Source organism: Netta rufina (assembly GCF_964035555.1).
Source record: "Netta rufina genome assembly, chromosome: 22".
Lineage (NCBI taxonomy): Eukaryota > Metazoa > Chordata > Aves > Anseriformes > Anatidae > Netta > Netta rufina.
The window spans coordinates 8,770,852-8,842,940 of NC_140146.1; the positions used below are offsets into that span (position 1 = coordinate 8,770,852).

Sequence of the window (72,089 nt, forward strand, 5' to 3'; positions counted from 1 at the left end):
CAGCAGACTGCAAGGCACACATAAATGTAGGGTCTGTAGCTAATGAAACTGCTCTGCTGTAAGCAAATTTCACGGAATTAGGAATTGCTATGTCTTGAGCATTACCATTTCCCTGATGCAGTTCATATTTCATTTCCAGTAAGTGGAATGGATTTTAATTTACTTAACACTCTTTTTATTCATGTAGATACTGTGGCCATAATTAATAAAACATGCCAACAGAGATAAAAGAGCTTCTGAATGACAGTGTACTGGTAAGATTTTTAAGAAATAATATCCTCTAAACACAGTCACCGACAGCTAAATTAATATCTCTGGACAAGTGAGAAAAGAAAGAGTTATCTGATGTTATCAGAGTCCAACTAGAAAACAACTGTGCCCATAAGCACAAGTGCAATTTATCCTCTAGCTAAATTTCAAGTGTATATGGTAAAAAGAATAAATTCACCTACTGTGCTTCTGCTGTGGGCTTCCTAAATCCATTGTCTTCTAGAGATAGGATTATTTTTTCCCCATCTGCCTCTTTCAGAATGTAAAAATACTCAGCATTTTCCCTCCGTCATGCTCCCTCTTCTGCAAGTCTCTTTCTGTTTGTGTGAGAAGGCAGTTTAAGTTTCATCCCATTTATTAGCTCAGCCACTGAGGAATCTCTGTCAGTTTTCTGATGGTACAAGCTCCTCTACTTGTAGATAACACCCGAGGAAATGGGGGAGAGAGAAAAGGTAAGATTTTATCTGAACTACTTTTGCTGGAACAATTAACACTTCCCTGCCTGGCATCTCCTTTCCTGGTATCTTCAGTGTCAGGTCCTTCGTGGCAATAGGAAATTCCTTATGACAGCTGTTTAATCCTCATGCTCCTTTTCAGATTGCCTCTGCTTTTCTCTTCCCCTGCTTATCAAGAAGTGGTACCTGATACCACCGTAGCCGTGACTTCTTACAACCGTACGAGGCGTCCCTTTTCAATCATGCTAAAGGGAGTAAGGATCCCAAATTCCATGGACTTTCTAAGTCTACTGCGATCCTTAGTCACTAACAGCTAAAAATTCTAGAGATCTCTATTAGTTGGTGGAAAATAAGCGTCTAATTTGGGTTATTCTTCAGTTACAGTATTTTTAAGCCTCTATCCCTGAACAGCAAAAATAACAGATCAAAATTATTTGCAAAGAAATGTACCTGTCTACCTACCACCTTTATCACAAAGCTCTGAACTTTTTGAGCTGAGAATCACTTTTGTTCCTTTGCCCTGATTTTACGCTCATGTAAAAATGGAGGATTTTGCTCCCCTTTTCTCAATCACCTGGGATCAGGAGAGAGTTTTAACTTTTTATCCCTGACCACAGTAACACTACTACAATATAATTTTTGTCTAGACCTGCATGTGAAAAAAAAAAAAGAGCCTCTTCAAGTTCAGTACAGGATGCACCAGAGTTAAGGGGATGAAGATGATCTCGAAACAAGTGCAAAATCTTTTGCTTTCTCTTCCTTCACAGAGCCAATTGTCTGGAACTTCAGCATTTCAGGGAGCAGCATTTCATACCTTCTGAATGGTTTGAACACTTGGTCTCAATTCTCTATTAAAATTTTGGCATGTTAGCCCTAGGCATGGTTAAGCAAGCATTATTCAGAAACTGCTCTACTGATCATATCATTATGGAAATGGTCAAAACTCTGTATTTGAAGATCTGATGCTTATCTAACTTTCACAATTATATAATGCTGCACAATACAGTACTTAATTAACAACACTCACATAGTTAAAAACACGAAATGAAAGAAGCTTTAAATACAAGAAGGTACGCAGGCAGTGCGACAAGGTGACATTATCATATAAAATTCAAGAAAATGCCAAGGCATATTTTAACATATTCAGATCCTTGATGAGCTTATTGCCTGAACCTTACTTCTTCATCTCCATTCAGAGAGGCATCTCCTGAATGCCTCCCAATACCAAAGGGAAAAAGGAAGTTGTTATTGTAGAACAAAATAAAAGACTAAACCTGTTAATGTTTCTGTACTTAAAATGCATGCGAAACACCTCTCACGGTCCGGGTAATGGAAGCCTTATTTGTTACTTGAGATAAGGACTATGGCTAACAAAAAAACACACACACATTTGAGACACCAAAGTGTTTGTAGAGGCAACTTCCAGCTCCGGAATGACCAGATGTGCACACTACATATGTTCCTTTACAGGGCTCCTTAGCTCCAGTATTTGCAAGGGCTCTTACCATTCATTAAGTGTAGAAAACCACGATGATCTGCTTCAGAAGACAACCAGTCAAAGTTTTTTGTTCTCTCAAGAAAGAAAGCATTCCTCTCTCAAATATGAGGTATTTGATCTCAGATCTAATTTGCAGAAAAAATAAAAAACAATGATAAAAAGAGAATTCTTGCTTGCAGACGATGAGCATTTAAATGTTTGAGAATGTAAGCACTTTCTAGAGCCAGGCAGGTTTCACATTATCACACAGATAGGTATGGCTTGGATTTTAAAAAGCCAATTACCCAACTCTAAACGCAAATCAAAGCCAGGCAGTAGAGCATGTTTTAAGACACAATGGCTAAGAGTAGCTTGGCTATAACTGCATTCATTTTTAGAGGGATTAAATTTACTGTAACTATCAGCAGATACAAATAATTCACTTGTGAGAACGTGTAGGAGGGAGAGATTTCATTTACAGTGTTTACAAGAGCTGCATCCTTTTGTGAGCTGGCTTGACTGACAGATTTAATAGCCAGATCTTAAGAACTTCCCACAGATAATGCCAATATCATGGAACTTTGTTAAGGAATACTGCATTTCCCCCACACACCCCCATCTTCGACAGCCGCAGAGGCTAAACCTCACGCAGGTGAATGAAAGAAACATTTTCCTCTTGCAGCATTATGAAGACTTGGTCTGTGATTGCTCCAGCACTGCTTCGCTCAACCCAGCACTCAGCTTACTCCCTCTAAACATACTGCTCTTATTCTGACCATCTGAGCATCATTTTTCCCTATTTCTCTAGTTTCTAAGAATCAAACTACGACCACTACATAGCCAGAACAAACAGTTCTACATCTCTCTTCCTGCATGGCAGCAGCAAACAGCCTCATGCAAACAGCCTGCAGCTATGCACACATGCCGTGCAGTATTCTGGGGTTTCTTGTGCAGTACTGGTCATATACTGTAGAAGAACCATATTTCTGCATCACCTTTGTAATGGTACTGTTCCTAGGAACTGCCTAGTACCCGTGGAAATGGGATATGCATCCCCTTGTTCCAAAGTCTGTCCCTCTCCTTCTCGGCGGGGTTTGTGCTTCCATCCAGCAGATGGCAACAGCGATGCACGCAGCCCCTCGGATCTGCAACATCCTCTGGAATGTGGGCATAAACAGTACTATTCACTGTGCTTTGAGTGTCCCACTTCCCTCCACGCACTCAGCAAATCTCTGCATGCAGCAACAGATACACAGGAGAAAGAATGAGGGAGTGGGAGGGAGGGAGAAAGTGACGAAATCGCTGAGGAAGGAGATTTTGGAGAGGAAACAGAAGGTAACATTCAGGTGATCGAGTTTCCTAATTCGTGCTCAACCATAAAGCCCTCTCTTAACACCAACACATCATAAATTTACCATGCTTATGGCTTTACTTCAAGAGGGAATTCCACTTCTCTCACAAGTGACACAAAAATAAATCTACCGACAAATCTAAGTTCCAGTAACAAAAGTCTCTCCTATAACGTTAGCACACTGCTACACTTACGTGTGCAGTACAATGGTTTCTGCCAGCATGGAAAAGCCCCCAATTCCAAAACATACTTCACTCAGTAGTTTTTATTGTGCTTTCACTAGCTAACTGCTACAGATGAAACAGAGCTGGTGCTTGATTTGACTGCCTGGCCCAGAAAGGTGAGGCCAAGCCACAATATTCCGATCGGCAACGGAGAACCAAGAATCCCAACCTCTGCTTAATGTACCCTTGTGGCTCCCATTGCTATTTTGGCAGTTTCACGATCTCCCAGGTATTTGTCCTCACAAAACTCAAAGTAAGGTTGTTACGAGGTTAAGGGATGTCTGAACTGGAGGCAACAAACTGCACACCTCTCTGCTCCACTGCAAGTGTCAAATTCAATAGTGGTTAGAGTCCCAGCCGCCAAGGCACCTCAGTGGGGATGTCGGTGCTGAAACGAGTCAGGAGACTGAACACCTTTATGCATCTTGGCACAGAGCCTCTGAGAAGCACAATACTCTGTGCTCAAACAGGCAGGCAACAACTCTTTACTAAAGCAAGCAGGCAAAAACCCCAATCAAACAAAACCAGGAAATAAATTAATCTAGGAGGCTTGATACATTCAACAGGCAATGGAAAACTATTTGGGATGGCAAGGCTTAAAAAGCTCACTTAATCCAAACTAATATCCTTATGGAAACAAATACCAACTTCTCAAAGAGAATAGAAAGCAGTACATGAATTATACCAGCTGAAAGATAAGACATGAACGTTCAGCAGTCAAAATAAAATGCAAAGTCCCCAGACCCTGCGTGGTCCAGATTTACTGCTGAGCTGTGTCTTGTAGCCTGCCTTCCTTCAGACAGAACGTGCATACATGTAATGAACGGATGGATAAAAGGAAGACCACCGCTGCCCTCTAGTGTTAAATTACCGTCAAATATGACCTGAGGACCAAAGTTACTGCCATCAAGAACCTTTCTCCTTAACAGCACAGTATGTTACATAAATGGCACGACTTCTTACATTTTTTTCACCTTGTAAGGGGGCATCAAACAGCTCAAAGGCCGAATTCCTTCAAAAGATGTTTACTCTAAGCTTTTGACAGTATTAAGAACACTATATGAGCGTGGGCAATAGAAGATAGCCTTCTTCAACAAGCTGAAAATTGATTGTGTTCCTGTTTCTATTTCATCAATCCTCAGATCCTTCTGATCCAGACCAATGCAGGAGGTGAAAATACACCAGTTAGCGATCTCTCAAGTAAAACATCTACCTAAACTTTTGGCTGCTTATTTCAATGTATATTCTTGCAAAAAGAACAAATTTTGTTCACAAAAGACCTTTTTGTTTGCTTTGTTTTTAAATAAAAACCAATCTAATTCAAACAACAAACTCTCCTATCTAGATGGGGTGGCTGCACTTTTGGATTCTACCGATGGTATTTTGCAGGACAGTTCCAAGGCAGCTGACATCAAGTACACACAAGTGCCACCGTCCAGAGGAACTTACTGTGGTTATTTCATTACTGGATAACGTAGGTGGAGCATTATTATTTGTTTCAGCACTGGTGATAAGAGATCCAAACATGACTGGAACCTGCCTGCTGTGCAGGAGTAGCAGATCCCACCTCCTATCAAAATAAGACAGATGACAGAGGAGGAAGCGAAGTTGCCCAAAACAGTCAAAAAATAAGTTGGTGACAGAATCAGAACTATCCTAAGGATAGATATCCTTGAAGTCTTTATTCCAACAGTCCGCAGACTCATGATTGCTTTTAATCACTGTAAACTGACATTGCCAAAGGAGACAATAGCACATTCGAACAGCCTCACTTGTTCATTTCTGCCTCTGCAGCACAAAGTAGGACAAACGGCAGCTTGCAGTTCTCATTACACTTTAGTCTCCATTGAGCAAGAAAAAGTGTTGAAAACAATTCTTGAAATTGAGACTATACAAATACTTCGGGATTTCATGTCAGAATTCTGTACTATCCACTGTCTACACTGTACCAAATCAAGGAGACTGCCGTGCTCAAGTTGAAACACTTGGAATACACAGCGTGTCTTTTCAGATTTTCTTCAAACTGCATCAACAAAAAGAAGAAAAGTCTTTTTGGTCACTCACTAATACAAGCAAAACTAGTAGAGCATCAGTTCACTTTTCATCCCCAGCTGACGGGCAATTTCACAGCACTGTAGCTCTACTCAAAGTTACTTTCAGGCAGCTGATGCTAACTCACAACCTCACTTGTGTCTGCTCAGCTAAACCTGCATGCTGGAGATTTCCATGGCAGCAGCACTGATCACGTAAACAGGCAGCATGTTAGAGCCACACGTTGAAGGCCATCTTAAGTGCTTCTCTAGGCTAATCTGATGTACCATATACCTAAGCAAACAGGATTTTGCATGTCTGTGCATAGCACTCTTTCATCAGTTTAGAACGGAAAGTGAGTCTAGACATGCCAGAACATATTTAAAAAATAGAGGATTACTGAATTTGCCATGCATCTCCTGGATTTTGGACTTTCCCAATGCTGCTGTAATAATCTTGAATCACTATTATACAGCAAAATGATGTAAAAGTTAAATGCATTCCACTCCATGCATTCCTCATCCAAACACAGCCTACACAAAGGGAGCTCTGATTTCAAAAGAAGCAATAAGTTTTGAGAATTGTTCTTGTCTCAAATGATTAGACAAATCAGGAAACCATGGATGACTGGTGAAAGTTAGAAGTCATCTAAGATTAATAAGTACTGACCGAAGTAGACTGTAGGTAGTTGAGGAGGATTTAACTGCATGGATTTACACCAACTAGGATTCTAACTTGATAGCTTGATAACTCCACCCTTCCCAATTTTTCTTGCAGATGTATTCACTCAGATGAGAAAGCTGAAACGTCAATCCTTGAAAGCGTATGTTTGATAAAGCTGAAATGTCATTTTTGACAGCAGAGACTACTCAATCAAGCAGTTCAACAGTAGTATTAGCACTTCTCTATACACTGTTTAGCATTTATTTTAATACAAAAGTGAAATAAGCGAATAGAAGAGCTGCCACTGCAATACACAGCATTTAAACTGAGTCATTTTAGAGGTACTTAGGGAGATAAGAGGAAACCAAACTCCAGTGGGTGTTCTGAGCATGTCTGCAATGCTCAGATTCCTGAGCAGGAGCCCAGCTTTTGTTGGGTTCCGACCCACTCACGCTGGAATGCTGGAAGTGCTGCACAGGCACAAAGACGACTTTCTCCCCCTCCAACCAGTTCTGCCATCCCTTTGCATTCCGTCCTACATACCCACTGACAGAGCTTTATGCACTGCTTTATATAACGGGCAGTTGTTCAAGAGGTACTAAAACAATTCATCCCACAAATAAGAAGCAGTTCCCTAGAAGTCTGTTTCCATACTGCAGTAATAACTGGAACATGCCATCGTCCTGCGGCACTGCCAGAGAACACCAACGTGATGCACCTACTGCACCTATCTCTGCAATTCTCTTTCACACCCTTTGCAAAACAATTTATGAGAAAGAGCTAGAAGAAAGAAATATCACCAAAGTTCTTTTGCAGTGTAACAGCAGGACTGGGGCAACCTTCCCCAGTGCATGCAGACAAGCTTCGATCTTGCGGTTCCTCAGCACATGAAGATGAATTGAATGCAAAAGACTACAGCAGAACACTAAAGATCAGGGCTTAGGTATTCTTCAAGAGATTCATCCACTAAAGAGAACACCTCTTAGGAAGGGACCCAATTTGGAGAAGCACAAATATATGAGAAGATAAAGCTAAGAACTACTATAGTGGCAATCACTCATGGGCTACATTTGCAATGGCGAGCTGTTTTTAATCCAAAACAAATATATTCAACCTCATTAGTGCTAGTAAAAACCACACTGGCAGTTCAAACAGTAAGCCAGCAGAAGAAAAAATTGATCTCAATTGCTGGAATTGCAGCTAAAATGATGGAATTAGTTCCTTTAAGAGCCCAACTAAAAAAGTGTTGTCTACTTCATGTTCTCCTTTACTGCCTACAGTCATATTTCAAGCAAATGAGTCCTGAATTGAATACATTAAGTAGCAATTAAAGACCTGGGCTAAATCTACCATATTTTCAATACAATGAGCCAACTCCTCCTTCTCTGGAACCCTCCTATAGCACAAATTCATCTGCCACAGACATCAGTTACACAATTCCCTTCCTCCTACTCGATCTCCAATCAACACCTGATGTGCAAAATCACATCTGTAATCTCCAGAGCTTCCTAAGATAAGAACTCTTTCCTCTGAGCAAGTTGTCAACACTCAGAAAAGACCAACAGCCAACAATAGTTATTCTTTGAGCTCTTCAACTCGCAGCTCAGCTCAGACAGCTTCCTGGCACAGAGCCACAACCTGAGGCGCTAGAAATCTCTCCCCCCCAATCCAATTCAAGGAGGATTTTCCAGAAGCACTCGAATCAAGGAACAAAAGCTGCAATAAGTTTTGACAGTCTCGGCCTATGATGCTGATTTACATTTTTAAAATATCTGGCCCCAAATGTTTTAAGGAAGAATTTGGGTGGTTCTTGTCCTTCTTACAGCCTTCAGTGCTGCATTCTACAACAATTCCCCCTTGTTTTCCCAGCATTCAGTGTTCCCTCTGGAATTCATCTGTTAAAGATTAAAGAATAAAATATTTAGGAGCACCTGGTGCTGCTGAATAAAGGAGCCTGATTGAAAGCCAGAAGTAGTTGATAAGCAACTACACACACCAGTGTCATTCACAGAAAAGGCTAATGCTATGTTCTCAATGAAGTTACAGGACTACAACTGTTTCTCACTTAAGAAAAATTACTTGGACAAGAAAAATAATTGTTTTGTCTCACATAAAGCTTCAGCATACCTCACTGCCTTCTGACTGCAGTCAGAAATAAATATTTGCTCTAGCAAATTGTATAGACCAAGTTCTCCACTTCTTATAAATTGTGCTTTCCCCCCCACTCCTCTTTCCTCTCAAATTCATCGTTCTTAAGAACATGATTTCAAACTACGGACTCTCCTATTTGGGATCTTTATATATTTATGATCAACATGAGATGCCTCAGAGATGTCTTTCCTCCTGCTAGGAGTAATCCTGATCTCTGCTGGTTCCTGGCTTAAGCCCTAAAGCACAAGGCTTAAAAATACCTCCCAAAATTCATCACTGTTGGTTATAAACACTCTTAATTGCTGCTATGCATATTATTGTCCAACTCCTTTTATTTAATCTTGCTGAATTCTTCACCTCCATAGCTTCCTCAAACATTCCCTATCGTGAGGGATCAGTTGCGGATCAGAAGAGATCGTATATACACTGCCCATAAAATTCTATCCTGCTTAAGCCACAAGTCAGACAATGATTCAGAGCCAGTTCGTTATTGACACAAACCCACACTGCTTGAAGATCTGGTAAGCAAGCACAGAGCTCTCCTTCCATCTACCTGTGAGTTTTGCCAGGTCCCAGTTTATTGCTACACCATTATTATTCACAGCTGCAGAAGACAATTTTCCTTTAGTCTGGAATGGAAGTGCTTGAAGAACTGGGAAACGGTATCTCAAAAGGACTACAATTGTTTATTCAAGTATAAATCATTTACGCAAAAATACCAGGCTGCCTAGCATGTCTTGAGAAACACTGGTAACATTACAGTTGGTTTTTTTTATCATGCAGCAAAAAGAGTTCTTAGCACAATTGACAGTCTACCTACAAACACTGAAAAAGCAATTCATTCCTTCATGCAAAATATATCACAAAACCAGATATTAATTTCACCATCCATGAAAATCACCATGGAAACAACTCTTTTAAATGGGGACACGAGGTCAGGGATCAGGGGGTTAGTCCAGGGGTCAGCTTAAAACACCGAGCCTAACAATTGCTGGGTTTTAATCATGCTTGCAAATGGATGGACTACAACTTCAAAGCACCTCGATTTTCCTGCATATTAGGGCGTTTGCTACTGATGGACGAACACAGTACTGTGTTGATAAGCAAATCAAAGCAGCTTTAACTTTCCTAAGACTGCATGTATAAAGTCCATCACGCAAGACATCAACTCCAAGAATGCGTGATGGGAAAAGTTTAGTTATTCTACAAATAAAGTCCTTCCACTTGTCTCTGAAACATCACAGACCATGTATAAGTGAGACCGTAAGGACTGATTCAGACAAATCCATACGATAGAGGGCAACATTCCTGTTCTTTTTTTTTTTTTTTTTTTTTTTTTTTAAATCTAAACACTACAATTTCTGCCCTCTAGTATCACTTCATTTAATTCCAGTCTATGTCATGTGTTCGTAGTCTCACATATACCACCGAATCTCGGACACTACTGGAACAGATCCAAACCAGGCCAGTTTCTTTTCTCTTCAACCAAATTCTTTTCACCACACAAGCTACACAGTAAAAAGGGAATTGGGGAATTCAGCCCCCTGATTTACAAGCACAATTCCTGCAAACATATTTAAGGAAATGTAGGAGTACCATACAAAATGTCAATACCAAAAAAATAAATTTGGGATATTTGGGATAAAAGAAAATATTTTCAATACCAAACTATTAGGTGAAAGAATTGTAACCTTTCACTTACCTACTGTGATGACGTTTGCAGAGAGGAAATGGAAACAGCTTTCATTATGGAGCATGAGTTTTCTTGGTGTTAAATCCTCTGATACAGATTTTGGAGAAGTCAGAGCCATCTTAAGCTTTCAGAGCAACCTATCAACAGTGCTCCCTCTAAGTCAAACTATTTCAGAACGTATGTCTGCAGGAAGATTCAGTCAAGTAATAAAAATCAGAGAAAAATTAAAAATTTCAGAGGGTGTTATTGGCTTAGGTAAGAAATCGCAGCAAGTACCTTATCTAGAATTCCACTGTCAGGAGACTGTCCTGGTTTAATCCTGCTGACACATATTCCACGGATTGATGAGTAAATGTTACAGTGAGGAGAAAGAACTACTGCTCAGCTCAGTCTTTATAGAATGGATGTGACAGCCCTTCCCAGCAGCACGAGCATTACAAGCACTCCGTGTTTCTTCCCAGGATATCTTGCATGCCACAGACCTGGAGAAGACAAGATTTTTAATAACTGAAGTTGCTTTAACTCTTTATTATATAACATTTACTACAGCGACGTAGCTGGATTGCATACAATGGAGCGACCTGTTTATCGCTGTTTATAACCAGATAGCTCCTTGCATAAGAGAAGGCACTGACTCCTCTTTCCCTCACCCCAGTACTTCCTATAATCAGACAAAATTACGCTGTTGCAGTAACTTCTGCAGAAATCAAATTACTCCTGCTGGGTTTAATTATACACACACATATTTACACATATATACATGTAGATAATACACACATACACACACGTACTTAATTCAGACATTTTCTAGAATAAGGGAAAGTTTCAGCTAAACTCCCAAAGCACAGCTTTGGGAGCTCTTTGCTGTGATACTGGCTTCTTCATTCAACTCTGTCTCTTACCCTTAACAGCTCTTTTCTGCTCTTACATGCTGTCAACTGCCTCCATACTTGTACCTCTTCAGTCGTCTGGCATCTGTCTTCCCTTTTCCCACCTGACTCTCTCTCACTCACCGGCTACAGAGGACTCACCTTTCCAAAACGTTTGGATCTGTAACTTCCTCAGAGAAAGGAGGTCAAAGTCTCCTTCCACCAAGAGCAATCACACAAGACACAAACCTGGGATCCTTCCTTATGCCGGTAACTGTTTGAATCTATGGGAGTCTCCTCCAGTGTGTAATTACCAGTTGAGCTCTGAAACATTGCCCTAACATGTTTTGTTGTGAAAGCACAGATCCAGTTTGACGTTACTTTAGAAGAGAGAGGGCAGTGAGGCATTACTATTAACTTACAGTGAGTAGAAATAGGGGGAGAGGGTGAGGGGAGAGGTTTGCAGTAAAAGATGCCCAAAGCGATGTCCTCATTACAGCACCTGCCAGCTCGGAGTTGTACCTCTCTTCTTGTCCTTGGCCTCTCATGCAGCTGCTCTGGGGAGTCATTTCCTCTCTAGGACAGTCTTTTCACCAAGCTCCTCCTTCCCCACTCTGTATCTTGTCAGAATCTCCTCTTTTGAGAGGGAGCCTGTCAGTCAGTGAAGTAATACCCACACACCAAGCCAAGCACACAGCAACTTCATATATGGAACAGCAACAGTTAACAAAATTAACCCTGTGGAAATCCACTATCACTAAAATCACTTGTTTCCACATTTAAATGGGGAGTATCTTAAAGGGTATCCTGTGGCTCTGAAATAATTTTAGGCATATAAGTGGGTGAAATTCATTTGATGAAGAATATATTAGCTACAAAGCACAGCTGGAAACCAAAACCAGAGTAACACTCAGAATGGATTCCACAAACCAACTGGGGCACAGGGGGAGATGTAACAGATTTCCATCCCCCCAAAATATACATCCTTGTACATGTCATCTGTCTCAAATTGTATCCCTTCCTCATTGCCTATGTGTGTAGTTAAAAGAATCCAGAACATTCTGCTGTAGACTGAAAAAAACGTTTCATGCATCTCTTTGTGCATCCCAGTATGAATATTTTAAGTTAAATCATTGAATGAATACCAAAAATATATTTACATATACACAGAGAGCTGATTTGCCAAGGCTCATTCTAAGCTTTTGTCTCCTGTATATACTTTACACTAGACACTTCACTGAGGCACATTTGTCATTCTGATACTTTTTGAAGTCCCGCTGCAATTCTTTGGCTTATCAGATTAATTGATCCCAGTGCAGAAAAAAAGTGAGCATTAGTAACTCCTCCATGGCAAGACACCTTATCACTGGGGGTGTGCCTCTTGCTGTAATTCATTTGGGGAGGTTTTCATTAAATTAAAACAGTTTCTTTCAATTCTTATTGATTCATTTAAAAAAAGAAAAAAAAAAAGTTGTTTTCTGTACTATATCTAACTTCTACCATGAGTATAATAGGAACAGCATAGTGGCCTGTGTTCAGTTAAGACACGTTAAAAAATATAACAAACCTCAGCAAGAGAATCGCACTGCTTTTTATACACAGAAACAGCATTAGAGCAATGTCAAACCAAACAAGACCCTACACAGGCAGAAAACAGTCACTTCATATCTCTGTTACTTCTGTGTCTGCTCTGTGCCATTTCTGTCAGCGATTAGCAAATATCTGTAAGTACAGGTCTGAAACTCAATATTCAGTTGTGCAAACAATTTAGCAAAAGTCAGGCTCCTCACCTGAAGAGGAAGCCTGCTCTGTGTTCAGTGCTGATCCTGCTTTAAGCAGAAGCTTGTCCTAGACAGCCTACCTCCTGAGGTCCCCTCATACCTGAATTATTCTAGGAACTGAAATCAATTTATTACTTGAGGTAGAAATAGCGTACAACACCCATCATAAGAATTAATGATCCTATAACCACCAGGCCCTTATAGGGATTAAAATTCAAAAGAAACATATTCTGCTAATGGCTTCTGTTGAAATCTCAAATGTCCCAAAGCTAACAAAGCACAGTTATCAGACTCCTTTAACGACACCATCTTATCCAGCAGTGATGTCATTAAAACATACAAATGCTGTAACAATAAAGCAGTTGTTCTCTGATAGTGAGCAACACTTGCTTGCTTAAGACTAAACCTTTGTTATTACATTTGCTGTGGCTGCTATTCCCATACATTGTTTATACTTTGCACTCACATAAACTTTCGCTGAAGACAGAAAATGTGCTGAGACAGAGCTTAGCTGAGGGAAGGTCTTAACATGTGATCCTGCCTTGCTCACTCTCTCCTGTAGCTGCTTCTTACACCTAGCTTTGGTTTTCGAAGGTGACGGACGTTCCTTATCTACCTTACCCATCCTACTCAAATAGCATCTTTCAAATTTCCTGAGCATTACAAAATGTGTAGCATCAGGAAAGGCTGATCAAACACAGGTACGAAGTGAAGTAGCTATAGCAAGATAGATAAACATGCATTTGTTCTGTAGATTGCTTTCACTTCACCTGCCCCTGATTTACAGTGAATCAGAAAAGACCTAAGAAGTCTTTAGAACTTCAAGACAGAACCAAAACCTGACATTACAAGGTATCTCGGGAGTTAAATAACCAGTGAACACATTGAAGTGTTGTTCTCTGAAAAGGCCCATGCAGCACCCAATTGCATTTCTGAAAGCACCCATTCCGGTGCATCCGCACCACCTCTTTAACCTTGGGATTCAGCAGGGAAGCAACAGTTGGTCAGCCAGATGAAGCTGCTGTAACACAGACAAGATCTATAGGCTTCCTTTTCAGAAAGCTGAACTGGTTGGTGGTTATTTTGCCAGGCTCTCACCTCTTTCTTCAGGGGTTATTTGAGAGGTCATCTCCTTTGCAGGAAGTTCAATCACTGTGACTCACTGCACACCAAAACGTACATCCAGGAGAGTGAGGAAGACTTAACGGGCACAGACCTTCGTGCTGGTACATACTGATATCATTTCAGTAAAAGCAATCACTCCACAATACTTCACATTTATGAGGATGTGGCTTTCTGGGTATTTTAATGTCTTGACTCATGTCAAATTCACATTTTTTACTCTCCTCTGATTTGGAAGTGAAACTATTGTGACTCAGTTGATCTCTACATGTCTTGCTTTCATGCAAAAGATGTTTTCTTCACTGAGTCCCACCTTCTAAAGCTTCTGTCCAAGTCCTCAGAGAATTTTCCCTATGTGTCTTCAGCATATCTGTCTTTTCTTTTGAAAAAAACAAACAAACAAACAAACAAACAAACAAAAAAAAACAGCTCCCTCCTCCCAAAACAGCAAGCTCAATGTCAATGTTTCCATAAATCCTAGGAAGCCCTAGGCACATAATTCATCCTTCATAAATGCAACAGGAGGCAACTGGTATCTCAAAACAAGATTCTTGGACCAGACTTCCTATGAAGGTAAAGGAAAAACTGTCAGTTGGCTTCTCTGAAAAACTTCTGGTGACAATCATCTGATGAAAAGTACCAGTAATGTTCTCTGAGAACATTTCTTCTCCATTACACTAGGAAACACTCTGGTCCCTGAAACAGCCCAAAGAGATCCATTGGATCTGGTCAGGTTGCATGAACAAGACTTAATATGACAACTCAGTTTGAGAGCCCTACCTAAGTTCTGTGTCAGATTCCATATTCCCCTAGACAACAGGACTTCAACCCAGAGGCAGGACAGATATCACGTGGAGACAATAAAATAAACACAACTGTATATGCCATGAACAATCCTTTAGCCATTTTCCTATCATTGTAGTACTTAAGGTTCCACCTCCAAAGACATGCTTTGCTGCTCAAAAAGGCACCATGCGACACCCACCAGAATTCAGATGAGCTCTAATGTCCTCCCAACCAGATACACCAATGCTGATGATGAAACATGGAAAAACTAAGTCACCAATTTGACCTGAATAGTTTTATTAGGAAGCAGATCAAAAGATAGAAGATCAAAATATGTTATCAGATGGGAGAAAAAATGAAACATTAAAATCCGATGCTTGGGGTTCGCTTTTCAACTCTACAGCAGTTCACTAAGAAATGCTGTTCATCTTAAAGAATGCAATTTCATTCACTGGGCAATTCCACTCGAGATAACTTGCACGCCCAGGCAAGTTACTTCACATCCAAAGCAACTGCAAAAGGAAAGAAGTCTGTTTCAGTACTATGGAACAAGGGGGTAAGCCCACACCTTAGGGTGTGATACACCATTCTTTTTCGCAAGGGACAGAGCATGCACAGAACAAACTGGCATCAGACAGAGCTCTCTGGCAAAAACAAAACAGTTAAAAATATAAGGGGGAGCAAAGAATAGGCCATCAAGAAAAAAGGACACTGGAACATCTTCCTGGCAGCTGGATGAACTCACCTTATACCCAAAACCCCATCATCCTACTTAAAAGGAACGCTTAACATTTGTCAGCTGTTTTTCTTCCTTAAAGCTCAAATTAGAGCTGCATATGCAGGAGAGCCCAGCATTTTTGCTGAATGACGTAACTGCATATTCCTTATGCAAGTAAGGAGACATTATTAAAACCAAAGAATATTTATCCTAGGCTTATATTGATTGTGTCATATGACTTGAGCATTTACTTTACAAAGCTAAACTTAAAACTGCAACAAATTCTCTAAGATATGTAGGGGACAGACTAATTTGTAATCTTTCCTATTTATCCAGAGCTGCCAAAAAACTGTCTTGTAAGTTTTCCTTGTCACTAGTCAGTTCCCAAACCTATTAGAAAAGGCAATGGAAACAGCACATGGCAACCTATTCTGTCCAAAGGAACATCTGCATTTCATATTAGCAATGGAGAAGTGAAATTTTTTATTATAGACCGAAGAACTAATTAACAAGGATCTCAATCTCATCCAGTAGCTTGGCTCACAAGTACTTTGAAGCAGCAAGTTTCACACTATATACCACAAAGGACAAAAAAGCCTTGGCAAAGGACTGGGGAGAGGAAGATCTCCTTGTTAGGAGACGGGCAGGAAGTGACTCCTGCTGGGAAGACTAAGCTTTTGCTGCACTTGGGAATTTGTGAGTCACATTAAAAGAAGAGAAACAGATTATGGGCTCTGATGCCATTTGTATTAAAGAGATTTATAATACTGATAATCTTAATCCTCCTAATTATGTTAGCAGTCTTGGCCACTTTCCAGAAGTTCTACAAAAAATACTGTAAAACATCATCTAAAGAGAAAGGAGTTGCTTTAAAGAACAGCGCATGTGACCTTTAATCAAACTGCTTCAGTTCTGTACACAAGTTTATTGCTGTAGTGATCAATCTTGTAGATATTACGGAGTAATTTATGCTGGAGGAGGTAGAAAGGAGGTAGTGATACATGTTTTCCTTCTGCAAGTCTGCATGACTGTTCAGCTTTCTCCTGAGAGCACTTAGTAGGACTGGATACAAAACCTAAGCAGCAGAAGGGCAGTGAGAGAAGAGGACAGGAAATAATAAAATGAATAAATTTGGTTGACTAGAGAAGCAAAAAGTAACAATGTATGGTAACTACTGCTAGTGAAATTAGGATATTAACCTGACTAAAAGCAAAGGTTATTCCATCCATCTTTCAGTATATATATTAAATATACTTATAAAATACTGATAAAATATTGTTCTGTGCATTCTCCTAAAAGACAATCTTTCAGACATTTACAGAAGTTCAATAAGTCTTCATCTTAGATGTAAGGCTGGGCAAAGGGTTCCATCAGACTTGCACAGTCGACAGCATTTTCATTCATCAAAGTAAGGAACCCAAACAGAATCAAAAGCATGGGCTCTTTTCAAGCAGGTCTTTCTTTGCACCACCCTACTATAAGACAGAAATTGAGCTGGTGAAAGTGACTGCTAGACTTGTATGCTGCAAACAAGAAAAACATGCTCACACTTGGCAGCTCAAAGGGAAGGCCTCCCCCCCGCCTCCCCAAACATCCAAATTTATTTCTGTAATTAAAGAATTTCACTCCGCATTAGCAGGAAGGGGTCTAGGAACCACTGGATCCATTTTCACTTTGACAACTACAGGGCAGTGACACACACAAACACTGACTAATGAACTTGCCACAACGTAGTATGCCTTTAGGTCCTAATCAAATACATGTCAAAGGGCAGCTCTGCTTTGCTCACAACCTTTTCATGGACTTTAGTACTGCGTTAGTCAATAAATAACATACATCAGTCACCTCTTGTCTCATTCACTCTCTCTAAATTCATAGAATTGGAAGAAAGATGATAGGATCCTATACGCTGTAGAAGGCACAAAACTATTGTTTGATTTAACCAAGGGTGCCCCCAAACCAGTCACAGACCAGAATCTCATCCAAAGCCAACAGCACCCAACCCACTAAGTGATTTCCAGGTGGGCATTACAACAACTGCCAGACCCCATTTCTACCAGAGACTCACTCCAAAGCCAGTGGAGCTAACACAAGCCTTTCTGGCCATTTCAGCCACCTGACAACCTAGTTTATGCTTTCTGTTTCTGTATCTGGTACAGCTCCACTCTTAGACAGCTGCCTTTATAGAATCCAGTGTAATCAGATCCCTGACACACCACATCAAGTAGGATATATTTCATTCAGTTCTTGCACCAACCCCACTAAACAATACCAGCATTTAACACATTTCCAGAGTTCAGAGTCCTGTGTTTTTCACTCTCCATCTCTGCAGGCATTAGGGCTTCATCTTCAAGGTACCTCAGTTACATGCTCCACTGTAGCCTTCCACTGGTTGGTCAGACTCCATTAGTTGTTCTTTTTATTACATGCCTTCAGTTAAAGGCAGAGGAAACATCTAGAAAATATGTTCTAGCATCTACACAGACTATCTTCCTACACTTGATTTTGCTACTTTAGGAGGACACTAGGAAATTCAGGAATAACAAGCTTGTGGAGCGTGCATGGTATGGGGTGGGGGCTGAAGGAGAGGAGAGGGGCAGGAGCTTCTTTTAAGTGTTTTTATAGTAACTAGTCCTGCAAGGAGAGCACATCCTCTTAACTTCAGATTCAACACAAAAAGTGGTATTGCAAGTTTCTGTGCAAGGGCCCCTGGCAAACATCACCTGGAAGAGATGGGAACTGCACAGTTTCTGCAGTCTCTCCCAGGATAATTAACACGTAAAGCTTCTTCACCTTCCCACCTGATTTCCCTCTTAATTTCCAAGGCAGTCCAGAGCTCCATGACAGCCATGAAGATGCCAGAAGATTCCCCAGAAGCTGGTTTTCTTTTTATTAAATAGAAACAAGTGAGGCTGTGACAAACAAAAGAATGCAGGGCCAGCTCAGAAGCAAGTATACAAAAATCAACATCTCAAGTGAAAACTTTAACATTCTGGCTCAATTTCTATCTGGAAAAAAATAAATACAAGAATCAAGCATGAACTTCAGCTACCACTGGTCTTCTGTGAGCCATTAGGCCTCCAGCAGCACAACAGAAACCACAAATCTAAAAAGCATCGTGAAGCATTAGCCCTGCTTGTTTGGATGTCTGCACTCAAAATAACGCCCGCAAACGCTCGTGCAAGCTGCCCGATAGCAGTGTACCCAACAGAAAAGGAAGTCAGAACTTTGTCTAAGCATGCGTAAAGATTTGTCACAGCCTGCAGTTTTCCATGTACTTATCCAATGCCTTCACAGTATACTTGCATGTGCTGAAGGCAAGTGCTCCACCCCACCGAAACAGACAGATTATACGATGCATAAAAGGGTTGGAAATTCCCTACAGATTTAAGGTCTGGGTTCTAAGCAGTAACGTGGACTTTGCATCAGATGATCCTATACTTTATAAAAAGGGTTCTCCACTTCCCCAAATAGCAATTTATTAGGTCTACCTTGACTACAGAAAGAACTGCTCCCACCTATAATGCACTGTACCAAGCTTCCAGAATTCAATTGTTTACTTTAAAAACAGGATCAAAGGATGGAATTAGAATTTAGGCTATTTTTTATAGTGTTAGACGACTTGATAAAAATAAGGATGCTTAGAAAAAGTAGATGAGTTCTATTCCAATAAACCTCTTTGAATCATTACAAGAAAAACAGATATTTTTATTTCCATCAGAGAAGCAGTAATAAATGTTTTGGATGGAAATCATCTAGCCACATCCAATCAGCGGTAAAAAAATAAATAAATCCATCTTTGATTCAATTTTGCATATCCCAGAAAGTTTCTTTCCTTTAAGTTAATTTGTGTATTCATATGTTAATTACTGCCATAATTTTCTATGTAAAATTGCCACTGCCTTCCAGCTACAGCAATGTGGGCCCTTTCTTTTCAAGAAAGTTTCATTTGTTGCTGAAATACTTCTAGCTTCACACACCTACATACATATTTCTTCACTCTTCATAAATAGCCCCCCCCATATAGTTGCATACATCTCTCCCAATCACACACATGAAGCTGAGGATAAAAATGCAAGACTTCGAAACTACAAAGAAAAAAAAGGAAAAACCCCAAAACCACAGTCTTGGACAGCTTACAGAACAAAGCTGATAAAGGAAATGAAGGCAGACAGAGTCTAAAAAAAAAAACAAAAAACACAAATTCAAATTTCTGTATTCCATTCCACCAGCTTCTCTTCCTATGATACTTTGATCTAATAATTTTTCATGTGAAACTAATTCACAAACAGTTTTGTTCACTATCAAGTAGTAGAACTTGGAGAACCAGAATTATTATATCCACCACTACAAGCCACTGTATTAAAATTTTTCCTCTACATTCCAGCTGCACTGTCACATAGTGCAAGATGATAGAGAATCAGACCCTGGAACCTAACTTCTCTGAATTACAAAATCTGATTTAAATTACTTTCTTCATTGGGCAAAGGAGTGCTGTTCAACTTGGATCAGAATTTTAAAGCACATGAAAATACATTAAAAAGCTGTTACCAAGACCAGGTGACAACCCAAAGATTGTTGCGTTGTCTGCCTCTTAGAACTCAGCTGTTCTGAGCCTGTAACTACAACCAAGCAGAAAATTTGCCCTGTGCTGTCCACTAATGCACCGCATGCCCTGCTGCACGTTACTGCATCTCTCTCAATTGAGAGGGTATTTATAGGCTGATGAGGTTAGAACAGAGTTCAACCCCAAATAATCTTTCAGGAAAAATACAAAACAAATTCAGCTACCCATAAAGCCTGCTTAGAAGAAATCAAACCCTACCCAAGCGGATCCCTAAAGAGTTTTTCCATTCAGCTATCTGTCTCCATGTTAATCTGCCACGCGTCTCAGAGCATGACAAATGAGTTGCCGTAAATTCAGATGATCCTTACTGAGAGACTCTTACTGAAAATCTCTTCAGCCTCATCCTATTACCCACTCATATGTACTTAGACAGTCATTTTCTCAGCTCTAGATTAATTAACAGGACTAATAGGAACAGATTCCAGTGATGCTCACAAAGAAGTTGGCCCCTTTGCATTATATTTAGGAATGCATTCTGTATATCTTACATTAAAAACAGAGTAAATACTGCAGCAAACAGTGTGATTATATCCAGCTGCAAGAAGAGTACCTTTCTGGTGTTCTGAAACTGAGCACACAACTTACAAAGAAGCATACACTCTGTATCCTTCTTCCCTAATCAAGAGTAAAGACTTTAAAAGAAGAATTTTGGTCTCCTGCAGCTTTTCACAATTTGTTAATGTTATCAAGGAGCTCTCACAGGAGGAAGGACTTCCTGCACCAACATTCACTTAGATGCTCTCTTAATTTAGGGTAAGGATGGAGTAGTTTTTAATTCAGCCTCATCTACAGAAATGGTGAATGCCCAATAAAAAAACAAAAGCCTTTTCAGATCATGTCAAAAGAGTCTGGCAATACACTAGAGAGCTTTTAATCACATTTACAAACCCAGAACATAAATAAAACAAAAGCAAGGAGTAACTGAAAACTGTGCAGTGTTCTCTAGGGCATGAATTTAACAGTTTTACACAAATTTACAAGCAAGACATTCCATTAGTAAGTTGCATTTACCAATGACAAGGCATGAGTTGATAAACAAGCCTTGCAGTCTGCAGTCCTAAAAGACTTATGGTTTCATTAGGTGAGAATCTCCAGGAGTTTTGCTTATGAAATGAAATACAAAAGCCCACTATTAACTGCTCTGTCTTGTCAGATCTACCTGCATCCATGGTCTCCAGCCTACACTGAGAGCCCTCAGTGCCCAGAAGCAGCCCATCTAACACCAGTAGTCCACCTCCTGAGGAGCTTCATCTGCTCTTCACACGCTGGTACTGAGGTTATTACAATGCCGTTTTGGTGAGGATGCAATAACTGGGATACATATAATCTTGCCTGCAATTAGATAACCAGTATATCTCATCAGCAGTCACTGACCTCCCCTCACAACCCTTCCGTCCTTCATTTGGAATGAACAGTTCCTTCGTACCTAATCTTAATAGGCAAAAAAAATCTCCCCAGCTAACATTTTTCCCCCTCAGTAAGACCAGAAAATCTCTTAATAGACAAAACTTTGACCACTTTATTTTAAACAATAGACAACTTCACTTTGAGCTACATTCTGAAGACAGCATTTATTTCTTAACCCAAGCTTTCCAAAGCAAGCTGGGAATCTTACCCTCCTTCTGTTTTATTATTTAGCATTGGAACCTACCTCTACCATGAAACAAAACAGGTTTCTAGAACTTCTTGCCCTGAGGATTTCAGGTATGCTTAAGATCTACATCTAAACTCTGGAGCCTGAGGCATTTACAGCATGCACTTCACTAGCAGTTTGGCCATCCTTATTATTGCCCATATCTCTGCAATCGTAACCCACATTTTTATGCCAGAAAAGAACTGAAAATTCCTCGTCCATAGCCCAAATCAATGACAAAAATAATCCAAACCCTTTTGAAAGGTTATGTGTGGCCTTCCAAGTCAAGAATTACCAACTGCTCAGTCATGGAATCAGACAGGATATATTACTTACTTTTAACTGGTATTTTATTTAAATATCTGAAGTTTATTTTACAATAAATTTCTCTTATCTTATACTTTTGGCTCAGTATACCGGTAAAAGCGCAAGTTATCATTTCAGAATGAATGCCCTGGTCTCTTCTGTTGAAGTGAGCAGTTGCCAGTTAGAAAAGGCTAAACTGTCAATTACAAGTGCAATACCTTTCATCCCTACAAGCTCTGAAAAAAACATAAATTTAGGGCGAACAGCATTCTAAGGTCCTACACATTTTTGTGAACAAGAGAGCACACGACCAAAATCAAACAAGCACTAGACATCGTGTTCTTTCTATTCTCTCTTTCCCTTAAAATAGAGGAAAGCAAAAGAAGCAGCAAACTCTGTTGCAATCATAAAGCTATATATGTTCCTGTGGTAGCATATTATAAAATTTGCACCTAACTTCTAAGAGTGAGCAGAAGAATTGAAAGAACTATTCCTGATACAGAAAGTAGCAAATTAAAATGAAACAAACCAGAAAAACCCACAAACCTTTGCCTCTTCTTTTTGGACAGTGCAGTCCATCTGTTCCAGCTTCTTCACACAGTACATCCAAACCTTCATAAACATGACAAAAAAAGTAGAGAGGAGGAAACTGCAAAATCTGAGGGTGAAGGCTCCTCCCCTGCAGTCTACATGCTGAGGGCTCTCAGCTAACTGATCACAAAGCAGCTCTTACAGTCCTTATTCAAACAGTTCAGCTCCAGGGTAACAAGTTCAAAGTGGGAGGAGGCAAAAGAAGGCAGAGGGTGGTAACAATCTCCAACAGACACTTAGCTGCTTTTATATCTGCAGAACCTGTTCTTCAGGTTGGAAGCTGAAACATCTGCTTATTGCCGTTTGAAAGTTGCACTCCAAACCTCTTCTATACTAACAGGTCTGTAGAGGCAAAACCATATTTAATAATGCACAGACAAGCAACATGTGGGAGGGCAAGTTAATCATTACTGTGCACCAAGTTTGTTTTACATTTTGGACTTCCTTGTGTTAATGTCAGTAAAGCAAGTCACTCCCTTATCAGGTCTGTTATAAGGAACAGCAGAGAAGCATGCAACAAAAATGAAATCTGCACAGAAATTTCTATCTTGCAAAAAAAACAGCAGATAAATTGTAAGAGATACGTCAGTTTCCTACAATCACAGACATCAATCAGAACACAAAACGGAAGAAACAGATTCTTCTTGTGCATTACAGCATAGCTGAGGTTGGCAGGGACCTCTGGAGGTCATCTGGTCTCTGTCACCGAGAACGGAGATACTTACTGTGTAACCATGAGGAGGGAACAGCTGGCCATGGCAACACCAGGCTGCTTGCACCATTTCTCTTCAGTATCAGCTGAACCACCACATCAGTAAAAAGATCCCAGGGCCTGGTAGTCTCTGCAACCATTCCTATGACAGAGCATATTCAACAGACTGTCAGAGGGTCAGCAGGCAGCGTCTGAAAGGCCCTAGAGTCCTTAAGGCATGGCTAGCTTGTTTTTTCGGCTTTATGCACTTAGCTGCTTAGTATTGGGCTAGGAAAAAGTGCTGGTTTGTCATTCCTGGTAAGGCATTAAACATTTATTTTCCATACAACAAGCACACCACCTGTGCAGTCTGCATTCAGATCAGCAACTTTTTTCACTCTGAATCTTCTAACTCATGATTTTGGTTTTACCAGAGGATGAATTTTATGGGAGAAGCAGGTTTGGCCCAGAACAAGGAATAATCCCAGGTCATACAAACTACTTTCTTTTGGTTCTGTATTTTTAGTCCCAACAGTAATTTTTTGGGGAAGTGTCTGGCGTTGTGTCCACACATGCTTGGCATATTGTGTGTCCCCCACTGTACAAAATACCACTGCCTAGAACTGGTGCAATATGCACTAACCCAAATTCTATGCTTAGCAAATTGTGTCATGTAAACAGGGAGTTAAAAATCTCAGTGTAAAACAGAGGCCTCCATTCAGATCTAAACTTACTACAGACTACATCATAAAGAAAGGAAACAGTATTTGAAATGCTTTTTCCACAACATTTGAGAGCCTAATATTGTATATACATTCTGAAAGTCAATGGTACCTTGTAGGTAACTCTGGAGAATATCACACACTTTGCAAACCATGCAAACACAAAGGTACATTTCTTCATGATGTTACAATGACAATTAACTGCCCCAAAACATATTTGAGTGGCTGTAACGTGGATGTGAACTGTTTCCTTTTTCCTGAGAGCACTCAGGAGCTTGTCACAGCACAAATCAACCGAACTTCTGGAATATAAAATCCATTCAATTTGTCAAGGGCAGTGACGCACAGAGAAGTTAAACACATTTTAACATTTACAGGAACAGAGTTTTGGCAGCCCTAAACCGCAAATGATGATAAGAAATAGTTAATGTGTGAATTGAAAAATCAGTAAATAATTAACAAATTGGTTCCATAAAACTTTACTGCAAAGAACAGACTGAATAGACACAAAAGCAATGACATGACCATAAATCATTTAAAATGGGTGACAATTTGAATTTTTAAGCATTATTAAGGTTGATTTGTGTTGTCCATGACAAAAATTGCTATTTCCCCCCAGAATAGGAATAGAGCCTGTAATCAGTCACACAACCTTGCACCATCCTGTAATGGTTCATTACACCATTTTTGTTACAGCTTTTGGATAATCTCTGACTATGCTGTTTATTTAAAGCTATATTAAAAATAACTATATTAAAAAGAAGGAATATATTCACCCATAACATTTTTAAGGGAAGAAAATCTGACCTTCAGAATCCTAGCTTTATCTTCAGCTGTACAAATGGTTTCCAGTCTAATAATTAAGTGCCTGTTAGCCAGTCTTCAGCGGCTTTGCAAAAGAAAAGAAATAAAATAAAATAACATCACCACACCTCTCACGCTTTCTTTGGTTTCTTGACCTAAAAAACAAAACAAAAATGTATTTACCAACTTCAGTAAAACAGCAACAAACATTTACCCTGTAGACTTAATAAAACACATCTCATACAGAGCACAAGAGAAATTTTACCAAGCACTTGAGCCAACATCTCAGGTGTCACCTGAGGCTGAGTTAGCAGCACTACCAAGATGTCAACCGATTGTTCCCAACTCCTCTGAGAATTCTTATGTTCAGATTCCCTCATGATTCAAGGGAGATTAACCTCGACTGTTTGAGAAAATCTTAATATATGAATCTACAGAACCTACTGCAGACAGTAGGAAGATTTAGATATAATTTAGATGCACTTGCTGCACTGCCTATGCAATGTTGATGTGGCAACCAGTATTTTTTAAGATGAGGTTACCAAGGCTTGTAATTTTAACAAGCATCTTCCCACATTTATTTTTCTCAACAATCGCACTACTAAATATGTGAGACTGTTGGAGTCACAGTCCTTGCTTGAAACAAAATCGAAACATCTGGGAGTATGAAGCGAACCAGAATTCTATACAAAATGATCGAAAGGTTGTCCAGGAGGTTTAGGTTCGTATTTTTAAGCAGCTTCCAGCCTGTTACCTCGGCACAGCTCGGGTCACAGCGCTGCACCGAGCCCTCAGAGGAAGGCGAACGGTGCCTGGGAGAACTGAGGGAAGCTGCGGGTGTTCCTAATGCAGGCGCTCCCCCTGCCGCCGTGTTTAAGGAAATGTCCTCACATTTCCCCTCGCATCATTTTACAGCCAGAGGGAGCAACCTGCGGCACCAGCACCCGCGAGCCCTTCTGGCAAACGCCGGCCGGGACCCACCCCGGGCAGCGATGTTCTCAAATAAACCCCTTACCACCGCCGAAGCGCTCAGCTTTCCCTTTCCCTACACGTTTTGTAAACTTGAGTTTACAATTAATAAGACACCAAGGGAAAAAAAAATAAATTAAAAACGTTTTGATAGAAACAAACGGGCGGCGGGAAGCAGATAGGCAGCATCCTGTAATGGCGGTGCGCTGAAGAGAGGATGGCGGCAGGGCTGCGGGGCTCTGGCCGACCCCTGTAGGTGGGACCCGCTTCCAGGGCGGCCTCTGAGGGGAGAACCAGCCGCAGCACGACCCCTCAGAAGGAAAACCGACCCCTGAGGTGGCACCGGCCGCCGACTGAGGCGGGACAGCCGTCAGGGGGCGGTGGCTGCCGTGGTCCCCGCCTTCCCCTCAGCTTCCTGCCCTCGCCGTTATGGCGCTGGCCGAGGCCGGGCCGGCGCGGGTGGTGCGGAGCGGCCAGAAGGACGAGCTGTACCGCAGCGGGCTGCGGAGCGCGGCCGGCGCCGCCCTGCACGGCCTCGCGGGTACCGCCCGGGGGGCGCTGCCAGGCCCGGGGCCGCGGGGAGGGATCCCCCCCCCCGGCTCCGTGCCGCTTCTGTGCGGTGGGGTCTGTGAGAGGCACTGGGCGTAGCGCGAATGTTTGTAAAATAAGGGTAACGGTGCTTTGCTCTTAGGTGCTAAGAAGTGGCTGGAGTGGAGGAGAGAGATCGAGCTGCTTTCCGATGTGGCCTACTTCGTCCTCACCACTTTGTCAGGTAACGTGCCCAGCAAATTATTTAGAATCCAGCGTTTCTTCTGTGTAAAAAAAGAGCTTTCTGCTCCGGGTATGAGCTATGTTTTGGTGACCATCAAATAGCGTGAGATGGCTTGACAGTGATTTTTTTTTTAATGGGACTTTCTGGTCGATTTTCTATAAATGCCTTTTATTAAACACACTAACCACTGAATTGTCGGAAAGTTGAGTTCAAATTCAGTTTATAAAGCCGGATATTTATGTGTTCTTTTTAAAAAAGGGAGGATGACATTGTGAAAATGTAACCCTGCTTTAAGCTTAAAACTACTGCAGATATCAAATGCTGATGTAAATACCACGCTCATCTCATTCAACACAAAAAATGCAGCTACTTCTGAAACCCAAAACCTGGTATCTGTTCCGATCTGAGCAGCCTGTCAGCACTGCCCAACCATGCAGAGTGGTATTACGATTGCTGTCTTACCCTGCTTGTTTTGTTACATGTGTTCTTTAGGTTACCAAACTCTGGGTGAAGAATATGTTAACATCGTCCAAGTTGACTCAACCAAGAAAAGGGTACCTTCTTTTCTTCGACGAGCCGCCTTCATTTCTCTTCATACTGTAGTACCCTATTGCTTAGAAAAGGGATTGCTGCATCTGGAACATGAGCTGCAGCTTGAAGCTGATGGGGCAAGAACCCTGCAGAGCAACCCAGCGCTTGGCTTCTCCAGCAGGACCTTAATACGAAACTGGATACAGAGACAAGTCAGGGAGCTTACAGACCAGCAGAAGAAAACAGCCTTACAAATTGTGTATGTTCTTAAGCAATCCATTCCTTTGCTTCATCGACTACATCTGGCAGTATTCTACATCCATGGCACTTTTTATCACCTATCTAAAAGAATTGCAGGAATCAGATACGTAAGTGGATCTATTTATTGTTTGAAGATGATATCCACTGCAGTATTTTGGCTTCTTTTGGGATGTAGCATGTGTAAAAGGGATACAGAACTTGGCTGTAGCTGATTATGATATGAGCAGTGCAGACTGGGTAACAGGGAATTTTTTAATAGCTTACAGAAGGGTTATTCCTTCCAGGTAAAAGGTTATGACTAATGAACGTGAATGCGCTGTTACAAGTTAATACCCCGTATAACCTTAGAATACTGTCTAATCCAGCCTGTCTTCTACAGATAGACAAAAAGCAGCTTTATAAATCCACAGGAAATACTTAATAGTTTTGAACAAAAATAAGTACACATTTAGATAATATATTTCTGTATGATGAGCTTAATTTCACATTTTTTTCAAGGAGTGTCTTTCTGAAAGGCATCCCCAGCCACTGGCCCAGAAGCACGTAGACACAAGACTCCTCAATAATTCCCTGATCGAAATATCCTGTCACCGTGGAAATTAAGTGTTTGACTGTTGGCTCAGAGCTAACTAACAGCAATCTGATTAAAGCAATAGCTTTAAATGGACAAACAGACAACCCAAGACAAATGATCCTTGGACAAACAGCAGTTAAGTGTAGCCTAACTGAAGGAGATGCATCCAAGACACATTAGACATACAAAGAAACAGCTGACTGACAGTTCAATCACTCCTAGAAACATGTCATTTTTTTGGACAGAAATGAAAATCCCAAATCAATAGTTTATTGATATGGAGGAGGGAGAGGCATAGCTTCATAGAACTTCAGCAACTAAACATCCCTCTTTGTGTGCATTATGCAGCTGCGTTTTGGAGGAGTGCAAGCAGAAGATCAGAGTATTCGATCAAGTTACAAGTTTCTTGGAATAATTTCACTCTTTCATCTTCTTCTGACAATCAGCATTCAGATGTACAGCTTCAAACAAAAGCAGAGAGCGAGGCAGGAATGGAAACTACACCGCAGCCTGGCTCCTCAGAAGTATGATGATCTTTGCTTACTAGAAAAGCAGTACAAGCAATTGTTGGAAATGTAGTAGCTTTCATGAACAGGGAGAGCACTGGATTTTTTTTTTTTTTTTTTTTTTTTTTTTACAAATTTGAGTAAACTTTTACAGTTTTCAGTATTTTTTTTTTTACATTTGGAATAATTACATAATTTGAGTTAGAACCTGATGTAACTAAACATCTGACGCTTACCTCATTGTTCTAAGCATTACGTTTCATGCTTTGCTTTTATGTATAAGACTTTCACAAAAAGGGTTAATACTCAAAGGTGGGGGTTACTTTAGGATTCTGTGTTAACAATTTTTTCTTGCAAACAGGCTACACAAAATTAATACCTACCTGTGTTAATTAGAAATATGACCAAGGAAAAAGCTACTGGGCGCCACTCCCGCTGCACTTTGTGTTTGGAAGAACGGAGACACACGACAGCCACACCTTGCGGCCACCTGTTCTGCTGGGAATGCATCACAGAATGGTGTAACACCAGAGTAAGTACAGAGGGACAGATAGAGGCTGGAAGGGGTAAATATTATGAAATTTCTACTTGAAAATACCTGTCAGGCTGGTTATTGAAGTAATACCTTTTCCCTCACTAAGGCACTCAAAATCCCCACGCAAGGCTTTACCAGGACCCATATATTTTATTAAATTAGGATGACTATGGGTTACATAGATTAGGTAAATAAGGTAAGCACTTTTCTGATCCAGCCACTGAAATGCAATTGGACTAACTACGCAAGTCAGACACAAATGTAATTCCTTTATCTGAAATATATATATATATATATCTTGGTTATAATTCTGGCTGCAAAAACAACAAAGCTGGTAGTGTTCTAATTTCCAGTAAAATGAAGGAAGCTACAACTGAACTGAGCTAGCTCTTACACATGAAAATACATGGGTTTTGCTCTGATTAGTGAAATAAAACAATTTTCATCCATTAAGGATTTTATAGATATCTTGGAATAAGGGGTTATCTATTTATTTTCTGAATAAATACTGTTCAACAGAGAAAGATAACTACCACTTAAAAATAAAAGCTTTACCTCATAGGTTATGCCTGTGCCATAACTCTGATATATCACTGTGGCTGTTTTAGAAGTGTGTAATCTACATAATTTTTCTGACACTGATACTAGTATTTGTCTGATTCTACCACAGCTAAACTACTTGTCAGAGTACTTCCCAAGGATCCCAGATGGATCTTGACACTAAAATCACGATAGTCAAAGTATCACTATGAAAGACCTGTATGTAAATCCACCAAGATTATACTTACACAAGCTCTTAAGTTCTACGATAGACAGATCATTTAAAAACAAAATAGAATGCAGCCTGTAAACAAACAACATCCTGATGCACATCAGGAAACATCCAGAGTCTATTCAAATTTGTTTGTAAAGACCTAGCTGGTGTTCATTAGTCTGGCCTGAGTGCTGCCAGAAGCCGTGGTAGAAATGGTTTCATCTAGTTGCAGGGAAAGATTAGAATAATTTAGGTAATGATCCTTTTGCATTGTAGCTTTACTCAATCTTATTTGGTCCCTTAGAGGACTGTGCACCTTAAAAAAGTTGTTCTTGTAATCTAGAATGAAGACCAGTATTCACTTCCCATAACAACTCTAACTGGAAAATTAATGAAGAACTTCACAAGTTAGCATTCAAAATTGCCCTGCATGAAGTTCTGGAAACTGAAGTCCAGGCTTTAAAGTTTGAGTATAGAAGTACACAGAAGGCTACTAACAATTTCAGCTGTGTTTTCAGTATGAGTACTAGGCGGCAGAAGAGCCAAATCTGTTAGAGGACTTATTTTATGCATTGTTGCCTATTCTAAACATGTCCCAGATGCACATAGCTGTAGGTAGAAGTATTAAAAATCCATTACACAGTGGCCTTTCATACTTGAAAGCATCCTTTCATTATAATGGCATCTTTACATTATTCTTTACCCTAAAGACTTGGTAACTAATTTACCCAGAGTAGTTCAAAGTCTATGGTACAGCATTTTTTTTGTTTGTTTCAGGTATAGTTACTTTTCTTAACGTTGACAACACTTAAAAGTTTTAGTCTTTTCAGATGTGCCAACATAAAATCCTTTGACTCTCCTACTGGATTCACCAAGCAAAGATACACAAATTTAAGATATTTTAGAGAACTAAGAATAGTTTTTAACACACAGTTAATATCTTCAATACTTTAATACTACTTCTGTCATATATGAATGTTTCCTTATAGTGGCCCTGCCATTTTTCTTCACAAATAGCAAAATTAACCAGTAGTAGTAGTAGTATTTCTTCCTAGAATTAAAAAAAAAGACACCAGAAGAATTGTTGAGAATCTATCCAGTTTGTTTTGACTTACTGCTTCAGGAAATGCCTGTTAAATAGCAAGTAAAAGCACAGAAGACTCAGGACAATACAACTGAGAAAGACTGCCTGAAATTCTGTAACAAACAAACTTTGCAATGAGACCGGAGTGTAATACACCTTGAGTAAAAACATGTATGATGTAGTATAGATATTTTGGGTGAAGAACGGCAATAAAGAAACTAGCAGTCTACTAGCTCAGCTGCAAATAAAAATAAGGGGAATTATTTTAAGTACAAAGAAAGGAAGAAAACCTACATCTGAAAATAATATATGGCAGCATTATTTAATATTCAAGGGAAACAGAACATGTGAGTAAAACCACAGTGACTATTTGAGGGACTTTGCTAGACAGGCTTCCTCGTAGGTGAAAATCCAAAAGGTTTTTCTCTAAGGTTATGAAGTTACTTCAAGGTAAGATGTTGAATGTTGTGTACAATAGCCACAGACTTAAGGGTATATTTTAAACAGCACCTCAAATTGCTCTTTAAGTTAGGCTATCTTACAAGACTTTACATGGTTAAGCTTGTATCACAAACTGGATTAAAAAAAAATTGTTTTAGTTACAGCAGGTCACTATTTTCTAGAAGCAGTCAGTATTTGGATTTTTTTTTTATCTTTTAAATACAGCAATTTAATAAGAATTTTTTTTTTTTTTTTTTGTAGACAGAATGTCCACTATGCAGAGATAAGTTTCATCCTCAGAAACTGATCTACCTACGTCACTACCAAATGTAAAGGAAAAAATTTGTTTCATGACAAGCGTCTTCACTCTCATACCCTTTATAAAGCGGTCAAACGGCTTGAATTAGTCCAAGAACAAGGCTTTATTGTAAAACCGGTAACTGCCTGTACAAGGTGGCACTTCATTCCTGTTTTACAAAGTAAATCTATTTCTGCCTCTACTCCTGTTTCTTGCAACATGGTTCTTGACCGTATTAAAAATATGTCTAAAAAGTGCCTACCACAAATATAATACCGTTCTTCACTTTGGACAATGAAAACTTTCAGTCATCTTCTCAATCTCTAAATGTAAGTCTGAATAACAAGTTTTCCAACTTTTTATAACATGCTTAAGGCATCAGTAAAATTCTACTGTATCTAAGACTCCCTTTCTCTTGTTGCATTACAATAGCCTTGCTCTTTGCTGTAGACTTCAGAGGAAAAACAAGCTGTACACAGGTCCTTAGTTTAACTGCAGATCAACACAAGCAACAGATGCAAGGCCAAAGTAATGCAGAGGACAGATAATTCTGCACACTGATGAATTAATGTGGAGCATCCAAACTCAACACTCTCCTACCACTATTGATATCAAGGCTTTTCGTCAAGTATTCCATTTAGTCTATAGCAAGGTAAGAAGTGTTGTTCCAAAAAACCCTAGTATGCATACTAATAGCAAACTGCTCAACTATAACATTAATTTTATAACACAGCTTAAGTTTTGTCTGTGTGGCATTTTCTACAGCCTAACACAGGGAAGAAGCTGACTTCAGCCACAAGCCCCCCTACCCCTCTGTATGGGAAGGGTTAATTAGGCCAAGCCAGTATGTTGCAGTATAAACGAGGAGGGTTCAGCAGCATCACTTCATCAAGGCTCATTCCCTTAAGTTATTACTAGTTCAGTTACACAGGTAGAGCAGTAGAGAAAAGAACTAGGTAATTGTTAATGCACCTTCTCATTTCATGTTTGAAAATATACAAGATTAAGTTATTTGTATTTCTTAAATACAAATGGAGAGGGAAATCCAAACAATCCCCTCTGTGAATCATGAGTTTGTTTCAGCAAGTCTTTCACAAACAGTACTGTATATGGACTTGGGGTGGGGAGGAGGCATGCTACAGTAAGCACTTTTAAGATAGTTATTCATACCATAGCAATCCTGGTTAGCTAGTTAATAATTAAGTCTTCAAGTGTTATAAATCCTCCAATAAAGTTAGTTGAACGTTTCATTGTATCTGTATGTGGAATGAAAAGAGTTGCCAGTAAAAAATAATGCCAACATTTCAGCATTACTTCACAAAAGCTGGTTTTCAGAGTCTCAATATCATCCCTTTCTAACACCAAAAAACTGCCAGGCATGCCCCACCTGCTCAAAACTGTAAAGACAAGAGTAGAAGAAAAATGGTCCATGTGACTCAAAATGTGACCAGCTAAGGAAATGACTACTTTACAGTCATCCCCTTACAAAGGGAAACAGCGAAGAAAGATAATTAATTGCACATAGAAACAAGTAGGAAGCAATTGATGACTGAGAAGGAGCTGGGAAGTTGTCAAGTTTTTCATGTGTTCTGTAAGGGTAACTTATTTTTAGCACTTATAAGTGGTAAAAATAGAGCAGTTTAACAAAATGCCATCAAACTTGTCTGGCCTTTGCAAGCTGAGATTCAGCTAGGGAACTATACAGTTGTCTCAATGTCATCTACAATACATATTTGAAAAGTGCTAATCCCACAAAGGAAGAACAGCTGTTACCTAAGAGTGAGAAGGCATTCATTCTTTATGCTGCCACTTAAGTTAGAAATTAAGTGGAGGTAGAAATTTCTAATTTGCAATGACTGTCTTTAGTACCCCATTGTTTAACAGGAATCCTCCCAGTTACTAATTTTAACATTAATAAATTAAAACAAACAAACAAACAAACAAAAAAAAAACCACCATACTTTTCTCCCTGATTTGCCCTCATATTCAGAGACTCCAGGAAACCTGAAGACAGCTCCTCCAAATCAAGACTTTCAGGTTTTTAGGCAATGAACTGCAATAATCCATGACTGCTACTTTTGTTTAGGCCCTTTCTGGATACAGTGTTACTGTAACTTGAAGTTTGACATTACATACACATAAACAAACGAAAAACAACAGGCCAATATCAACTTAAACTACCTTTAACTTTTCCAGGTTTACCAAAGACTGAATTCCACGACTCCATAATGACTTCATTTGACAAAATCAGATAAAAGGGTTCCTTACATACATTTGCCAATTAGGCATCTATTGAAATTGTGACTATTCTCCATTCAGAATATTCAGAGCTAATCTTTTTCTACTTTCTGCCAGCGAATATTCCCTGAAAAGCTATAATAGGCGTCACATGAAGATAAATGCTGAGGGTAACCACTATTGAAAAGAATCCATAAATACTGTCATCTATCTATATATATAAATATATAAAGATAATAGAGAACAAGCAAAGGGGGACACTGTCTTTTAATAAATTTTGGAATTAAAAAGTCACTTAATAAAACTGCAATTGTATCACATGAAAAAGTTTACATGCAGGTCATTTATCTCTGATTTTTTTCCCCATAGAAAATGAAAACCTTTGTTAAAACCCGTAAAGTTGTCTCCTACGGCCAGTTTGGGTATATTCTGAAGGGGCTGCACGAAGTCAGCTTATGCTAATCAAGCAACCGTTGGGTATGAAAGAAATTTCAACTAATAACAATTAATATATATATATATATATATATATATATTTATAACTCCAGGTCCTCAAAGGAAACGGTCATAGATTTTGAACAAAGTTTTGAGTCATCATGAAAGAGCCCAATTTTAGCATCTGCTAGGAGATGCAATGGTGAAACTGGCATTAAAACCTAACAGAAATGAGTTACTTTAGAAGCTATACATTTTTTTTCCCCTACTGAAAAACCCATGATTTCGTAGATTTCTTACTCCTATTTATATTTATGACTCAGTTAATACCATGCATTTAGCAAACTGGCTTAAATTCTGCATCTACTTAGGTCTATTGAATTTTTGTATGAAAATAGCACATGGCCATGAAGCAGAAAACAGCATCATGTGTGCGTGCCACCTGACTTTTTCTTCCTCCACATACGTGCACAGCACTTCAGGGTGACAGTGAGGAGAACTATGTAAAAATATCCAACTCAAAGCCATTAATCTCCAGTGCAATGGATCCTGAAAGAAATCCGTTATCCCAAATCCATGGGATTATCCAAAGTTTCTCCAACTTCTTACAAAAGACAAACTCAATGCAATTTGGTTAGAATGCCAGTTTCTTCAAGAAACTGATATTTCAGATAAAAATAGCAAGATCCTCTTAAAATGAAACTTCAACTGCTTTGTCACCACTCAATCATTTTATGAAGAAAAAAGGCATTGTTACAATGGCTCAAAATCGTTCCTTTAGTTATAAGTAGAATTGGTCAACAGGTTGATTGCATCTTCTAGCTAGCAAAGGTCTTTCCCACATCTTCTTTCCCTTTGTATTTCCTCTTGCCATGTGTGAAGGGTATATATCTGTACTTTATCATATGCTGTAAAGAAAAAACAATTTTTAGGGGCAAGAAACTTAGATAATATTTACAAACATGTTTCATAACACACAAAATTAATTACAAAGTCCTCTATGAAAACAGTTCTTCAGTATTGTAACAGTGAATCATAAACCAGTTTATATTATATCATGTCTTCTGCAATCTCCTAACCAGTAAACTTCACTGTACTCTATATGTCATTGGCTAGATCCAAATTTTATATTTAGAAGACTGAGCCCATAGCATTATTTAAATGTAAAGACATTAATTTCCTACATTTCACTTTACAACTTTGAGACCTGGTACTTAGCCAAAATCCTGCGTGTCTGGAAGAAATGCTTCTCCTTTTCAAATCAAAATTTTGAAAACAAATTTTAAGTAGTTTCTTTAAAAATGTGTCTGAATGATTTGCCTATGTTTTTCTTCCCCTTCTCTCCATCCACTTGGCTTGGGCAGATTTTTCAGAACTCCCCTTTTAATCCACCAGAGACCCTAAAAGACTTCTTTATTTAAAGCAGCCATAGGTAACTGAAAAAAGGATGTGAATCAGAAATTTTGAGACATCCTGTATAAAAAACAGACTGAAATTTAAGATCAGAACTGTTTGAAAGTAAGTATTAAATGTTGTATATGTAGTATATGAAGCTTTTTCCAAGTATTTTTATTTCTTGCTATCCATATTTGCTCAAAGTTGCAAATATACAACTAATGCTCAAGCATTAAGTGTTCAAATGAAATAAATATACATGTGCAATAATTATAATGTGCGTAAGTGGATGGATGGATAGTTTGACACAATACTATACATTTTGACATCACGTGCTACTGTCTGTTCTTGGCAAGTTACCTTGATTTGCCTCTTCATAGTGATACAAAACAGCATAATGAAGTACATCACAAGGATTGGCCAAAAAACTGGAACGTTGAAAGCCTCAAAGAACGTACATGCCATAGCAACCAGGATGCCTTTAGTGGCAGAGTGCCTTAAAAATAACATTAACAATTAATCCTTCAACCCCAGTCACCACTAATTTGATGCAGATATTCAAACATTTCAGAAACAAAGTTTACACAGATAGATCCACTCACCAGAACTTAAACTCTGGGAGCCTTCTAATGAAAGGCCTAAATTCTTCATTTTGCCTTGTAGGTAAGGAAGGACCATCATCTGAAGAAAACATAAAAATGAAAAAGAAACACAACAAAAATCAACCTCCCTCACAGACTTTTTTTAATGTTTAAAAAAACAACTTTCACTGTACACAAAGATCCAACTGCAGCATCTGTGTTAATATAACAGGGTTCATTTCCCATTAGAGAAAGAGAACTAAAATCAGTGCCAGGTCATGTGAGTCATTACAAGGAGAATTTAAGCATCATAAAACTTCTGTACAAATATAGAACACTTACACAATATGGAACATGTTCAACCCCCAAAGAGAAAAACTTTTTAAAGACAAAGTTTGTAACAACTCCTAATATCAAATAGCATAGTTTTTGTAAGTTCAAAAACACAATGGTCAGGCTGAATTTGCACACACTTAACATTACTCCATCAGACAAAATGAGCTGGCAGCTTAACGAAGATCAGAATTATTACGGAATGAACTGTTCATCGTACCTGAATCTTCCATTAAAGATGGGTCTACCTTTGGCGACAAGAAAGCTATGAAGAGATTTAGATGGTAGATTCCCAAGGCATATGTCACAATGTACCAACCCTGAAGAAAAGAGAAAAAGAACTAAGATTAAAGAATTCCTGAAAAGTACTTTCAGATACTGATTTTTCAAGATGAAACAATGTTTGTTTTTTTTCCTCTTCCCAAAGAAGCACTTTTCAATACCCTCACATTCACGTGAAAAGTTTTCCGTATTTGTCTAAAAAAGACAATATTCTCATTGCATAAAATAAACGTTCAGACTCTAGAAACAGATGAAATCACCTTTATGAATCTATCCAGTAAGATTTCTTGGCCTTTCTTTCAATTAAGATGTTTTCTGATATTTGTGTACTGACAGCTAACATATGTAATAGTTTTCATTTAAAGCTACTTAAATATTAACTAAACTTGCTGGAAGACAAATAAGCAAAGATGAAAAATCCATCACCCTTTGTAAGCTAAACAATTTCTAAGTTTTATTACAGTAAACCTAGAACAGTAATTACTTAAAGCCTTAAAATATGAGTAGTGGAAGTCTCTGATGTATTAATGGATTTAATAAAACTTTTCTCAAGCATCTGGTTTCTACGTTCAAGACTTAGATATCATAAAAGCAGCATAAAAGTATAAACAGCATAAAAGCAACAATCTTTAAAATAATCTTTGCAAGCTTCCATCACTTAAATGTTCCTATTAACTACCATCTGTATGGTTTTCACATTCAATTTGTAATCTCCAGTTTTCAGGAACAATAATTGTCAAGCTCTTAACTGAATCGGAGATTGGCATGAAATAGAGACATCTGATTAGCGGAGAACTAGTCTGCTGATGGCCTGCAGTGACAGAAGTGCCAAAAAAACAGTTCTTTATGGTTTGCATGACAGAAAGTAACCACTGGCTCCTGAACAAGCTACACAGCTTTAAAAATAAAAACTTAATTGCAAAAGAGTTTTCAGAATTTTATTATGTAATTTCATCAGAATTACTGGAGTGTTTCTGCCTTCTGCTACCATCAAATAAATTCTTAAGCACTCTCAAATTCTTCAGTCTGAGGCTGCAAGTTTAACACCAACAAGACACAGTGTCACTTCAGACTATTTAGTGTGTTTTAATGATACAGTAATTCCAAAGTAGCATACTTCAAAAATACTGTTAACACAATAAATAGAACAGTAATGATACCTACTACTACCTGAGCAGTGAATCCAGTTTTCCTACCTGTAGTAAATAAACTCTAATCATGTAGATAAAACTCAGACCCAAAGTTACAATCCATCGCACTGCAGTATATGGAGTAGACTTGTCTAACCACGATTGGTAGATCTAGGAAAAAATACAAAGTGCACATCAGTAAAATACGTCACGCACAACGAATAATGTACATTACAGGGTAGCAGTAGAAATAGCAAGCATTTGTAAAGACACTTTGGGAAGGAGAAAAACATGAAACATCGTTCTTCTTTATTATAAACACGCCTATAAGCATTTGAAAATACAAGTTTGCTATTTTCACAAAAGCTAAAAAAAAAAAAAAAAGAATGAAAAAAAAAAAAACAACTCCTAATTCCTATGACACTTGGGACATCATAAAGAGACATATATCCTCAGTATTTCATTGTTTATTTTCCTTAAGTTTACTTTCCTTAAGACCATTCTGGCAGGGAATCTAAGGTAACTCCTCATTTTTGATGACAGCAACGTATTATCGCTGTGCAGTGTCGCCCCAACCCCCCATTAAGTATTCCATTAAGCTACATATCGTAATATCTGTTGTCTATTTCTAAAACATTTCAAAACGTTTTTTCCTCCTGTACAAATTTTAGCATTTCAACAATTGATCCAAAAAGTAACGCGGTTAAGAAGTTGCATTGAGACCTTCTCCTGATGTAGTAACAGAAATCCTACAGAAAACCAACCTGTCCAAGTCTTGTGAAAAATCTATAGACCACAGAAGGCTTTCCATGAACAGACTCACCAATACTGTCCCCTTCTGACATGGTTGCTGTAGAAATAAAACACAACACACAGATTTTTGTTTTAAATGTTATCTAAGCTCAGTCAAACTTCACAGCACATTATCCGAACCAACAATTATATATGACATTCTTTTGTATAACCCTGTTTAAAAAATTATTTTTACTGAAGTATTCTTACAGAGAGGGCATTTACTCCAAAAGAAATTCATTTCCAGAAGAAATTGTCAAGAAAGTAAAGAAAAGGGCATTTTTACAAAGGCCAGAGAGGATCCGATCCATTTTAGGGAGGGGAAAAAAGTCCATACAGAAATGCAGGAATGAGCCTCGTTAGACATCTTCACCTTGGTAAGGCAGGAGCTGAGTTCTAACATCTAAGCATTGAGATATGTACTGCAGCACCACCCTCCTGTCACCTCAGAGTCTAAAGGCAAAGAACAAAACCAAAATAAATACATGTTTTTTAAAAGCTGCTTGGGAATTTCAAATACAGGGTAACTAGAAAACAAAATGTTTTAATTTCAGAACTGCACACCAGTGGTCAGAGACACAAACCGTCACCATAAGCACCTACATCATCAAAACACACGTTTATCTAAAGAACACGGGCAGCTTAGCAGTCACAGAAAAGTTTTATGCATAAGTACAACTGTAATCATAAAAAAAAACAAAACAAACAAACAAAAAAAAAAAAAAAACAGGGGCAGGATTCTGGATTTGGGTTAAAAAAAATAAAGTTACATAGGGAATTATTTTTAAGTATGCACTCCTGCTACCAATTTACGATCTTTACTTTTCACTTCTGTTAAGCTCAACAAAGCTTCATCCTTCACTGGAATACATAAACCAAGCAAAATAAACTGGATTTTAAACAGAAACATTTTTGCCACATCATCAGAAGTAATCCCTGACATTACTTCCTGGAGTCCCCTTCTGTGGGTGGGACTACAGCTCTGGGATAGCCGGAGTACTTTTGCTCCTGTGTCAGCACCTCAAGAGCCTCACGTGACCACACAGATCTGTGAAACATTACTAAGGAAAAAAATCAAATAAAAACTCATACAGAACAGATAGGGACGTTTTCATCACAGGCAAAAAGGAAGTAATTATTATGCTCCCCATCCCCTGCACTGCAGAGGAAAGAAATTACTCAGCACTATGAGCTGAGCAGCACTTTGTGCTCGATTTGGGGTGGGTTTGAAATGTCCAGGAACATAAGGGCATAACAAAAAACATCCAATCAATTGATCAGACAACAATTCTCTAAAGATGCCAAACCTCTCATATTCCCACTGGTCATTTTATAGCTACGTACACCCCAAATCTGTGCCAACAGCAGACCTGACTTGCCCATCCTGCAAACCTGTTAACCTACATAGACTCACTGACAGATCATGTACATGAGTCTACCCATGGCTTCCCGACGGAGTAGACACTTTGCTTGGTGTAAAAAGTTGTCATACATTGGATTACACATGCCCATGTATCCTGCATGCATTTCTTCCCCAGCAGCCCAAGGAGCACAAGCAGCTAGCGCTGTGTCCCAGAAGAGCCCTCGCTGGCTCAGTTTCAGCAGCACAGAGTAAAGCACCACATGACAGAGCTGAAGAATTTCACTTACTATTTCTCACCGCTTTACAATATTTACTTAAAGAAGGCCTGTAATAAAACAAGAATCAAGAAGAGCGATCTTTGGCATTGGAGCTGGTTTACAGTTAAGGACCCAAGCCAGATCTCAGTGGTATGGGGGCACAATTAAGCCCAAACAACAGCAATTCCTCTCTCAGAACACGACACAAAACTTCACTGTTCAGCATAAGGAGCGGTGCCAACCCTCCAGCCAGACCAGTAATGCCAAGGATCAGAAAGACACATAGAAATTAACAAAAGAAACGAATAACTTGCTACAAGCAGAAAGCAGAATCGTACCCAAACTAAATTGTGTCAAAAAGCATCTCTTTGTTGAAAAATTCCAAGAGGGTGGACACAAGCTCTCCAACTGCTATGTGTTTTTAACCACAGCTATTATAGCAATACCATTACAAATGTCATTGCACCCTGGAGTTGTCAAAAATGCCGTGACCTGGGGCCAGAAGTCATTTAACTCAGCTGCTGCAACGTCACACCGCGAGCTGCTGGGTGCTCGGGGAACCCTCCGACCGTAGCACAGGTCTCCTTAACGTACAGATGAAGGTACCGGGGAAAAGCCGCTCTGCAGCTTGCCCGAGTTCCCTCATCTCGTGAGGGAAGCCTCCTTGCCCAGAAGCGACGGGCACGGAGCTGGCCGGGGGACGGGCACCATGCAGACACCCCCGGCACGGCACCGCCGTAACCAAAGCAGCCGAACAACGGCACCAAAAGAAACCCCCAGGGGAGAACAAAGAAAATAAATCGAAGGAGACGAGCGGCGCGGGGAGGGGCAGAGCGGGCCCGGGAGCGGCCCGGCGCGGGGTGCGGCAACAGCCGCTGGGAGGGCGGAGCGGGCCCGGGGGCCCCAAGACCGGGCCTGGGGGTGTCGCTGGGGCTGCCCCCGGTGCTGCCCGTGCCCTGCCCGTGCCCTGCCCGTGTCGCCGCTCCCCGGCCCCTGCCCCGCTACTCACCGGCGGCCGCGCCGGGCCCTGCCTTCCGCCCCCGCCCCCCGCTTCTGCCGCCGCAAGATGGCGGCAGGAGGGCAGCCGGCCCGCTTCCGCTTCCGGGACACGGCGGGAGGGGCGGGGCGAGGCTCGCTGCCAACCCGCCATTGGCGGCCACCGGGGGAAGGCGGGAGGACGCGGCGAGGGGAGGCAGCGCATGCGCAGATGGCGCGGGGACGGCCGAGGGGCGGGCACGCCACGCCCCTCCCGCTGCCGAGCCAATGAGCGCTGGGCGGGTGGGGCCGGGGGCGGGGTCACGCAGGGGGCGGGAAGGCGGTGCCTGCAGGGCGCTGGGGCGGCGGCACGTGACCACGGTCGGGGGGGCGCTGAGGGGCTCGCGCTTCCCGCCCTTAGCGAGCTCCCGTCAGCGAGCCCCTGCAGAGCGCGTTGTAGGGAAACTCCGAAATACGCGTCCTGGAGGGAAAGCACTGCTCCTGTGGCCCTTCCTCTGTGCTCCTTAACACTTGTCTAAGGGCAGTTATTTGGTTTTCCATCTGCTCTTTCTGTACAGCTGGAGCGGTGTCGGCCACCCTATACAGCATAGGGCATCCCGGCAGAGTACACTCAGTTCGCACCAGTACGTTTATTTTCCTCATTTTTAAAATACAGTGTCCTTTATAGTCTCTAAACCTGTTACGCTATCTGAACAAGAAGGCAAACGTAGCACCTACTGCTTATATCTTTTTAAACAATGTAGTAAAGTAGCTGTAAGGCTAATGCAGCTGTGGAACCTGCAGACTGCTGTGCAGGTCAAAGCGCCGGTTTCAAGAGTTTTTAAAATCTGACTAATCTGAGAGAGCCAGTAGGGAGAAGTTTGGTTCTGTCAGTGGAGGGTTTCTGCCTTTGTATACTTTGTAAATCCTTTTGGGTGTTGATGTTTAAATGCTAAGATATTGAGTAGGTGAGTCCAAAGCACGTGAAGGTGCTAACAACACGGTCTAAATTTAATAATATAAAGGAGAAAAATATGAGAGTTTGCCAACTCTTGTCAAAAACAGAGGTGGACATTTGTATGTGGAGAAGGGTTGGAAATTGCAATTGTACAATATATTGTGATATTTTCTAGGCCATGACCACCTGTTCTCCAAGGACAGAAGTGACTGTGAGGGCAAGTTTCTCAATGTGGAAATTACAGGGGACAGATTTCACCACAGGACATTAACACGTGAGCCTTTTTACTTGTTAAGCGTTATGTGTCTTTTTAATAAATAGGTCTTTATCCCCTTACATTTTAATATATAACCAGAGCTGCCAAGCTGATTTAGTCTACATTGATGGTCTTTCATGACAGTTGTTAAAAAGTCATGTTTTTCAGATTTTCTTGCTGGCTTCCCAACTTAGGCTGAATTCACTTACCTCAGAAAGTTAATCAAATGTATCAACGGTAGAAACCAGTCACATGTATCATTAATTTTTGATAAGTCTCAGTCCTTCAAAGACTTACAGATGCAGACATGCTCATATGAAATGCTCCACAACACCAGGCCAAAGCTATCAAAGAATTTAAAGAACTTGAATACAAGTGTCTGTTATGGAGGGACATCTCCTGTATGACTTACCAAGATAATATTTTAATTAATTCATATCTCTCATGGTATCCCGAGCAGAAAGAAGCAAGCTCAAAGTTCTGTCCCTTCAAGTTGCACCAAAATTTCCTGTTTCTGGTTATTCATGTACAATAAGTCAGTGACTTCTCCCCCTGCCTAATCACTGTGGTCAACAATCTGTAGGGCCGACGCAGAAAATAAAGGGTGACCACTTGGAATACGTTGTATAATATAAATAAATTGGGTAAATACTTGAAAAAAAATAGCTATTTGTCATTCTAAGATAACACATACATTAGGAAATTCAGAGTATAGTAATTCTAGTGCTAAGCAACTCATTTTCCAGGCTTTAATGCAAAAGGTTTGGATGAGTACAAGCCATTAAAAAGCTGTTAAATACTTAATTTCATAGTCACCTTATTTTGTATGTTCCTAAAATACCACTTACTGATGAACCTTATGTATAAAAAAAAAAAAAATCAGTGTAAACCAAACAACAGGATAAGATGTGGTTTAGACTACTTTATATTAATTCAGTGAGGTGATTAGAGGGCTGGGATTTAAGGACCAAATGTGATTGTAGCATGTAGGTATCAATTATTGTACAAGTCAAGTATAGGATTCTACCATTGTAGTCAGTATCTGAAGGTTTAGAAAAATAAATTCTAAGTTTTATTCTGAGAAATTCTCTGAAATTTGAAGAAACTAAATGTTCAAATCTGTGCTTGTCTTGAGAATGCTTTTTTTTTTTAAGAAAAAACACCTTTAACATTGCCTTGCACCTCACAACACCCCACACCTCACCTCCAAATTTCTGTTAAATATACAATAAAAGTTTGTAGTTAAATCTGGTAATCTAAACTTAATTAATAGAGTTTGAAAATCTTTATACATTATTTAAAGAACTTGAATAAAGTATCTGTTATGGAGGGACATCTGTATGACTGTATGACTTTCATGTATGCATGAAAGTTTGGGATTCAAATCAATAGGAATAGCTAATAAATACTTACTAGATAAAGATACAAATGGCATAAAAATAGGCAGGGACTCTGTTGTACATTTGATTGTTCTGTTGTAGCCTGTAAACTGATCAAGAGAAATGCTGCTCTCGCAGTCGCCTCTCGCTTTCTTGGACATCGAAGCCAGGATAGTGATGTCTGTTATTTCTGTGCGCATGTGTGCACACGCAGTTTTGTACCACTGGGTGTCTCTCTAGCACCTGTTTTGAGACCGAATTAGTTAATTCTTCAGGCTTACATTTGTTTAGAAGCTGGACTGTCTCTAGTGTTGTAAGCATAAAGTACTAGGTTTAACTTTACACTGTATGCATACATAAAAGTAACAAGATACTTTGGTTTAAAAAAGAAAATCCTTGATGGTATTAACAAAAGTATCTTGTTGATTTATTTCATGTTTAATTATTCAGAAAACAAGCTTAAAGGAAGCCATTTGATGCAAGTACTCACTCCATACATACTGCTTTCAAATGATTAATTAAACATAAAACAATAAAAACATAAATACTTTTTCTTAGACAAAATAATTGGTTAGTGTTCTTTTTTAACCTGTTGCTGTAGAATTACAAAAGAGCTAACCAGCTTTGTGGGAATGTTCTAGTAGACCTTCTGGTCACCTAGAACTTTACATGGACAATGTAGCCAAGGCTTTCTGCAAATGGGATTTTCTTCAGCATGCTAATTCTAGAGCAATTCCCATGAGTGGTGTTAGTGCATTATGCTCCTTTCTGCACAGAACTCAAGGATCATAGCTGTCTTCTATGGCACTGTCATTCTGTGAGAACATTTTTAGCATGCCTGATCACTGCTTTCATTTTAGATAAGAATACTAACAACAATGTATTTGAGAATAGTAATCATGAACGGATATAAAGTTGTCAATATTGCTTGTGTTCTCAGTTAGCAGCTAGTTTTGATGCAGTAGAAGCGCCTAGCAGAACCTAACACCTGCTTTAATGATCTGTTAATGAACAAATGAGAAAAGCTCAGATTGGTTAGCCATTGGATTTGCATTCACCATATTTATTAAATTTACACCAGTATGGTCCTGACAGGTAGATACGGTACTAGGTCAGTATTCACTGAATTCTAACAAAAATCCAGGCACAGTTCTAACAAAATATGAGTCTTCAAAATATGGAAGAAAACAGGAAATAAGTGAAAACTAATTAGAGAAGTAATGCCTGGACAGCATGGGGTACGCAAACCCAGTCACAGAGTACGTTGGACACACTGAAGTAATTTCTTGGAGCAAAAAGAACATGGACAAATGTTTCAAGCTCTACGATATTTTAGTATTGTTTCTGCTGAGGTATAGAATATATTTAGTATGGCATGTGTGTTGCATTTGTCCAATTTTCCTCTCAGTTTTACATAAAAATATCCCATTAGTTCAATCTTTTGCAAGTGATAAATTACTAATAAGTGGATGCTGTCAGTGAGTTGCATATTGTCAAGATTCATGTTGATTAAATGTCCAGTAAACAAGCAGTACTTATAGCTCTATCAGAACTGAGCCCAATAATAAAAATAACTCGGATTGATTCACTGATTAATCATTAAACTAATTGCACCTTGAGGAAAAATATAAGATGCAAGGTAGAAACTGTAGCTGGACCCTAGGAAGTCTATAACAAAGCCCATGAAAGCTGATCATTTAAATCAATAAATACATTCTGTCTGGTTTTAGTGTGTTTGTAGGCACACATACACAGACAGTGAAAATAAAAGTAAACAATTAAATGATAATGAAGGTTGCAGAGGTTAATGAAGTAAAAAAAAAAAAAAAAAAAAAAAAAAAAAAAAAAAAGCAACATTCATTTTCCTCAAAAGTGAAGAGAAATCTTTCTACGATTTCTCATTTCTGGCTGCTGCATAAGTCCCAGTAAACAGATGCTGTGTTCCATTCTGTCCCTGTTGCTGCTTCTTTGTGTGTTTTGGCTGTGTTTAGTTTGTCTTCTTTCCCAGAGGAAGGCCTGCTGTTTGATACACCTGTTAACAACACTAAACAGGTGGCTAGCCTTATGGGCTTTTTCACCTGCAGGCTTTTGGGTTTCTTTTCTGCCCTAGAATCCATTTGAGTTTTGTTACCTGTTTGGAAGTCATAGTTACAGTCATTGCGTGAATTATTTAAATGATTGGAATTTAAATTGATCAGAATTATACTTTATACTAGCAGATAGAATGTAATTTGAAGGTAAAATAAATCTTCATGCCTGCATTTTCATTATAATCACAATATAACATGATATAAAAATATGAAGCTATTGCTGCTGTAAATACCAGGAATGAGTCTCCCCATTAGTAAACGACAAGCTCTATTTTAATTGCTTGTGGATAGGATGACTGACTACTGCATCACCCACAGCTCTGTTAATTTTTAGAAGTTCCTGTGTCTTGGTAGTGGCCTGGAAGTGTGCTCAACATGCTTCTGAATGCATAATCTGTGCACTTGTTTTTGAGTGTTTTTCTTAATGATCTTTAGCCAATATGTAGTTCTGATGCCTGGTAATAAGATGTGACAAGACAGTGGGAAGATGTAATTAGATGTAACTATTCATGTAAGAATAAAGACTAGTGATGCAAGAAAGAAAAAAAAAAAAACAACAACTCACAATCTTACCCACAATCTTATTCCTGTAGTTTACCTAGATTTTGCTGTAATATGCACTTCAAACTATATCAGCTGAGGCTGTACCCTGTAATTTTTTATAAATCTAAGCATGTTCCAGTCATTAGTTGAATCTGTTAAGTAATTCTAACATGTTATTTATGATCAGGGCCATACAAATCAGATTGATAAATGGTTGAAGCCTGATATTGAAAATGGTTGATAAAAGCCCAAATTAGATCATAGAGAAATCATATACTGTTAGAAGCGGGAAAAGTGAGTATTAGAGGCAGGAGGATTGAGTTTGAAATAAAAGTAATCATAGTAAAACATGTAATAGTCACTAACTGAGAAATGGAAGTCACACCAATAAAGTACAAAATGCTTCCTGAAATAACAAGCGGTAGGTATCCATTTCCAAAACCTTTTCTCTGTTCATAAACAGATGTCTTTGAACAATTTGCCCTGCCATACAATGTTGGGCATAACTAACATTATTAGTGCTTTTAATTCCTGAAAAATAGTGAAATTTCTATCCATCAAAGCTAGTTACTAGAGCTAGTGTTTGAAAACCTCGCTTAGTAATAGACTACCACAAGTGAAGCTGACAGTGAATTTCTAAAATTTACTGTTTAGCTATTTTCTAAGAACTGGTTGTTCTTAGAAGTTGTAACCATGATGAAGAAATTCCTAATATCTGTTTTTTAACACAAAATGAGTCAAGATAATGTGTACAAGAAGGCTGTCACAGAAATCAGTTAATGATACGACCTTGTAAAACTATTGCTGTTGATATACCATGTTCTTGTTTATTACCCATAATATTTAAATGTGGTTTAAATAAATTCCATATTTCTTTTCAGTCTAAAACAATCCACAATTATATTGTGCATATACTGGAATAAATTGCTTACCACTGAGTCTTAAGATGGGAGGATTTATTTGTTTGATACCCAACTGATAATAAACAACTTTGCCTTCATCATTTATTATTTTTCAAGAACTTCTTTGTCTGTTTTGGTCTCAGTCAGTGGATTGTAGTGTATTTGTCCAGTCCATTGTATATCTTTGAATCAGACAATACAGGGCCTTACTAAAACTCAAAGGCTTTTGTTTTGTTTAAAGCAGAGTTTCCTGTTGTAGGTTTTTGTGTGTGTTTGTGTGTGGGGTTTTTTTTTTTTTTTTTTCGTTTTTTTTTTTCTAACAATCAAACCCACAGCATAATACAGACCATCACTGGAACCTTTTTCTCCTTTTTCTGCTCTCCTCTGTTTGTGTTCTAACTGGTAGCTCTTTTTCTGGAGGCCTCTATGTCACTCTGGTTGTTCACGCCTTTGTTTCTCTGCATAAATGTGTGATGTATAGATAGAGCTTATGTGGACGTCAGCATTTCCAAACCTTGCATGTGTTGCATTGCTAAGCAACTTTTAGCAACACTTATCTCTCGTCCTTATGCCATCTGGAAAAAAAGGATTAGACAAGGAAGTGTGCCAGAGAGAGACAAAGGCAAATCTAAGTAAGAGCTGGCTTAATTACTTAAGAGAATGAGTGACATTAATAGTAGGCAATCATCAGAATTGATTGAAAGTGAGCACAATGCCTTTACAGGTAGGGATAAGGAACTGTTGAGAAAGGTAGCATATTTTATTCCCCTGCTGCCTTTTCCTTCCCCAGAGAAAGCTGAATCCTACTGCGTGTTTATGTACGGTGATGCAAGATGAAAGCCCATATGATTTTAGTATCTCATTTTATACAATTCCAGTTACAGTGGGGTTTTCGATTCCTATTTCCAGTTGCCTGCATTCAGGAGCATAACTAGCTGACTGCTCTTCAGAAGGTCTTCCAACAGACAGAGAAGATTGTGAAAATGCCAATGGAGCTTGACACTTCTGTACACTAGAGCTACCAACAGTGCTGCTGCTGTTGGGATAACTGCTGAAGATAGCATCATGTGGTTTAAATAGTGGTGGAAAGAGTAGACCAAAGCAAATAGTAACAGAAGCGTATTTCCAAAGAACTGCTTCATCTGTGATTTTATCTTCTAGCTTAAATCTATAAATGTGAGGGTGTAAACAAAGTGTTGGAATTTTAGCCACTAACAGGAATTTAAACTGAGTTCACACAAGTTTTAGAATTATAGTAGCACTTTATTTTGTGCATCTGCTGTGATCACACAAGTAGCCAGAAATCCGTCTTGATAGAAAGAGTTCTTTAGATTCCAAATATCCTTATTTTATGGTTCCTTATTTGCTTTAACATTTAAAGAATTGTTGTCTGATAGATAAACAGGTTTAGTGCCACATAGACCAAGTGACATTTATTACTGAGATTTTTACTTCCTTGACCTGGACCCTTGCCTGTACTTTGACCATCTTCTGATGGGACCACTGGCTGCTCTTAGTTAACATCAGTGAAACTGTGGCTGTGAATTGGTCATCTCAAGATTACAGTGTTGGGTAGGAAGGGATCCATTGGATAAACATGTTCATCATGATGTTGTGCTAGATTGCATGATAACATGTGCAAGCTTAAGGTTGCTAGAAACCTTAATTTGGCCAGACCTTAGCTCTTTTCATATTTGGCTTTGCAGTCTTAGGAATCTCTAAACTTATATTTTATATGAAGCATGCATCTTGGGTCAAATGCAGACCAGATTTAAATCTCAGAAGCTTTTTGGAATTATTTGGTATACTTTTTCACCTTCACAATCTTTAAAAGCAAAAATAATGCATGATTCTGCATGTGACAAAGCAGTTACTCATTCTTGCTGTGTAAATTAATGCCATGTAATATATGAACTGAAGGACCTCACATAATAGTATCCCACAGTAACAAACCTTGGGCAAGAAATGTTTGATTCTCCCCCCCATCCCTTTTAGAAGAGTGCCACATAATCCTTGGTAGTTGTGTGGTCTCCCATTCAACTTTTCACAAAAATGTTGGAAGGGTATATAAAGAGCCTTGAGGACCACCCACTTTGCTATTGAAAATCTGCTGAAATAATCCCTTCTTTATAATGTAGCTGTGTTGTAGTCAAAAATTAAAATCTGTGTGTATTTCTGTTTAAATGGGGCAGTGAAGAAATGACGTATTCAATGTATAGGGCACTATAATTCATTGTTCCAGTGACATCTGTGATAGACTGTGGATCAATGGCTGCCCTGCTGGTAAGTACATTCATTATGCTCTCCAGTTATTAACAAGACTTTGACATAATGCTTTGGTTGTCCTTCTTTTGATTCATATGATCTGACTATAGTGTTTAGTATCCTCTGAGTATTCCTGCTAGAATGCATAGTTCTTTGGAGCAAGGGGAATAGCTGTTTAAGCAGGACCTTTGCTGAAGGGAGGGAACTGTTCATTCAAATTAAATGCGGAACAACAGTGAGGTATCAAATGTTTTTGTAATGGTTTTTTATTGTTGTGATGAGGGATCATTTTTTTAATATTGTGGATTTTGCATTTTAAAGTGAAGTATTTTGGAATTCAAAAGTTGGAAAGATAGAAAAAAACCAACTTTGTATGTGCACGCGTGGTAGGTGCGTGTGCAAGAGTAGTCCCAGTTTAAATTGTTATTGGAAATATAAAGAATTGCTCAGTAGGTTATAATTTGTTAATTGCAGGGCAGAAATTGATCTTTTCATAAAGCAAAGATATGAAGTTGATGGCTCTCTAGAGGGCCTTTGCAATCCAGTTGACTTCTGCGTGAGGGTACTATACACAGAAAACAGACACACAGATGAGTAACAGAAGTAGTTACACCTTCAGAGCAGCTGAAGGTACTCAGATCACATCAGAGGATATGATCTGGAAAATTTGACATAGAAATTATATCAAAACTATACAGCATATATGTATGTCTCCTCTGTGTCAAGCAGCAACACGTATGGAGTACAGCCCTGAAGAACAGAACTGTGCAGTGGCCTACCTAAAAATACTTGCATGTCAAAATCTTTACTTGTCGGAGGCTAGCACCCTAAAAATGAAGTATTTCAAGAAAAAACACAGAAGAATATCATTAATCTCATTTATTGCCATCTTTAATATTAAATATACTTGTAATTCTAAATTCATATTTTCAGAACATGGTACAAAAATGTTTATTTTTAGAAGCATCTCCTATAAGTGAGTTAAGTTTTGGTAGGTTTTTTAACAGTCTCACAGTAAAGTACTTCTTTAATCCAGTCAAAGTTGGTAGTAATCAAAATTCATAGCTATGTTCAAACCATATAAAATGTGACGGTCTGTTTCATGATTAGTTAGCAGATGTTAACTTTAACAGGCCTTTTTTCTGGCACTGTAAGCTGAACAATAAGGAATTGAATAGGTCTTGAAGAAATCTCTACACAATCATGGAAGTATTCTCTTCAGATTACTATAAGGATACATTTGAAGAGAGAAAATTTGTTCCACTCCTGTTCATTGGGTAGTTAGAAGACTTAATTTTCCCTTTTCTCAGCAATGCAATCATTTACATTCTGTATTAAGAAAGCATGATATTCCTGTTTATCTTTAAAACTTAATTGTTTTTTTTAACCTTTTTAAAGTGCATTTATGTGGAAGTCAAGGTTCGCAGTATTTCAGTTTAAAATAAATGTCTAGATAAGTATTCCAAGCAGAATGAGAGTTTGGCTTTTCAAAAACAAAAAGGGAAAGATTATTTACAATGCAGTATCTGGAACGGAAAAACAAAAAAAAAAAAAAAAAAGCTTTTTTTTTTTTTTTCCTGACAATTTGAGTAGAAAAGTGAAGGAACTTTCTTCATGAAAAGGAATGAATGTATATCTTCTTTCCAGCCTTCTGGGAAGACAAGTCAGCTTTCATGTTATGATTGCCCAAGCCAAATACAGATGATATTGTTTGCACTGTCTTTGCAAGACATTCACCTTCACAAGGATTGGATATTCTGGACAGCAATTTACCTGTATGTATTCGCTAGCTTTCTGTTGGAATTTTTCAACAGTTTTTTCTACCAAAACCTCCAGTGATTTTTATCTACATAAGTGAACTTTTTAGTTGTCGAGCTGCTTTGATATTACTTTACCTTGAACATACAATTGCTTTCAATCTCACAGTAGTTATATTTTTAAGATAATGGATTAGTCGACTACTCAACATTTTAGTTAACCGAAAAATGACAAAGTATCTTTGCATAGCATTAAAATAACTCGTATGAGAAACATCTCAAATGATTTTCTTCAGACAGGATCTTCTGTGAAGCTATTTTATTCGCAATTGCAATGGCAGGCATCCTGTCAATCAGGAGCACATTTTAGTAAACAAATCCTAACCTTTTATTCCCTATTACCCGATGCCTGACCACCTCCCCTGTTTCCTCATTGGCCGAGTACTACAGGTTCACAAGCAACTTGATGCTCCTCTACACCATGTATGTACATTTTTGTTTCCAACCCTTTAATTTCTCCTTTCTTATGTTTTGAGAACTTGTGATCTTTGTTTAACTGTTCTCACACTGCTCATCCTGTTTTTCTCAAGCTTCTACCTTATTTTGGAATAGTGAGGCCTTCTACTGTCCACTTAACTACTTAGCATTTCTCCTTATTATGACTACACAACTATGTTGGGATACAGAAAAGTAATTCCATACTGCAAAAACACAACTCTGTTTCTCACACTTGAGAGTATAGGAAATTGCCTTTGTAACACAAACAGGTGGTTCTTAAGCGATTTTTTTTTAGCACAGTGTTGTATTTCTTATAAATAAAAACAAATTCATGACAATATATTCCACTTTGTAAGGGAAAGCTACCTCTCCTAGCATTTCTTTTCTGTTATTTTTAATCAGGTAAAACATACTGCTGTGCGGTAAGGTCAAGAGAGTTCAAGCAATAATTCCTATAGTCTCAATTCATTTACCAAGTATTAAATGGGGTCTAAAACTGGAAATGCACTGGAGACAGTTTTTTTTACCCTTCAATTTATGTTCAGAAGTGTTGCTGTTAATTCACATACTTCTAGGAACAACTTTGGCAGGTAAAGTTGGTACCATAAATACAACAGTTACAGTACCTTAAAGTGTGGGAGCACTAGCTTCAGGAAAAAGGAACAAACAAATAAAAGAAAAGCACAGAAAAACAAAAACAAAAACAAAAACAAACAAAAACAACAACAACAACAACAAAAAACATACTCAACCAGATAGGCTTTTATCTCCATGTAAAAGCCTTTTTACATTGATAACAAATATGCAAGCAGGACCCCACTTCTCTTATTACCTGAATGGTATTTAAGAATACATTTTTATGGTGCTGGCATTTTGAAGAATTAGGCTTTATATTTGAATTTTTTAATTGAAATTTTATGTCTTTGGTCAAGGTCTTATCCAGAGTGATTTCTTCATAAGACAGTGTTGTTTTCACAGGTGCTTGTGGCAGACATAGAATGGGTCTCTTCAGAATGAACTCATTGTCATTGATTGCAATGGATGGATTTGTGTTTGGTGAGGTACATTAGAAGGGCTGGTACTAGAAGGAAGTTAGATGAAGTAAGGCAGATGGGGTAGAAAGGGTGGGAAAAGATGCCTGGGAAACTTGAAGGGGGGAGGGAAGGAAGAAAGAAAACGAAGAACGCGTGAAGAGCTATTGAAAGATTCTTTTTTCTAGCCATTTTTTAATGATTTTTCTGATTCTGCTCATCTTTGCTTTTGCAGAGAAATGTTGGCTAACCCTCAAGGCCTCAGGAATAACTTCTGATGAGTAAATTATGATATCCTTGAGGCTTTCAAGTGTCACCGTAGATTGTATGGATGTAATAATGCAGTGATGGAAAATCAGCCAGTCTTGTCCAGTATTGATGAACTGTCAGTGAAATAGTTTCAAAAGGTTTAGTTACACAGTTACTGTTTAGTTACACAGTAGCATCTGTGTAACTGTCATTCAAGTATGGATGATTTTCCATATTTCAGATAAGTAATGAGACCCACGCCTATGAAAGTTGTCTGAGATGCAATTTCACTGGAAGATCTGTTTAGTCACTATTTAGTAACGTATATCATGCACTGTAGAAGTTTGTTTTCATTTGTTTCATGATGTTGGTCAAGCAAATAAGCTTTGTGAAGCTCTGTCTTTTTTTTCTTTCTACTAGCAGTGTATTTTTATAACATTTTTCTTTCAATATTACTTACTTTCAAAGGCACTCTGCAGACAGGATAATAATGACTGCTTAAAGTAGCGTTAGATATTAGCTGATGTGGTGAGAGATTCTTTTATAGACATTTATACACTGAAACTTGCACAGAAGTGGGAGGGTAAACTTAATTTCCTCAGAGCATGCAGGAGAGTCAAGCTAAGCCTTCGTGTTTTTATATGTAGTTGGATATCTTATAATCTAAGGAGTTGGAGCTGTTTTATACCTGTCAAAGCTGGGTGCCTGGGAAAAATGTCCTGCTTTCTGCCCACTATTTCTTCATCTAAGAAGCCTTTTTTAGACTATTTGACAAAAATGAATGTGTAACTTAATTCAGGAACAGCATCAGATGACACACAGGTTGTCATGTGTTAGTTAAAAATTAAAAAAAAAATAAAATAGTTACCATAACAACTGACTCACCAATTGTATTTCTGAGAGAAAATATCATAATACAAAATGTAATAGGTCAGTCACATGCATCTTGGTAGTGTTTTCAGTGAAAATGCATGTAGAAAAAGAAACATTTTTTCACTAAGATTTTTTTTCATATTCAGGTAAGGTTTTGATAACAAAAAATAACATTATGCTTCTGGGATCATTATGACCCTTATTAGAAGCAGAAGCAAGTAAGTCTATTTAAAGTCAACAAAAACCCTGAAAAGTTAATTTCTAATCATTTTAGGTAATCCTCTGTCTGGACAGCTGACCAGACAGTATTTATATTATACAATGGAGTAACAACACCACCAGGTGCCTTTTTTTTGCCTTACTTATTTTTTTAATCTCAAAGACTCAGAACAATCTATTTTTCCTTCACTGTTGAGAGCCTGATTCTGTTCGTCCTTGAAGTCAATAGAAGTTCTACCTTTGACAATTGTTTTTGCACGATCAAGCCTTAACATGATTCATTTTATATTTTGTCAGCTTCTCTGAGTTAACTTCAAAGCCCACTTCCCCCATTCGTGTTCCCTCCTTCTTCACTGAAGCCCTTAGTGCTAAAACTCTTGACATGATCAATAGAGGTAGCCTGAGGATTGTCAAAGACTTCTTTGAAGACTTGTTATTAATTTCCACTATAGACAAATATTCTGCAGAAAAAAAGCTTTTGGCTCTACCCACTATTTCTTGTGTGGGTAAATAAATAAAGAATTTCTGAGAAACTAGATTATTATAAATCTGGTATTTCATATGTTCTGTTGGGTGGACAGCAAGAGGAAACTGCAGGTGTAATTAGGTTTCTCCTCTATTTTATTGTTTAATTTTATTATCTGACCTGTTTCAACTAGCAATTTCTGCTTTTTAGCCAATGATTTTTGATCATTTTATCTGGAATTTCATGTGAACCCATCACTGAAATAGTATATTTCAAAAGTTAACAGCTTGACTTTTCCACGTGATATGGAAAAAGAACTATTAGGATTTAGATTTGCATAAATTAGTCATCTAAGGAAAGAAGTTTATCATCCATATATAAATACAGTATTTAAACTGTCTACAACAACTTTTCTGAGCAGTTTCTCTTTTCTCTTGAAGTTTTGAAAAGGCAGTTAATCGGGTACAAGAATGAGTATTTGTTTGAGCCCACAGTTACGCATTTCATTGATGTGCAGCTCTTTTTGGGAATCCCTGCTTCCCATTGATTTCCCAGCACCACAAGGCAGATAAGGGATACCACATAATCCCATGGTCAGAGCACGGTGTCTCATAACCATCTGTAGTATCTCAAGATCTTTTGTACTTGCTGGAGCAAAATGGCTGTGTAATAGGATGCTGTTCATCTCAAGATTTTGAAGTGACACCAGTAAGTGAAATGCAGCATCTGTGTTTTCCACTGCAGTTTCTTTTAATATTACTTAAAAGGATACTGCTCAGATTTAGAAGTCTACAAATTGACTTAATATTTTAAAAGTAAAGGGCCTAATCTGCATTCTAAATATCTATCTACATACATTTTAACTCTACTACTCAATAATGAAAAGATTATTGTAATGGAATTAAAAAAAAAAAGTTGAATGTTTCCTCAGCTGCCTCTGTAGCAGCTGGAACAAAATATTACTAGTGCTTATCCCAGATCTTTGTTGTATTGCCAGGGTTTTATGTGAACAGTAAAAAAAAAAAAAAAAGTCTTTGGTGTCAGAAGCACTGAAGCACTGTTATAGCTACCTACAGAAATTACACTGGTAGTTTGAGTCTTTATTAGTATGTGCACAATAATCATGACAAATTTGAGGCATAATCTATGTGAAAACTGCAAAAAATAAATTTAATAACGCTGGAGGTAAAAGTGTGCATACCTTGCATGTTTGACAAGAAGAGGCATAAGGGTCCACTGACTGCTGTGGTCTACTGCACAACCGTATATAATCTGAACCAACTTTCCTGTGTTTCACACAGATCTTTCTTTAGTATCTTTAATGTCATTCTTTTTAGGTATGTGAGTGTTTGTCTGCTTTCTTCTCATGGACCTTTCACTCTGCTGGAAAAATGTGTTATTTCCAGATGTCAAAACAATTACTGTGCATACCCCTAAAATAGGAATAGACATAAAAACCAATACCACCATCCATAATTATTTTTTGGCTTTGAGGAGAGAAACCGACAAGACCAGCAAGTGAAACTTGGTCCATTGACATATGCCCTGGTAGATGGAGAATAGGGAGAAAAGAATACTAAAGCTGGGACCTTCAGTTGACTGCTACCTTGGCATATTTCTACCTATTTCTTCTTTTATTGGTGGTACCTACTTATTCTTTTATTTTTTATTAATCGTTTCAAGCATTTTATATACAAAGAAGGTAAAAAGAAACAGAAACCCTTGTCTTTTACTTGATTGAATTAAATGTGTTCCTTTCAGTAACACATCTTGCCTCTTTTTCAACTTCATTCTAAATATATTGTGAGCCTTTTGCAATGTGGTACGTTGACTTAAGCTTATATTTACAGTGAATTAGAACCTTTGATAAATACGTCTCTGCAAATGATTTATTCTGTTTTGTCTGAACTTTTGAAGCAATTAACAATGGTTGTTTATGGCAAATGAAATGAGCTGGATGTGTGCATTCACACCCATAACATTTGGTAGCACTGAAGAACCAGTGCATGCAGTAGTTGAAGGGAAGCATTCTGCATGAACACAGAAGAGCTCAAGGCTCAATGCATGTTAACATCCCCTGTAACTCCTGGAAACTATTCAGTGATCACTAAGGAGTAGTCCCAAATATATTTCTTCCAGGCATTTTTTTTCACTGGTGAAAATGTCTGGGAAATAACAGGTCCTGAACTGAGAGGGCAAACACTTCTTTCCCACTATCTTCATATCTCCCCCTCAACACACACACTTTTTTTCCCTTAAGGATTTTGCAGTTAGGAGGTCCTTCTTCAAGTGTGATCTTCTCAGTCTTAATATTCATTAAAAACAAGTATGTTTTAATATTAAGAAATCTGTATAGCAGGCAAGTGTCCTGTCCAAAATGAAGACAAATTGAAAGGAAGTCCTCTTTGTACAGGATCTGTTCCAGTATGTGTCAGTATACTGGGAACCTTACTGAAGTATATCTAAAAAAAGTAAGAAGGAAAAGCATCTTACAGTATCATGCTGAAATAGTAGCCATGTGACCGTCCTATATGTCATTCCTAATACACATCTGTAACCTAATTTCATAACAACAGGGCAACAAAGTGATGATTAACATGTTTGCTGATTTTGCAATTAGAAACCCTGGGCTAGTCCTAAACATGCTGATTCCATTAGACTTGCAAGGAGTGCTGGAGATGTTGCACTAATTGTGATAAAAGAGGTCTCAGCATGTGTCAAGCACGTCTATGTTAGCTCAATTTAATGAGGCATCAATTTGAAGTTAGAATCTAACTGTACAAGTCTTATCTCCTTTGCTTTTCTATTATTTCTATAGGCTATGATATGTTTCCTTATAATTTTGTTATCCTGTGACTTGTTAAATTTTAAGATAAATTATTGAGTGTTAAAAGGAATGGAAGTTTTCATAACCATTCTTTCTTTGAATTTATCTGGACCCAAAGTTCCTGTATGGCTATTTATCTTGTCAACAAAAACAGATAAGCAAAAGAGGTCAACCTAGATTAAATTTTAGACTATTACTATTTTTATTTTTTTTTAATTGAAATCAGTTCTTACAAACATCTCTTCTACTTCGTCAACTTCATTTTGATTTAGCACATTTAACCAACAGTTTGTTTTATTTTTCTCATCTGTTCTTTTTGTATCTTCAGTCTAAATAAAACAAACCTGTGAACTCAAACATTACAAAAAAATTCCCTGAGTAGCTACCCAGAAGTAGGAGCAACTCCTGAAAATGTATCCTGTTGTGATGTAGTGGCAAGCTTTTGAGAAAACCGTTTGTTATTAGAGTTCAGCTGAGTTCAGAAACTTTTAGCATTGTTTGTTTTGACCACTAAAATATTTTCCTCTATGAGTTGTGTAATAAAATAATCTGGGATTTCGAATGATCCTTTTTTGTGGTCAGGTTCAGAGTCCTGTCTGGAGTGTTCATTTAGGTGATCAGCTTAAGCTAATTAAAAAAAAAAAAAAAAAAAAAAAAAAAAAAAGGAGCGAGAGAAAATATTAATACAAAATTCTTTCCTTTCTTTGAGTCTTTGCTTCGTTCTGTTTTAAACTTTCAGATTGGCTGCTCTGTGTTTTGCTAAAAAGAAAAGCCAAGCTCACACATATGGAAGATTGCCAGATACTCTAAACCCTATTTTGGTTAAATTACAGTACCCAGATTTTGGTAACAAAGCACATTGATTTTATATTCAAAAAGATTTTTATATTTAGTCTGTTAACCTTTTGTAATTCCCACCCACAGCTTTAAACTGTAGAACATTTTTATGCTAATTGTTGTCAGTAGGGTATCTGCCATGGCCCCTTGGTAATTTAAATCTATTGAATTGTAATGCAGGTGCCGATAATTGCACAACTGGTATTGTTTGACTGGCTACAGCATGTATGTCTCAAACAATTCTTTACAAATTGGATTTAAGAATGCTTAAAAAATCCCGTATTTGAAGATAACCTTACATTGTTTTAATAATAATAAAAAAGATTTTTTCCTCTCATCTTTGACATAGCTTTATGTACTCGCGATTTTAAAGCAGCCTTCACTGTAACAGATTCCAAGGTTCAGCAGCTATTGTACTTTTTTTTTTTTTTATAATGTCTCCTGTTCCCATTGGTTTTGGATGTTTATAGGAATTTTTGTCTTGTAATTTCAGGAAAATAAGGTGGCTTGGTGCAACGTTATAATTCAGTGAACATAATATGGGAGTAGGAGGAAGAAAGTTTTGTTTTCTGAGCCTGGGTCTTCTGGGTTGCTTGAGACAGGTTATTTCCTCCTAGTCTTACTTTCTCAGTATTTAATAATTACACTGCTTTTTCTTTGAGCATCCTCTCAGAACATTGGGTCTGTTTTGAACTGTAGCCAATGGAATTGTGTTCTGTAATCTTAAGGGACAAATCTATATGTTTTCTACACATAAGAAAACAATATTATTTATTTTACTAGAATCTTCATTATGTTCTTCATAAAAATCTGCATAATGCAGAGTTGATTATGCAATAACACTTTGTTTGGAATACACAATGTGCTAAAGTGCTGCCTGGGAAAATATTTTAAATACAGAGTAGTCATTACTTTTATTAAATGATTATAATTTTAGTAGGTTTGATGAACCCTCCCTCTGAGTGAAGTCTTTGTTTCCACAGAATGCTTTAATATGGATGAGAGTCGTTCTCGTGAGAAAAATTGTCGGTGAACTGAAATTACTGTACAGAGAAAGAAGGTAAATAGGTCAAAAAGTAGAAGCTTTTTCTAGTCTTCATAGCAAGATGTTTTATTTTGACTTTTTCATTAAAAATAATTAAATTCAATATTGACTTTTGGAAGATCAATTGAAAAGGTGTTGTAACAGTTTAAAGAAAGTGACCAATAGTAGTGAGACGCTTGAAGCTTGAGTTCCAGGTTCCTGACTGGGAGTTTGGCTTCCTCAGCAGAACAGGTTTCAGGATTCAGGAATGGCTGGCTGGTCTGGGCTCTGTTGTTGCTTGCCATAGAAGTTTCATGGTAGACATGGAGTTACATAAACTGTTGGAGTCTCTAGTTGCTGTAATGCAATGATTAACTCCAGTGGGCTTGCATTAAGACGCATTCCTCTTGTCCTTTTGTGGACAAAATTCACATGGACCTAGTTTCTGAAGTCCTAGGGATTTGTAGGCTTTTTTTTTTTTTTCTTAACTTCACCCTGAAATATTTAATTTATTATTATTTTTAGCTTTAAATTAAGATAATATTGTAAATACTGAGAAAAGATCTGTGGAGATTAAGTTATCTAGAGCATAGTATTTCATGTCTCTCAGTGAATATGTGTCTCTCGGTGTGTGTGTGCATCTATTTAAATAATGGACTGAGTTAATAGAATTCCTATTTTTTAATGTCAGTAGCTTTCCGGACAGAATTTATGATGGAAAAAGAACCTAACTAATTGAGCAGTGTCAACAAGCAAGCCACAGATTCCCACCCTCTATACCTTGGTATGATACTACCTGTACAATGACACCTGCTGGAGCCCTTTCAAATGACAGCTGATTTAGCCACTAGGAGACCTTTCATTCCATGTGCAACTTTTATCAATCTAATCTGATATTAGATTGATATCAACTGCTGTCTAAAAACTGAACCAGAAACAGACTTGTCATTCTGAAAGCTTCTGTTGACAAACTTGCTCACCAACTATCAAATACTTACAGTCCCAAAAATAATCCACAGCTGAATTGTAATCAAGATTTTGACATTTCAAAACACTGGCAAACTGTGGTGGTTTTTGTTTCCTTTTCTTTTTTAAAGCAGTGGGTCAGGCAGGAGCTTACTTGACATGAATGCATATTCGATACGCATTTTTGAGGGGTTTTAACTCAGACAGCCTCTTGTATTCGCAATGTAGGCCCAGCCACAGAAGTTTAAGAATGAATATTTATATTAAAAGTCAATATGGGAATATATTTATGTAATAATAATGACATAATTGTATTGCTGCATTACAGAGTTTTTAGCAGAACTTTTGAAATGTGACCCCTAGGGAAAAAGAAGTTTCGAAGCTGAAATAGACTGCTGAGTTCATGGAGGTATTCTTTCTGAATACATCTCAAAATAAAAAAATTCTTATATTATTATTATGTTGATTTTTACTCTGTCAGATTCAAGAGGTTTGCCAGCAAAATCATTTGCTCTCATTTGCTCAAGGAAATCAGTTGGTGGTTTGTATATCAGAACTCTATGCAAAACAGACACAAACATCAGTACTGTGTTAAAGCATCAGAAACAAAATATTAGTCAGAGTAGTCTTGGAATAGAAAGTATGGGTAACTGGCTGAGGTGTGGTACAGAATGTACAAACCTGTCTCAGAAAACAAGTCTTAAATAGGAGAATTTCCCTTAATAGGGACAGTCACAGAACAGAGACTTGCCTGATGTTGGCTACGTTGCTCGGAGTACTAGGAAAGAGTTTTTAGCTATTTCATCAGTGATTGTGGTGTATAAACCTACGTAGAACAGACAACTAGAATAGAAATTGTAGTAGGATGCTCTTTTCTCCATTCAAGAGTCTGCAAGAGGAACAAAAAGTGCTTTTCTTCGAGAATATTTTTGAAGAGCTACAGGGTTTCCTCTCTGAGGAAAGACAAACCTGCTGTTTAGAAACAGCACACTTGTTAGTGTTACAGAATAGGAAGAAAAAATCCATGCTGGCTCCTCTATTTTGCTGTAGTATATTTTTATTTCAATCTGCAGAGCTAACATCTATTTTGTATTAGTTCTTCCTTGCAAAGCACTGTGAAAGATTCATATGAATGGCGTACCTAGCATCTTTGAAGCCTTCGCTGCATGCTGGAGTGATATTGAACACCTTGAATATGAATGCCCTAAAATCCTAAGAGATCCTAACTCTCTACAAGATCAGACTCTATATTCCATTCCTTGAAAGTATGGGGTATCATTTTTTGGGTTATAGAAATAAATCTACAACCTGTAATGGAATTTTCAGAGTTCTCTTTTTTAGGAACACCTTCGGTGACTAATGACATTCAGTATGCTATCTACAAAGAAATTGAAGGTATCAATGTAGCATAGGTATGTTTGTATTCTAGCCTTAATCAGGCTGTATTAGAAATTATAATAATGAAGATGAATCAGGGCAGGCTAATAAAAAAAAGGCAGTGTTCCTTGTAAATTTTCTCGGCTTACACATAAGTCTTCCACTGCTGTTGCTACCATACTGGCAAGAGAGAGTAAAGCTCTAATTGCTGCTAGCAGATTATCAGTTATATATATCATGACCATACTGTGAGAGTTTTAGCAGTAGGGCTGTCGTTAATTGTTTAACTTGTGCAACTGTGTTGTCAAAATATGCTTTTATACTTTGAATACTGTTTATCAAGTTGCTTGCTTTGTAACGATGGGAAATTCAGAGGACTAACACAAAATGTATAGTGTGTTTATCTGCTGTGAGCAGTAAGCTACAACCTGTGCTGGAACGAGCAGTCTTCTCTTGCTGTTTCAGATACTGACTGTATAACTTTTTCTTTGTTTCTGCTTTTCTGCTATCTTCGTTGAACTAAATGTAGCAACATGCATTTAACAAATCCCTATGAGAGGAGGTCCTTGAACACACTCTGTTCTGCCATTTAATGAGTGCCATGAACAAAATACATTCATTTTTTTAGTTTTGTTTGCGTAAGCTGCACAGTGTACATTGACTGTGTGTACATATACATTAGTATTACTTTTTTGGATTTTTTGGGGGGGCTGGAATAGTACTGAAATGGCCCTCTAAGCTAAGTTTTTACCTGTTTATTTCACATAAGTTTATTTTGCCTTCTGCTGAATAGATCTTCTCTCCTCCCTTTTTGTGTTAATGAACAAAGCTCTTTGGTGAATTGATTCTAATATTAAAGACTAATGCAGTGTGTCTGGTCACCTTTCAATGAGACATATCTATTACCCCTAGGACCAATAACTGCTTTGGAAAAAGTTCAGTTAAATGAAGGTAATATTACAGCATTTCAGTCTGATATAAACAGCTAATAACTTTTTGCATGATGTTAATATATGTCACGTCCACGGTTGTAGGACTACTGCCTTATCATCCTTACTGAGGGTCGTTTACCACTAATATTTTTCCTGCCTGACCCCCAGTCCCGCACCCTCCAATTTCTGGTGTAATGTCCTACACAGGTGATTAGTATACTGTAATTGGGTTGGCTGTAAAAAGGTAATTAATTGATATTTTACTCCCAGAGAGGTCAAGCTGCCCTATCTTCAGTGGTGGTTGTGAAAGTAGTCATCCTGCTGGCACTAACACCTCAGAGGTGGCACGTGATCTTTGTCTTGCTGACAGTCAAAATTGTTGTAATTAAAATTGACCTGAAGGGGGTATTTAGGAGTGTTTCTCTGATAAGGTTGCTTTAGCCTCACTTTGAAGCGTGTGAAGCTGGAATTTATAAACCTTATTAGCTTGCTGTCTGGGTGCTTTTAATGTACTGTACTTTGTATTATGCCTTTTTAATGCCACAGTATTATGTTTACTTTCTAAACCTTTTTGTGCCATATTACCTGGTAATGTGGGACAACAGAAACGTGACTACAGATGTGTATTAAAAAAAAAAAAAAAGACTGTTTCTGAGATGACTAATGTGGGATCCTGTCAGGTACCTTGAAGTCATTGCTCTTAAATACCTTTCTTTAAACAGCTACTTATTTTGAGATTATTTCAGGTAAAAATTGGCAAGAATAATTCTTTTTAATAAAAGGATTACCTAAATGTGGGACATCCCCTGATGCTTAAGAGGCTCTTAAATAAACAAGGGAGGAATATTCTACAGGTTATTCTTGCCTTTTTCTATTGTTCTGCTTTTGGGGAAAAGATGGGAAGACATTATAAATAAATGCAGGAGATGAGTTCTCTGTCTCTTATGAAAGGTGTTTATTTGTTTTGTGTACTTAGCACTATATTAGAGAAGGATTAGGCGATTCAGCAAACCTTCAGTAGGCCTAACTATGGAACTTAAAAAAATAGTATTAAAAAAATTAAACATGGAAACTTCATGGTACAAGAGTTATCAATTATTAATAATAATAAAACTTAAATCAAATTTAGTGACACGAAGATCTTTCTGAAACTGTTAGTTCATTAAGAACCTAGAATTATTCTGTGAGCAATGTGGTTCTCATTCATTGCCCAGAGAAAAATACTGCTACTACAGCAAAAGGTAATGGAGAGAAGAATGTTAGTTAATGTCCTTGCAAAGGTAAAGACTTCACTTTATTGTTATATGGCAAGATAAAAGTTAAGGCACTGTGGAAATAACTGCAGCATTCACAATTAGAATCTTCAGCGTGTTCTAGCTAGGATAAAGTATCATAGTTAGAATGTTATCCATCTTTCATGTTTCACCCCACAGAATTTGAGGCAAATGCTATTCTTAGTTGCTGTCCCAAATTATTCAGCAACAGCTCTTCTACATAAAATATTCATGCCAGGGTGAGAAATTACCTACCAAAGCATTCTCCTGTCTTCTGGTTTGCATTCTGAAATGCTGCTTTGTTTCTGCTCATTAAGAACAAAACAGCCTTCTTGCACATTTTGCAGCAAACAGTAATGAAAAGTTATTTAATTGTGAAATTTGAGTTCGTACAAGGTGGGTTGGTTATAAAGTCACCATAAGCAATGTAGTATTACGCAATTGTTTGCTATGTTGGTTATAATAAAAAGCATCCAAGATAGCATCGGTTCTGCTACACCTGAATGGAGAGAGGAATAAAGCCTTATTTGTGTAATGCTGTCAACACAGTTTCTCAGGCTTTGCAGTGTATCTTACAGAGGGATCCAGAAGAGTATTTCAGAAAAGTAAGAGCAATTAAACTTTCATCTGTGACAAGCTCAATGTAAAATGCTCCGTTTACATGGTTATAATCATACTAAACCACATCAAACTCTGGTGTCAATATTTAAAAATTCAAGAAAATAGAAAATAATTTGGTCTAGACTTCCTAGGCCAACATGAAATGGCCCAGACAGTATTGTTTGAATTGAGAAACTGAGACGTGCCTATTCCAAAAGTCTGGCTTTAGATAAAATAACCATTTATAACTTAACTGTACCTTCACTATAACTTCATTCCCAGTAAGGTTTTAATTCTTAAAACAGAAGAAGAGAGAAGTTTCTCGGGTTAGACAATTTGAAACAACTTCTGGTTTCAAGTGCTTTTATCTGTTCTAGCTTTCATATTTTTCACTATTTGGCAGGGTTTACCCTAGGGAATACTAATAATTTGGTGACCGGAATCCAATTTTGTTTACAGAAATAAATAATAGGAAATCATGAGAGAACGTTAATATATGTAAATCAAAATCCCAACATTCAAGTGCTGATGATTTTGCATTTGTAGTTAACTTATGAATGCAGAGGAAAACACTAGCACATCATAAATTACACCATTTTTGGCACTTTCCTTAAGCACTATAGAAATACATATTTTTTTCTGTAGAAAGAAGGCAAAAAGCCAAGTGGCAGGATATCTGCTGAGAAAGCTGAGAAGATGAGTCTCACAGGAGAAAACGGGAGACAGCAGGTATGTGCGAATCAGTATTACCCCTGCTCAGCTGGAGAATGCTGTCTGCTGAAAGCAGTTTTTTCTCTCTTTGCAATACACCACTTCTAATTGGTGTTATTTGTTAGGAGAAATGACCCCTTCTTCTTAGTTGACCACTGTAATGCAATGCTGCCTTTCACATTTTATGCCAATTCATCTTTTACTTCTTTATAACCTCAGCCTGGGGGTGCTTGCAAGAGCAATGTCTCTGTTGTTCAGTGTGGAGACCATTTGGTGTTGGATTTTTTTTCTTTTTTTCTTGAGAACTTTTATTAGAGCTTTTTTTTTTTTTTTTTTCTACCACTTAGTTTTTCAGCTTGGTTTTGCAGTCTGCTTTTCTTTCTGTTGCTGTGATTACACTGCTTAAAGATATCTAACTGGAAAGACAGGCAACTAAAGTCATAGCAGGAGGTCCTGAAATGTGAAGGCGGTGTTGAAAAGCCTGAAAGACCAGGAGAACTTATGAATGTCAGGATACTGATTTACAAATTCTAGAGCTTTTAACAAAGCAAACATGACATCTGCTTTCTGAGGTTAAGATGACCTATCCTGATACGCTTGATTTCTGGAGTTGCACTGAAGCTAAACATAAATGCATGTGCATATGTAAATTGCTTCATACATGTGCTAAAAGGAAGAAAGCAGTAGAAATATTTTTTCTGAACTGTGTCATTTCTTCAAAACAAAAAGCAATTTATTTCATGATGCTGCTTAGATGTGAATTAAAATATATTTTTAGTTTTTGGGCGATTGTATGCCTTTTCAATTATTTTCTAGGAAGAAAGCATGTGCAGATAGACCCAGTCTTACTTTTTATGTTCAGTGTTCTCATAAGGATACTTCTGTTAGGCGGCTAACTGGAAAAATATTTGAATACCTAAAAATAAACTGTCATTTCAAGTGCAGTGAATAAACCATCCTTCTTACAAGAATAATTTGAAAACATACATCAAAAGTCTGGTTTCTCATAACCACTGAATCGATACGCAACTCTGAAAGCAATACTGAATCTTTTCCATGATCCAGCCACAGATGTTCTTGCATTAAGGCTGTGGTATGAGACAACAATAAATGAAATTGCAGCTACAGCAGCAAGTATTAGGGGGGAAATAAAAATTCCTGACTCAGAGGAGTAGGGCAATGACAGAAAGACTCCTCATTATAGATCTTTTCATATGGAGAAGAATGACTGGTAAATGAGGTTTCTGTGACACAAAGAAGATGGAAACAGTTGGACATTCGTGCAGAAATTATGCTCAGTGTACAAAAAAAAAACAGAAGAATAGGGGATATCTAATTTGCATTTCTTAACCAACAAAATGGGTGTGGAGATATCCTCTGAAATGGATGACAGTTGTAAACAGCAAGAGGGAGGTATTATTTGCCTTTCCTGTTATTTGGGTTTTGGTGGAAGAGACATTTACTGTAGCCTGCTTATTGATAACTTTTGCAGTGTTTGCTTCCATTTATTTACTATATAAAAGGTTGCAGGCTTTTTGAAATAGTGATGATCAAATCTGCCATGATGAGCAATTCTCCAGCATTTTCACTAGTTCATCTAATAGCAAAGGATAAAATAATGATAATGGAATTGCTGTTAGTCACATGAACAGATGTAGTGATTTCAGCATCTAATCAGGGTTGGTCCCAATGTGATTTGCAATAGCATCTCTGCAGCAGACAAGGTGTTTTGTTTTTTTAAACTTGAACCGATATGAGAGTTGAGTTGATGTCAGAATGGACATGACAAAGTGCACTGGCTAATAACAGAAAACATAGATACCTGTTTACAGCACTTTCAAAAACACTCATGGTAAGCAGCGACTGTCTCCCTCCTTTTTTGCAATGTGGCCAGGGAATTCAGCACAGACTGCTGTTTTTTTTTTTTTTTTTTTTTTTTTTTTGTTTGTTTTGTTTTGTTTTGTTTTTTCCTTTTATCTTTTTTTGGAGCTGCATTCCGACTTATTAATATGAAACTATTTTTTTTTCACCCCGTTAAGTGGCCTTTGGAGGTAGAAATTTCCATTCCCTGTAATACCCATTGCCTGTCTTTGGCCATAAGATACTTATTTTTCTTAAATACTTGAAGAAATAAAACTTCACTGTGAAAAGCTGAGAGAGAGAAGGCTGTCCTTCAGCCAAGTGTAGTTGTCATTTTATACTGTACTGCTACGTGTATGTGTGTGCTGATAAGGGGGTCCACTTAAGGTATTTGAAATGCTTGGCTTTGCTTTAAATATTTATACAACCAAAGATAATGAATAAGCTACATAATCAACGCATGCAGAAAAAAGACAATGCTGAAATTTCAGACAGGTCATTTAATGTACTTGCAGCTGTCTTGCACTTTGATCTTCACCATTATCTAGTAATTCCTTCAAGCCTACAGTAAGTCGTAAATTGTCATTAATTAGCTTCATATAGAAGTCAGTCTCTGCATACAGTGGCAGCCCCTCCGTTATCATCTAGTATATTTCAAACAATAGAAATGATTGAAACAGGAACTCCTACATTTCTGTGAAGATTAAGAATGGCACACCACCCTGTAATTTAGGTAGTTGTGCAAAAGTTTTCATTTGCATTAGCAGAGTAGTGCAGATTGTGTTGAATTACTCCATAAAAATATCTTCAGGTTTTGACAGATTTACTCTGCCATACGTATGTTTTTGTGTTTGAAGCTCTCCAGTTTGGTGGTGGTTCGTTTTGTTGTTTTAGATGTGTCCATCTTCAAATGAAGATGAACCTAAGATTCATTGATTCTCTTGAAGCATGGAGCATGGCACACTTTTGAGTCCAAGTGCTGGTTTTAAGCCTTGAGAGCCACCTTAAAACTCTGAATTTAGTTCTAAGTCTGTTACTTAGTTCCATTCCCTTTATTTATTAGTAAAATTAACTTCTTTCATATGTGACACTGGCAGTTTCAGCATGCAGAAATTTGTTGTCATGTATTTTTGTTTTCTACAGTTTTGTGGTAAGTGGGGTCAAGTTTGACTAGTTTTAATTAATTCAAACTAAATTAAATTCGTATTTGCTTGCAATTTGTATGTAGCTGGCAGATATAGCTAAATTTCTCAAAAGACTGATGCTTTTCATATGTGTTTCTTTTATTTGAATGACTTTGAACAATTTAGACAGGATAGTATTTAGTCATGCCAAAAGGGTAACTGGAAGTTTTGTAGTCATGACTTAAAATTCGTCTTTTTTGTCTCTCTGGCTTCTCCATCCATATTCTATTTTTAATCAATCGGGTATGCTTTAAAGCACCATATTATATGTTCATGGGAGAGTAACATCCATTTTCAGTGTTACTGCAAACATCCGTTTTGTCAGGATTGTTGGTCAGAATAGTGCTTTAGGGGGAAAAAAAGAGGCCACAGAAGAGTAAGAAACTTTTTCAGTACTAAAAGTTGATGCAACTATTTTAGAGGAACTGGTACTTATTTGGGGCCTAATTCTGCAGCTGTAGCTATGTCAGTGGTACGCTTGATTTCAGGATTTTGAAGGAAAGTAAAGTTTACAGAATTAGACATTTGTTGATAGTGACATGGCTCTGCCAACTTCTTTTTTTTTTTTTTTTTTCCATTAGGATATATTTTGTCTTAGTTTTATAAAAACGTGTTTTATATACAAGATAGTCTATTGTCATTTGGGATATACGAAATTTTATTTAACTACTGATATGGCAGACTTACTGCGGCTTTATAGAAGACTTCCTAGAAAATTCAGGGTAGCAGTCAGCCAAGTATTCCTGTTACAACTTATACCATGGACACATATGATATGCCATTTCATTAAAAAGCATAGATCCTACATATGAGTTGCACGCAAGTGGAAAGTTGTTCTAGCTAATGCTTGAGATATACTTCTATTTCGTTTTTTTAAATATGTTTTTTTAAAATAGATTGGTCTCAGCTATTGAGGTAGAACAAGCTTGGTATTTTTTTTGATAGCAAGGGTTACCAAGCATCAGGGTCGTCAAGTGGGTGGCAAATAAAATTTTAAATCTTTTAATTTTATGGTAATATCTTCATTTACTTAGAGGATTCTTTTCTTCTAATTGCCTGGTCATTTGATTCATGCAGGAAAAATTCCTTGCATATTAAAGAATTTCATCGTGTGATGGAGTTCTCTGACAATTCATGAAGGATATTAAACAGTCCGCTGAGGAGGATGGGCTTGATTTAGTGCATGAGGTATGGGACTTTACCCAACAGTACATGAAAGTTGTGTATTAATCTTACGCTGGATTGGCTGGTGGGAAGATGGAAGAGGAAATGTCAACTTCTTTCATTACTTATTCTGAGCAATATTAATTACCTATTTTGTGATGGAAAAATGCAGCCACATGCAGAACCTAGCCAAGCACCAAGCCCTAATCCAATCAGCCTGATGTATGCAGAAAGTTTACAGAATGACCTTGTGCATAATTACTCATTTGATGGCTGTTAGTAAATGGCACAAATGGAATCTGACATACATTATAACACATTAATGAATGCCTTCCTCCCTCCATCTTCTGCTGTACAGAAAAATGATTTTAATTAAGACTTCCGTGATTAGTCATTTAATCAGTCATTAGGCCAATACAGATGGAGTCAATTAATTTTTTTACACTTGAATAGAGACTTGATGCTACTGCAAACCATACAATCTATTTTTTTTTAACATTGTATCATGGGCAATTGCCTTGATGTCTGTCTAGTAAGTGTACATTATTCTTGCAGAAACTGAATAGCATTTACAGCACATCAGTAATATGGCTTCTATAGGTGTTTTATTGCATGCCATCCAGATTTTAATGAATCAGTTCACTTTTGAATTCAGGCTGATAGTTGTTCTTGCTATGAAGCATCCTTTATTTTTTTAAGGATTATTGAGGCAGAGATGCCTTTTAAAACTAAATGTATTCAGCATCTCCAATGAAGTGTTATCATTTATAATAACAAAATGTGTTTCAGTGCTAGCTTTCATCCAAGAATTTGAAATCACAGAACAGTTGAGGTTGGAAGGGGCCCTTGGACATCACCTTGCCTATCTGCTGAGCCAGTTGCCTGGGTGGCTTCTGAGCATCTCCAGGGAGGGAGCCTGGGCAAAATCTTCTGTGATCTTATGTACCTGGGTATAGGTACAGGAGAAGAACAACTACAAGTGGGAGAGGGAGAGTGTGCAGGAAGTACACGGAGGCCTGGTACATCTAGTTCACACTTTAAATGTGGCTGAATAATTACTATTGAGCAGTTAATTAAAAAGATCCTGATGTAAGACTAGCCAGTGACACTAGAGAAGATTGCAAAAAGAGTGACTTATGAGTCCCTCTCTGAAAATATTACTTGGTAAAAAAGGGCAATCAAGTGCTGAGGCAGTGTGACCTCCTAACAGAATAGGAAAGCAATCCATACGTGCTGCCAGCAGAGGCTTTGTGGAATAGGGCTTGACACAAGTAAAAGTGGAGGTCCTTGCTGCATGAAGTAGTGCATGATCCCTCGCAGTCCATTTCCAGTGTAAATTAAAACCAAAGTAATTGAAGTCAGTGGGAGTAAGTGGGGTTAAGAGTCTGCTAAAAGCAAGTTGGTGTGGTTGGTAGTTTCTGCTCCATGTTGCTGTGTCCTCCTGTGCTGGGAGGCAAGAAGGAGCTGTCCAGCCTCAGTGGCATCCCATTAGGTCAGATGAGCTCCACACCAGTGGTTTGTTTTGCTGTCGTCTTGGTGGGCTATTGCAGATATGCAAAAGGGAAAGGGATAGATTGATTTGTGTCTTTTGTTTCTTAGGAAAGCTTTTAAAGGTTGAAAAATGAGCTCTGTCTTGTCTAGCCAAGGAATAATAAATAAAAGCAGGTGTGAGGTGTTGGAATTGAAAACAGCTGGATATGACGGATGTGATATGACTTCTCTCGAGCTTCAGTTTTTAATCCCTTTGGCTCAGTGTGAATATTTCCCTACTGAGGCAATGCAGAAATAATAAATAGAACACAGCATATGGAAGGGTTCCTAGGCTGAGAAGGGAGGAGGGAACAAGCCAGTTAACTCCCTTTATGCTGACTTTTCCTTCACTTGTATGTACACCTCAGCAACCTTCTGTTATGCATTCTACTTATCCTCAGTGTTCATCTGTTTCTTGGTGCTTGCAGCAAGGCAAGTTGTGCTAGAGAGAAAAACTAGATGCCTTTGGAAATACGTGTTGCAACTGGAACCTACCTTCATTTAGAACTGTTTTTGAAGACATATAATGATCCTCTCCCCATTCTTGATGTGGCTTTTCTACAGGAACACTTCTTCCCAATTAAAGTAAACACTGAAACATCAATACAAATTGCAATAAAATTCCCTCTGTACCATTACAATCATAGAATGGCTCGGGTTGGAAGGAACCGTAAAGATCACCCGGTTCCAACCCCCGGCCCTGGACAGGGATGCCACCCACTAGATCAGGTTGCCCAGGGCCCCATCCAACCTGCCTTGATGTAAAATGACCTAATATTCAGTTAATGTACAGAACAGCCTAGCCTTCTTCTGTATCTTGAATCTTCTCAAATCACGACCCTTGTA

At 38.2% G+C, this 72,089-nt stretch overlaps 2 protein-coding genes across 4 annotated transcripts; one reads left to right on the forward strand and one right to left on the reverse strand.

Moving 5' to 3' along the window:
• Nucleotides 1-26,362: 26,362 nt before the first annotated feature.
• Nucleotides 26,363-31,892, forward strand: PEX10 (peroxisomal biogenesis factor 10). Of its 2 annotated transcripts, none has more exons than XM_084300339.1 (6): nucleotides 26,363-26,475; nucleotides 26,626-26,706; nucleotides 27,199-27,605; nucleotides 28,421-28,596; nucleotides 28,975-29,110; nucleotides 31,654-31,892. In XM_084300339.1, exons 1-6 carry the CDS (start codon nucleotides 26,364-26,366, stop codon nucleotides 31,723-31,725), a joined length of 984 nt encoding a protein of 327 aa, XP_084156465.1. In that variant the 5' UTR covers nucleotide 26,363; the 3' UTR covers nucleotides 31,726-31,892. The 2 variants fall into 2 exon arrangements, with proteins under 2 accessions (XP_084156465.1, XP_084156466.1); XM_084300340.1 differs by having other exon boundaries at nucleotides 28,519-28,596.
• Nucleotides 31,893-34,178: 2,286 nt separating this feature from the next.
• On the reverse strand, nucleotides 34,179-41,579 carry RER1 (retention in endoplasmic reticulum sorting receptor 1). 2 transcript variants are annotated; one of them, XM_084300342.1, is made up of 8 exons: nucleotides 41,506-41,579; nucleotides 39,250-39,329; nucleotides 38,849-38,934; nucleotides 38,151-38,255; nucleotides 36,893-36,992; nucleotides 36,361-36,439; nucleotides 36,119-36,254; nucleotides 34,179-35,271 (listed from the first exon to the last, which is right to left on the reverse strand). In XM_084300342.1, the coding sequence occupies exons 3-8, from the start codon at nucleotides 38,927-38,929 to the stop codon at nucleotides 35,182-35,184; spliced, it is 591 nt and encodes a 196-aa protein (XP_084156468.1). In that variant the 5' UTR covers nucleotides 38,930-38,934; nucleotides 39,250-39,329; nucleotides 41,506-41,579; the 3' UTR covers nucleotides 34,179-35,181. The 2 variants fall into 2 exon arrangements, with proteins under 2 accessions (XP_084156468.1, XP_084156467.1); XM_084300341.1 differs by lacking the exon at nucleotides 39,250-39,329 and having other exon boundaries at nucleotides 41,506-41,575.
• Nucleotides 41,580-72,089: the final 30,510 nt, after the last annotated feature.

Bases quoted from the DNA above. Each gene is read 5' to 3' on its own strand.
- PEX10 (XM_084300339.1), top strand. From the start codon at position 26,364: ATGGCGCTGGCCGAGGCCGGGCCGGCGCGGGTGGTGCGGAGCGGCCAG. The intron at 27,606-28,420 runs GTAAGTGGATCT...TGCATTATGCAG, and splicing joins GAATTGCAGGAATCAGATAC to CTGCGTTTTGGAGGAGTGCA. The intron at 28,597-28,974 runs GTATGATGATCT...TGTGTTAATTAG, and splicing joins CGCAGCCTGGCTCCTCAGAA to AAATATGACCAAGGAAAAAG.
- RER1 (XM_084300342.1), bottom strand. From the start codon at position 38,929: ATGTCAGAAGGGGACAGTATTGGTGAGTCTGTTCATGGAAAGCCTTCT. The intron at 38,256-38,848 runs GTTGGTTTTCTG...ATTTTTTCCTAG, and splicing joins TTTTCACAAGACTTGGACAG to ATCTACCAATCGTGGTTAGA. The intron at 36,993-38,150 runs GTAGGAAAACTG...TCTTTTCTTCAG, and splicing joins TTAGAGTTTATTTACTACAG to GGTTGGTACATTGTGACATA.